Here is a 72,089-nt window from a genome sequence, read left to right on the forward strand (position 1 = left end):
TATGCAATGCTCTCAAAAATGAGCATAATTTCCAAGGTTGGAGGAAAAATATTTGGAACAAACAATTCCTATCCAGGTACTAAAAGGGGGACATAGAGATACAGAGAAAATAAATTGGCTAACAAACATATTTTTGTTTTAGTGCCTCATATAAGGTTCTGACAGGTATATGTAGGAGAAGCATTATAAAATAAGTATGGCTTTATCCATTTATTATTAATATCAGTTATGTCAGCCAAAACCTGAATTACAAAGATTAAAACACAAATTAGGTATGACATTCAAATGAAAAAAATAAAATAAAGTACTAAACATAAAAAATATGTCTTGCATTATTCTCTGAAGGTCACTAGCCTAGATTTCTGTCAAGGCTGCCAAGGGAAGCAAATTTCAAAAGTGCTATCTCAATGGAATGTTCAAACCCAGTTATAGACCAAACGTCTTCCAGCTTATCTTTACTACCATGGAAGAGCTTCTGCCAAGGGCTTTAAAGGTCACAAGAAATGTTCTGAATTCATCCAAACAATATAAATTGACAAAGCAGATGTAAAAGTAGTTGTGGAATGCTCTCAGCTAAGACTTGGGTCTATCCACTCACAATTCATTTGAATTTTATGCTGCAATCTCAAATACACTTAATAGGGAGACAAACCATTGAATACCCTGGGACTTACATCTGAATAAACCTGTGTAGCACTGTGATCCCTTTCTAAGATGAGGTAAATGAGGGAATATTTAGTGAGTGGAGTTAAACCCCTATCTCTCTTTCACACAGCAACACACACACACACACACACACACACACACACACACACACACACACAGAGAGAGAGAGAGAGAGAGAGAGAGAGAATATAATAATGCTGTGACAAAACCCATACTCCAATTTTTAAAAAGTTTTTTCCTCTTTGAAAGTGGATTCAATTTTTTCCACCTCTAGCTTTACCAACTGAGGGATACACTGGTGTTTTCAGGAAACACAGGAACCAAGAAGACAAGAAGACTGAAGATGACTAGATACATGTTTTGCAGAATGCAAGGGCAAACACCCCTTCCTCATCTTGGAAGTAAGGTAAGCAAAACAATATCCTTGTACTCATCAGAATTTCACTGAAATATTCTCTCTCATTTGATGGTTTTTCTGGTGTAATTTCTTTTCTCATTAATTGCTGGTTATAAAAAAAAAATCAGGACAACATTTTGGCATAGAACTACAATATATTGTATGCACACAAATATTGATAATTACATTGTGGGTATGACATAGAGAGGAAATGACCTAGAAAGAAAATGTGATGACAAGCTATTACATGAATTTGTCTTCCAAATACTATGATAGGGACTAGGGTGAACAGAAACAATCTGACAGGTTGTGATGCAGTGTGGAATGAATATATTTTACGCTGCTTAAACTCCAGAATGGATTGTGAAATTTAGAATACTGTAGATTCTTAGATACTCTAGGCATCTAAGTTGCTCAGTGCACTTGAAGGCAAAGAGGTAGGTGATGCCACTTTTCATTCACCATATTGGAGACTGATCATATTAGATGAGATCTAGAATTGTCTGAGAGTCCAATGGACTGCAAGAAGATCAAACCTATCCATTCTTAAGGAAATCAGCACTGAGTGCTCACTGGAAGGACAGATCGTGAAGCTGAGGCTCCAATACTTTGGCCACCTCATAAGAAGAGAAGACTCCCTGGAAAAGACCCTGATGTTGGGGAAGATTGAGGGCACTAGGAGAAGGGGATGACAGAGGATGAGATGGTTGGACAGTGTTCTCGAAGCTACGAACATGAGTTTGACCAAACTGTGGGAGGCAGTGGAAGACAGGAGTGCCTGGCGTGCTATGGTCCATGGGGTCACGAAGAGTCGGACACGACTAAACGACTAAACAACAACAACAAGAATTGTCTGGTGATGCGTCCTAGGCAATGCTAAACTTTTTCCATATTATTAAATATCAAGAACATGGCAAGGGGAAATTGTGTGATGGTTGTATAGCTATATCACACTTCCTTTCTTTCTGTAGCAGAGACAGAATTCATAGGAAAGCATTGCATCCTGGGTAGATTGCCATATTGCTTTTGTCACAAATAGAACCCAGTCTTTCACTGCAGATTCTAGTTGGGAAATAATTCTCCCCAGACCTGATAATATAATAATTGCAGGCGGAGATCAAACAGCATACAGGGGGGAGATTCAAAAAGTATCTACATGGTGTAAGAGAATATTTGAGCAAGTTTCCAAGCTTCTGTGAATAATCATTCAACCTACTCTATTTCTTTTTCTGAGTAAGGCTTAAAAGTGTCTGGATTTCCTGCCAAACATGAAGGGGTCTCACCCTTAACAACATGTATACCTTCCAGTGTAATACAAAACTTGCTTCTCCATTAATAAAACTTTTTCACAGGAGCTTTCTAGTGGGAGCAATTGGGGTATTATTGGGAAGGCCCAATAAGTCACCAAGAGAAGTAGATTTTTAACTGAGGTAGCGAATAATGTGAAAAAGATAACTACCATGAATTGTCTTATTTATTTGAGAAGCAAGTTTTTTATAACAGTAAACTCCTGTGAAAAAGTTTTGTTAACAGAGAAGCAAGTTTTGCAACATAAAAATCTCCTGTAAAAATAAGAAGATAAAATTCCATTGGAACAAGCCATTGCCTGCATAGATTGTTTTCATTTTTTTCAAACTCATACATGCAATTCCTTAGTTTAGTGGAATTTTTTTGCCCCTTTTCATGTTCAGCAGAGCCAACAGCTGCCCTTGACTACACGGCATCTACTTTTATGGGTTTCCACCCATCTTGAACTTATAAGTAATATAAAAAGTCTGCATGCTTTCCTCTAGAACTTTAGATTAGTCGGTCAAATAAATATATTTGCCCTCTAGAGTGCATCTTATACTATGTAAAAAGAAGAAATGAATAAAGAAAAAACACATTGTCATAGGCAATTTAAGTGTGTTAAATATGTGGACAACTCTGTTGTCTGGAAGAACTACCTCAGGAGCGTTAGCCTTGCCTCAAAAGGTGGCATATGAAATCTCTTTGAAAAACAATTTCTGTATGTAGTTTCAATTTAAAAGCAAACTTTTCAGAAACATGTGAGACATCAGATTTGTATAGGGAGCCTGTACATTGTTATGTGTTTTTTAGCCCTATTACTTACCTTTTGGCGCGTGCGCGCGCGCACACACACACACCAATCAGCAAAAGCAGTTTGTATTCAAGCTCTTCTGGAATACAATTTCTCCTGATTACTATTGCCTCAGGACAGGTCCCATCTGCTCCAAAGGTAAAGAGAGTTCAGCACACACAGAGACATAAATATCAGGTTGTTGTTGTTTTTTCATGTCAATACTACAGAGGGGGGTGGAGTTTGAAAGCATATTACTGTTCTCATACAGAACTTCTATTGAGGTTTGCTACGTATAGTTTTTTTATCAGTGTTCCCCGTAATCCTCTAATCACCAAAGAGGGGAAAATGTGTCAGATAGGTATTGAAGCACAATGGGAAGGATGTGTGTGTCAGGGGCAAAGGAAGGGGGTGCGGTGGGTGCAGTCCGCCCCGGGTGTCACCACTGAGGCAGGGTGACAAAATGCTGGATGGCATGCACTGCAGGGCCTCTCCTGGGAGAGACAGGGTGGCTTGGGCTTGCACAGGCTCCACGCTGCCCAAACGGTCCTCCCTCTACCTCCCCCCAGCTGTAAGGTGGCTAAGTGGGAGGAGACAGGCAGACTCTGGAGGCCCTGCGGTGCACCCCGTCCCTGTGGGCGGCTTGCCCCACCCTCACCCCACCCCTATGGGCGGCTTGCCCTGCCCTCACCCTCCCCTATGGGTGGCTCGCCCTGCCCCTGGGCACGCCGCCCAAGGCACCCGAGCGGCTTCCTCCGTCACTGGTGTGTGTTCTCCTTTCTGAGCAATATTTTTCCAAAATAATGACATTAAAAATGACATTAAGACATTACTTACAATGTATGAATGGATCTGTAACATATGGCCCAAGTCATGTGAAGTTGTGCCTGATAGAAGATAAAACAACCCATAATGTTAAGGTTCTGGGAGTGGTAGCATAACAAGTAGTCATAACAGATCTTAATCAGTTGCTGTTCATGTTTTGTTTCTTCAAAGCAAAAACAAGGGATGGAGTCAGAAAGTCAGATGTCATCTCAACACATCCAGGGGTGATCTGGAGCCAGAGTTGACAGGTGTCAGCAGATAGAGAAGAAGCAAGGCTGGGTTGAACAGTAATATGGCTCAGGGCAACAGCAAAGGCAGACACAGATCTAAGCAGCAGCCTATCACAAGGTTTTCTGATATTGTAGGGTTAGATATTTGCTTTTGCTTTCTCTAAGTCAACATTTCGACAGTTTCTGGGGCAATTAGTTTTCTTCAATCACCTGAGATCAGGGTGTCTAGCTGTGAGCTGCAAGGTAGAGGCAGCTGTTGGCAGCCATGTTCCCACTAATCTGAAGATAAAGAATCAAACATGATGCCTTGGGTATCAGATACAGATCCTTTAATCTCCTTCATGTGGCAGCACAGAGATAGCAGTCCTGAGTTCTAGTACTAGGAAAGGCATTTCAGGTGCTCAACAAGAAAAAATCAGGGTAGTACTACAGCATGCTCATTCATTTTCCTTCCTCCTCTTCATCAACATTTTCCAGACCAGGGGTGAACAACCTTTCTGGGGCGATGGACATTTTTGCAAACTGGAGGAACTGTTGCAGGGAGCACATGCACCCTGCAACCAAGCAGACACCTCAGCCTGTTCTATTGACTACAAGTGAATGTTTCTCCCAAGTCAAACTTTGCGTAGGGGAGGGAATCATGTAGGTATGAGGGAAGGTTTATGGGGCACATGAGTTCCCATGGGCACTCATGTTAGTGAACCTGGTCCAAACAAACACCGGAAAACAATTATTTTCATATCAGAGCTGGATTTCCATGTCTGAAGAACTCAGTTTTTCCTCTGCTATGTTACTGACCTAGTCCCCACCAGCAAACAAGTTATCACTGCTAACAACACTGACTATCTGATAGAGTTGAGTTCACAATGTTATATTGCTATCTTTCCCCCTGTGAATTGTTACTTTATTTCATTTATACCTGGTCTGGGATTGAAATATTCAACAAAGAGTGGTTTATATAGGAAACAACAACAATTCTGATATAATGGTGAAAATCCCACATGGAAATTGTTCTGTATGTGTGCAATGTTAGACTAAGGTTCCTTTAAACCAGGCATCCCCAAACTTTGGCCCTCCAGATGTTTTGGACTACAATTCCCATCTTCCCCGACCACTGGTCCTGTTAGCTAGGGATCATGGGAGTTGTAGGCCAAAACATATGGAGGGCCGCAGTTTGGGGGTGCCTACTTTAAACCCTCAGCAACATATTTTGGAGTAAACAATTTTATATTCTGTTATGATTGATAGCTGTAAATATATTATGTGCCATTTTGATAACAATTGAATTATAAGAACACAAACCAAACAAACTCCAACTTTTCATAACACAAAACATCATAGATAAGGTCTGTATGCCCATGAACAAATATTGGCAACATGACTTGGCATTGGGCATTGTGTAGTTTCTTACCCATTATGAAAGTATACACAAATATCAAGTTATTTGTTATATTGCTATATTTATACTTTGCACTTTCTTCTTATTTTATTTTATTGATGTTTGACATTGCAAAGTATACTGAGTTAAACTGTGGCATGCCTACTTTTAAAAAAGTGTTCAGCATGTAATAAAATAATAGTTTTAAGGTACACAGCACATATTCCCTTTTCCTGACAGCTTTGCTATAGGTAGATCAATTCCCTCATCATAAGCCTTTCATTTTGAAAGCTTTATACAATTCAGTCAAATGAGTAAGCACTATACAGTCATACCTCAGTTTAAGTACGCTTCGGTTTGAGTACTTTCAGCTTAAGTACTCTGCGGACCCGTCTGGAACGGTTTAATCCACTTTCCATTACTTTCAGTGGGAAAGTTCGCTTCAGGTTAAGTACACTTCAGGTTAAGTACAGACTTCCGGAACCAATTGTGTACTTAAACCGAGGTACCGCTGTATCTCCTCCCACTGTAATGCTGAAAGAGACCTAACCTTGCTTGAAAACTCTGCATTGAGTATGTCAAATATGTACATAACGCAGAAGCATATTGAGTCAGAAATTAACTGCTTCCTAATCCATATTTCTCACATCCCTTTTGAAAGCTGCATTGACTCACTCATAATAAGCTATGTTCTTCCCTAGAATTTGGCTAGGTTTGTAGTGCCCTGGGCAGTATTTCAGTGATTCTGAGTATAACTTTCTAATAACTGCTTTCAGTTTACATATCTTCCTAGAACGTACACAATTTTTTTGTGTTTCTGTGAGGGTTCAGGGTGCTTGTAGAAATGATACAATATTAAAGAAAAGAAAAATGTTATCTAAAATTTATAACAAAAAAGAATCTGTATGAAATCATGCTCCGCAAAGGTGAGTACTGTGCCCCTCTGAGGTCTGTGCCTTGGGCAACTAACTAGTTGGTCTAATGATATCCCTGGCTCTGGCTATAAGCAATATCCAGGTTCAGATGTGCCTTGCCTCTGACCACCAACTGCTCGGGAGCAACAGCAGGAGAAGGCTCTTGCTCTTACATCCTGCCTGTGGGCTTCCCATTGTGGATAACAGGATATTGGATTAGATGCACCTTTGGTGAGTTTCAAAAGAACTCCTCTTATGTGTGATCGAAATTCTCTCTGTGGGCCACAGTACTTGCAATTGCTTGATGACAACTGTGCTTTTTGGAATCAGGCATTGTGGAAACCATAGCAGCCATGTAGTATGGTGGGGTCAGTTCACATAACAGTGCTTCTCTGTCAATGCACATAATGGTAGCTCCCATCTGTTTCTGAGGCAGAAACATGGGTTTGGGCCCTGGGAAGGTATGCAATATACACTTACTAGAAAACAATCGTATTGTTGTTTATAAGCCAAATTTTGAAGCTGGCTAATTCCCCCAATGAATGTCAATCCAAAACTTCTGAGAGAAGTTCTAGTGATTGTGCTAATGCACATCAAGAGCAAAGGAGAGCCAGGGGCAGAAAGTCAGGCGCCATCTTGACACCAAGGAGCAATCCATAGTCTGAGTTGAAAGGAGACAGAGAAGAAGCAAGTGTAATTAGGAAATAAAATACTTTCAGTACTCTTCCTTGAACAGATCCTGCTCTTCCTCCTACTCCCCCAAACTGTGGCTGTGAGTTATCCTCCTTGAAACCCAGTTTGAAGGCTCGGATCACCATTTCTATAGTGAGGCTGTGGCTCTGCAATAAGGGCAATAAGAGAAGGCTGGGCTGACAAGACACCTCTGACTTTTCCAGCTGTTAGTGTTGGGTTTTCTCCTACATTTGGGGCTCTCCCTGAGCTACATCCCTTTGCCCCAGGCAACACGGACGGTTTCTAAATTCTTTGCTGTAAAAGTGCTAAGGTGAGAATGCTTCAAAAGTTAAATCAGCAAAGCCACTAAGAAGCAAACTCAGAAGGACAGAATTGCATGTTATTTAACAGAGCAGAACAATTTATAGAGCAGCAATATGGACATTCTTTGACAGACTGGGTGTCTCCATTTAGAATGTAATCCTGCTTAATGTGTCTGCATAATGAGAGCTATAAAATACAGCCAGCCTGCTTCATTGTATCTAGTCTTTAGTGGTATTTGTTTTATTGTTCAGGAACAGTTTACAATGATCACATTCTCATTGTTTCTGGGGAAAGGGTTGAGCCTAAAGAATGTCATGGCAACCTATTCACTTCTGATTAAGGAGCATAGACACATAATGTCTAATCTATCTATATTTTACAAAACTCAGTAAACTCCCAGAACACTCAGTGTGTAAACACACACACACACACACACACACACACACACACACACACACCAATGAGGTGCTTTAATGGGCTTTTGCAATTCCTGCTTCATAATTCAGATGTAAAAATCTACGCTAGCTAAGATGTAGCTGTGTTTTATTGTACTGCTATTGTTTACATGGCTTGTTGTCGTTGTTTAGTCATGTCCGACTCTTCGTGACCCCATGGACCATAGCACATGGCTTAGTCATATATAAATTGTATATAAAATGTTCTAAACAATATAATGTACATTCAGATGTGCACTTTTTTTAAGAAACATTTTATTCCTTTCTGTACTGCTTTAGACAGAATTTGCTAACATGTTGATGGTCTACACTTCCCACCATCCCTGTGTTGGCTTGGGCTGATGGGATTTGGAGTCCAACAACATCTGGATGTACAAGGTTAACCAGCCCTACATTAGTCCTTTCTAAGCCCCAAGCATACCTCCTTTCAGTCTTAAATCCTAATGGAATCAATGGGATTAATTTCTGAGTAAATCTGTTTAGGATCAGGGTGTAAGACATTTGTGGTGTCAGTTGTGAGACTTATCTGGAATAAGTTCCTGAAATCACACCTGGCACTTTAATTATTTGCAGAAAACATTATCTGGCTTAGTCCAAATGAGATGGTAAGCTTGGTGCTGTTAAAGTATATAGTCAGCTGAAGAAGAGAAGCTAATACCAGACATGAGAGGCAGGGAAAGCAGTAAAGCATCGGCGGCAGTGCAGAGGTCTATGAATCAGGAAAGTTGTGTTTAATGTAAAATTTAAAGGGCACACCAACTGCAATACTAAAATTAGGGCATAGTAGTCAGCTTAAAAAGCACCTAAAGGAAGGGGAGGGGAACAGAGTTAAATGATAACTAATCAGAGGCAGTTATAGGAGAGCTATGAGATTCAGGTAAGGGTCAGATGCCTTGTCAATCCCAGCAGGTATATAAGAGGACAACCCGGCCTGCCCAGGCCTGAAAAAAGGTTGATAACTCTGGGAAAGGGGGTGAGGGGATCTTTGCACCACGGCACCGGATATGCTTAAGACGGCCCTGCAGGGGATAGCCATGAATTGTCCTACACTGGAGAACAATTTGTTTGGAATCAAAATAATTCTGATTTCGCTTACCAAGTTTAATTTTGCTGACCTGTGTGTGTTTGTTTAGTTAGGTGCTTCTGCAGTTGTGTGCAGTTGTAAGAGTGACTGAGGATGCTAGGAGAGGGAGGATGAAGTTTCATGCCTGCTGCTATGAATTTTGCCACCAACCTTGGATGTGAGAAAGCAGAGGATTGGGTGTCATATTGCCCAAACACACACATACACACATTCAGATCATTACAGTGTGAGGTTAATTAGTATTTTTGCCTCCTGTGTGAGAGGCACCGGGTTTTGCCCCAGGGCGAAAGCCTATAGGTGGAAACTGCCCTGCTGGATGCAAGAAGGTATTGGCGCATCTACACACTAAGGGGAAGCTTTGTTTCTTTATTTTTCCTGTGTCTTTGCCACAGTTGCTCCTAATATTCAAATTATTGGTTAGCTGGAAGCCTGTACTTATTGTAAATGTGAATGACTTATGTGTTAAAAAGTGATAGGAAGAATGGATTAATGTGAGTTGGTGTGTGAGTGCAGCGGGATGCTGTGAGTGTGGTGTAGATGGTTGCACTCTGTCCCCCTTTCTGCTTTCTTAATCAATCCCTTTGCACCTGGTTGCTCTTCCACTGAGCTTCCTACTCAGTAGTGCTGTTGCTTAATGTCAGGTCCATTTGGAACAAGACTGAACTCATTCATAATTTGATCATGGAGGAGGAAGCCAATCTGGCATGCATTACTGAGACCTGATTAGATTAGCTGTGTGGGCCAGAATTCATGGAGCTTTACCCAGCTGGGAACTCAATGTAGCACCAGGCCAGACTTGAGGAATGGAGTTGGTGCGGTTTACTGTGCTGATCTTGAGAGATTATAGCTGCTTGAGGGAATTGTCAAGTATCTCATTGGTAAAGATACCCAATTGGTCAAGATGCTGGGGACACTTGAAATTCACTTACAAAGTAAATTAAATTTCCTGAGTGGGGCTGGGCTACAATTTCATTAGTAAATTTTTTAAAAAGAAAGAATCTTGTATCTGTTTGGCTATAATGATCTAAGATTATGCTGACCTTAAAAGCCACCTTGAATGTGAGGTTGATGTTGGTATCTTCTATGGTTCATTAGGTGTTGAGGTTGTGCAGTACAAGGCATGTTATGATTATGGAGTTGGCAGTGAGTGAATGGAAATAATCCCACCCTTAATGTTGGTGGTATAGATCCCCCCAAATAAATTAAATAAATAGTGTCTCCAGGATGAGAAGTGTTCTGCCTCTGAATACCAGCTGTTGGGAGCTGCAGGTGGGGAGATAGCCATTCTGGTAATGTCCTGTTTGTGGGCTTCCCAAAGAAATCTGGTGGGCCACTGTGAGAGCAGGCTGGTGGTCTAGATAAGGCTTTTGCTACAGAACTCGTATTATGTTTAACACAGTGACAACTCCACTAAAAAGGAAAGGTCATGGCAGCATCTGTGAAGCTTCCTGAAAGCTAGGCAAATTTCTGTTTAACAAACAAATTTGTGTGTAGCTGAAAACAACTCATAGAGAGCACAGATGGATTGTAATAAAAAGGCATTGCTATTGATAGGTAAGAAAGAAAGGACTAAGAACCGTAGGTATTTCTATTTGTGTATAAAATTATACCTGCAAAAAAGCAATGTGCAATTTAGGTTTGAATATCTCTGCAGGACTAATGACTTATTTACCTTTTGTTGACTGCAGTGTGTCATTGTGATCTTATCACATTTGGAATAATTAGTATCTCAAGTACCATTACAAATGCACACCACTGATAAATATAAAAAGCAATGGGAGCCTCCAGTACAAAGCAGCAACATTCACAAATAGTACTATTTCTAAAGCAAGCATAAGATAAGAAAGATGAATATCCATGGGGACATTTTCAGCAAGGCACTTAGGGAATTAAACAAATGACTCCTGTTACTTTGTAATGTGCTAAAGGCATCTATTCCTGAGCAATGTGGACATAATAGATAAGCCTTGCATCTTCTGTTTTATGAATCCCTATGAAAAGGTAATGAGCACGACCCTAGTGGCTCTATGATATTCTAATATGAGATACTCTTAAGGTAAAAAAAATAAAAAAATGCATGCAGAACTAAAATGGGGTAAAATGGTGACTACTGGTACATCATTTGCTAATGTTACCTTTGCCCCCAAATAGATGAAATAACAATGGTGCTTTCAGAATAATTTGTTCAAGGCCAACCTGTCTTTTCTATCCATTCTAAAAAACTAGAACTAATGCTCCATGAATTTGAATTTGTTCAATTCCAGGAAGGGATCACAGGAAGACAGAATGCTCTTCCTTGAGTGAAAAATAAAATAAGGAAAGACAGGAGAAACATCAGAATCATACAATAGATGTAGACAAGAAAACACTAAAGGAAATTAATAATAATAATAATAATAATAATAATAATAATAATAATTTCCAGCTATTTCCAGCCTCGGCACAGTACAGGAGCGTCTCCACCCCCATCATTCTGCCCGGACACTGAGGTCCAGCGCTGAGGGCGAAGTTACAGGGAACCAGGCAGAGGGCAGAATGCCGTCCCATCAGATGTCAAAAAAATAAACAACTATCAGACTTTTAGAAGACATCTGAAGGCAGCCCTGTTTAGGGAAGCTTTTAATAGTTGATGAATCATTGTATTTTAATATTCTGCTGGAAGCCGCCCAGAGCGGCTGGGGAATGTTAACGGTTTAAACAACAAGAAAAAAAGGAACAAGGTAGAGCACATCCTAAAGAAAAAACAATGTGATGTTATCTGCTTGCAAAAGGACCCATGTAGCTAATAAGCATAGAAGGGTTCTAGAAAAAAAAAAGATTAGGCCAAGAATTTGTCTCCTCGGATATTAAAAAGAAAAGGGGAATTGTAATTTATATAAACCCAAAATTGGAAGCAAAACAAATTTTCAATGATGGCAGGATATTGGGAGTTCAGGTTACTAGTGGGAAAGAACAAATAATCATTGCAGGCATATATGCACCTAATGGAGATAAGACAAACTTTTTTAGGGAATTAGAGGACAACCTGATTGAGTACAGAGGTACCTCTACTTACGAATAACTCTACTTACGAATGTTTCTACTTACGAATGGAGCTCCGTCCGCAATCTTGGATGTGGTTTAGATAGGATTTTTTCTACTTGCGAATTTTTAGATAGGATTGCTTCTACGTATGAATTTTTTCTCCCAATGAATTCCTATGGGATTCGACTTAAAAAAATTTTCGACTTACAAATGTGTGTTCGGAACGCATTAAATTTGTAAGTAGAGGTACCACTGTATATAAATTAGGAGATTGTCCTTATGGGAGATTTTAATGGTGTTACATCTATTGACTTAGACAGAACAGAAAAAGAAAGAAAATTGAAGGGAGGGAGATTACCATCTACCTTCTTTCATATGGTAGAAAACCTCTAAGACATGGCAGCAAGCATATATAGTAGTGATACCAAAACAAGGGAAAAATAAAGACCTTATAAATAATTATAGACCAATATCGCTACTTAATAATGATTATAAAATATACACACAAATATTAGCCAGTAGATTAAATAATGTTTTGAAAGATTGTATTAATAAAGAACAGGGCGGGTTCCTCCCAGGCAGAAAAATATATGAAAATATGATAATAGTAATAGATGCAAGTGCATATCTAGAAATGAAGGCAAATAAGAGAGCTGCCTTTATATTTATCGACGCCAAAAAGGCCTTTGACAAAGTGTCATGGATATTCCCAAAGATAATATTAGAAAAGATGAAGATGGGAGAGCAATTTATAAAAGGCCTAAAGACATGACAACCAGGAAGCAAATTTAATAATAATGAAATGACTGAGTTTTTTAAGATAGAAAAGGGGACGAAGCAGGGGTGTCCACTCTCCCCTTTACTATTCATAATAGTACTGGAGATACTTAATCAAGACATAAGAATAGATCAAAATATAAAAGGAATCTCCTTAGGCAGTAAATCATATAAACTTGGAGCCTCGACAATCTCGTCTTAATGGTTGAGAACCCAATAGAAAGTATTGAGATTACACTAGAAAAAATGTCAAATTTTGGTAAAATATCTGGATTTAAAGGGATGCAGGTGGCGCTGTGGGTTAAACCACTGAGCCTAGGGCTTGCTGATCAGAAGGTCGGCGGTTCGAATCTCCGCGACGGGGTGAGCTCCTGTTGCTCGGTCCCAGCTCCTGCCAACCTAGCAGTTTGAAAGCACATCAAAAGTGCAAGTAGATAAATAGGTACCGCTACAGCGGGAAGTTAAACGCTGTTTCCGTGTGCTGCTCTGGTTTGCCAGAAGTGGCTTTGTCATGCTGGCCACATGACCTAGCAGCTGTACGCCGGCTCCCTCGGCCAATAACGTGAGATGAGCGCCGCAACCCCAGAGTCAGTCACGACTGGACCTAATGGTCAGGGGGTCTCTTAACCTTTACCTTTATCTGGATTTAAGCTTAATAAAGACAAAGCAAAGATAATGGTTATGAATATGGGAAATCAGGAGAAAACAGAAATAGTAAGAAAATTTGGCTAAGAAATAGTAAAAAAAAAAAGTTACATATTTGGGAATAGAAATCACAATTAAAAACATAAACCTATTTGAGGCTAATTATAAAAAAATCTGGACTGAAGTAAAAAGAGATATGGAAATTTGGACAAAATTGAAATTAACACTATGGTGTAGAATATCAGTAATAAAAATGAATATCTTACCAAAACTACTATTTCTTTTTCAAATGATTCCCATAATAGGCAAACTAGAATGTTTCAACAAATGGAAATCAGACTTGATGTAATTTATATGGCAAGGCAAAAAGCCACGAATCAAATACAAACTGTTAACAGATAAGAAAGAAAGAGGTGGGTTTGGGCTTCCTGATTTGAGAATTTATTATGTTTGTGTTGGATCAGAGAATGGATCATGCTAGAAAACAGCAATGTTTTGGACCTGGAGGAATGGAAGAATAGATTCAGCTGGCATGCCCATTTAGCGTATCACTAAGTAGCTGTACACAAAGAATTTTTAAACCATGTAATTAGAAGGTTGTTATATAAAGTCTAGAAAAGACATTGAAGACTGTTAGAGCCCAAAACACCATGGTGGATATCACCATTAGAAGTACATTTGTTAAAAAATAAATAAATAAAAAGGAAGGCAAATGGGCCACCTACCAGCAATTAGTAAAGGAAGACCAAGGCTAATTAAAATTAAGACCATATGAAGAACTTAGTCAATACTGCAATACAATATCACCAAATTGATCACCTATTCAAGCAGGATAAGAACACTGGATTTGGCAAAGAAGGATCAAAATTACAAACAGAGTTATTTTAAAAATCCCAAAAGGATATTATCCAAAATGTACAACCTGTTATTAGAATGGGAATTAAAAGATGAAGAGGTGAAGGAAGTTATGATTAAGTTTGGCCAGAGATATAGGCTACACGATTCGATTAGACCAATGGGAGAAATTATTGAAATATTACATCAAATTCACAGCTTGCTTCACAATCAGAGAAAACATAATGAAAATGATACACTAATGGTATTTAACCCTGGTCAAATAGGCAAAAAATATAAATCAAAATCTAATTTGTGCTGGAGATGCAAAAAAGAGATAGGAACAATGTACCATATGTGGGAGTGTGTATATATTAAACAGTTTTGGAGTGACATCCAAGAGGAACTAAAAAAAATGCTCAAAATATCATGTAACGAAAAACCAGAGGCGTTCCTCCTGGGAATTATATTGACTGACATTCCTGCCACTAGGAAAAAAGTTTTCTTATATGCAACTGCTGCGGTTAGAATGATTATAGCAAAAAATCGGGAGAGAAAAATCCTCAATAAGAGAATAGCAAGTAAGATTTTGTGAATACATGGAATCAGCAAGACTTACAGCAGTAGCAAGAGGCCAAGCAGATAAAAAACTTATAAAGGAATGGACTTGCTTGAAGGAATACATGAAAAAGCATTGTTCTGGTATAAATATATCAAAATGCAATGAATGAAATCTGTAGAGTAAAAAATTAAGAAGAAATGGTTATAAGATGAGGTAGTCAAGGATAATACTGATAACACAGCAAAAAAGAAGAAAAGGGAGGAAGTTATACATAGGTGGAGGGAAGTCAAGATTTATGTTTTTATGTTTAGTTCTTTTTATGTAATATAAGTTGATATTTCTGTGGGTTAACATATGTTTAATTGTTTTTTTTCATAGGATTTAAGTGTGTGTGTGTGTGTGTGTTTTATGTTTTGTTTTGTTTTGTGTTTGTGAGTATTGTATTTATCAATAAAAGTAAAAAGAGAAAATATTCAAGTAGACCCTAGTTTAAATTAGAGCCCATGCAGATCTTATTCCAGCTGACTAACTCTGCAAATAATTGTCAAACAGAGATGTCTGTCTGTTCATCAGAAGAAGAACCCACCAAAAATGTCCTCTAATCTTCCAGGAATAGTAGTATTGTGGTTTGCCCTCCCCACTCCCCGCAAATGCATGTAGACCATTTCTGTTAACAGTTATTTATTTGGGCTGGATAGTTATAGTAGCTCTTCATAAGTAACAGATTCGGAACCATTGGCTATGCCACATGAAACTAGTATCTTCACATTTGTGCTTTGGTATCTTCAAGTATTCTGCCATCAGTCCTGCTTTGTTGTAAGTAAATTGTGACATTAAAAAGAGGCTTGCTGAACAAGTAATCAGAGAAGTGTTTTCTTGTTCAGATGGCATCAGAAAACAAGATAACATTTGGGAGCAGAGAAATAGGTAACTGAAATTGACCTAATAAAGCAATACCTTCAGGAGTGTCTACTGAGCAGAGTTTAATGTCTGGAGTGCAGCAGCTATAATTTCCCCATCTCTTATCATTAGAGCATGCTGTGACTCCCCACCCCCATATTAATATATTTAGAAAGCATCCACAGGGTGTATATGTGTATGAGTGAGAGAGAGAGAAAGAGAGAGAGAGTGTATATATATCAGAATATGGTATAACAGTGAGCAGAAGATGTATTTGGAAATGTCCATCCAGAAACTAACTGGTAAAAAAAATTATTTAATTACTTGTCATCTGATGATTTAAAATGAATGAAGTTGATTATTGTGGTTTCCTTTATAGCTTTAATTAGATGAGGTTTTTTTTAAAAAATAATAATAATAATATCATCTTGGTCTTTTCTTGAGCCTTCCAAAGGAAAGAAACTGTCTAATTCACTTGAATATTAATGTGGAATAATAATGTTTGCTGGGTGGTGATAGAAATAATAGTTTAAATACTTAAAGTAGTGGGTGATTTGCAATAGGAATGGGCAAGCTCTGTTGAGGGCTTTGGGCTGCACACCAGTGGGGATGGGATCATATCTGAAAAGTGGGTGGATCCAGATTAAATAATCTCATATGAAAGCAAATGAAGAATTAGAACATTTAAAAATCCCTTCTATTCCTCTTTAATGTTAAAATTGATATTAGGACACACATCATGGCAGGCATTGCAAGGAGCATAGGGCAGATACAGAAATATACACTTCCTAAAATCCTTATTGAATACTTTATTTTGCACTTCTCCTTCCTTCCATTATTTTATTTGTTTCCTCTTCTTTGCCCACCTTCCCTCCTCTTTGCATTACAGCATTTTTCTCCTTCAGAGCACAGAGCTGTCATGGCTGCAGCTGATGCTTTCAGTCTGATGCACTGAATTCAATGGACTGAGTTTGATGTACTGAAAACAGCAGCAGGCAACAATAGAGTGACATAGGTAGGGTGCTGAACAGATGCCCTGCCTGTCACCTCTACGGTCAGAAGAAGGGAGACAACAGCAAAAGCCAGCAAGGAACAAGAAGATCAGCATGGAGCTCAGTGGATAAATGGACCAGAAGTTAAGTTTGGGGGCAGCTGGGAAGTCAGGCTTCTGCACAGCAGTAAATTAATTGGTGTCAATTGCAGTGGTACTTTTTGTGGAAGAAGCAGGCATTCAAGCAATGGACCACATGGGACAAGGGCTGTCAGTTGCCTGTGTAATTTAAAAAGTCATCAACAGTTATCATGGGATGTTCCAAAATATACCATAGTTCGGCCCCCCCACAAGGTCTGAGAGACAGTGGACTGACCCCCTGCTGAAAAAGTTTGCTGACCCCTGTTCTAGGAAAACCTTAACACCATTAACCTTTGGGAGCCCTGTATGGCTATTTGTGTCAACATAAAGAGCCGGAAGCCGCAGCATTTTCTGCACATTAGGTATCTGGTACCTCCTCTATCTGGGAGCAGGCATAACACCTCTCACCTCCCAAGCCTGCAGGAGTGGAGGAGGACTAATCCATTGAGTGTCACTGTGACAATGATATGAAATGAAATATATGCTGCAACCCACCCTCAATGAATATTTTTAATACAGACTTAAACTGGTTAACATTCATGTCCTCTTTCTAGGAAATCCTGGGGACTGGAATTCAGGGGGTTCACCCAGGGATTCTTTTTATGTGTCATGGAAAAATCAGAAATGAATAAATCCTTTGAGTTAACCAGGACTTGCAATAAAGTAGGTGGTAGACATGCTTTAAAAAAAATTGGCCAGGTAGCAAATCTGACACCTTCACTGAAGGTCAACAGCCAGTTTTTTTCTGATCTAATGTGAGCTTCTGCAGCTCATTAGCCTTGGAGAACAGCATGCTGGGAAAGGTGGAGCTTTTAAAGATAAACCTTGTTTTTTCTTGCTATTGCCAGAGTCTTATCTGATGTAATATGAACGCAGAGATTTTTGTTGTTTGGACATAAACGCTCAAAGGCACATTTCTTGGTTCCCTATTACAACCACATCCCCTAAAAGCCATTGTGTGCTAAAGCAGAATGTCAACGCTCCTGTTTATTATTGATGTGAATAAAATGAGCATAGTGTATTTATGCAGCCTGGGTGGGGGGAATAGTACTCAATACTGGAAGATTTTCCCAGGCTTTTAAAATTGAATATTTTCTCCTTGTAAGTTTGAGCATTGTCTGTAATTATATTTTACTACATGGCAAGTTCTGCACAACTGAGATAATATCTTTTGAATGTATTTTTGAAGGCACTTAGCATGTTGTGAAGGCTACAGCAATAAAAAAAGAGTAATACCTTATTCACAAAAGATACAAACATCAATAAGAGCAGCTGGCAGAAAATGATGCATTATATTCATGATTATTTCTATATACAAATACATTTGTGACAAAAGAATGCACTTGTTAGCAGGAAGGGATGAAATTGGGAGAAAGAGAAGCATGCAGTTCATTGATGCCGCTGTTATTAATAGAAGCAATTTATGAAAAATAATGAAATATTCTGAGGAAAGCCGTTAAAGCAGATTAATTCTTTTAGGAAAGTGAATTAATTTTCATGTTCTGCTTTCATTAAGAGGTCCTAGTCTGACATGCATGGTGTGTTATAGCTAGCTGAATAACTTTTAGTTACCCACACATCCTAAGTGACAGTCTAGTTACTAGGAGTATATTAGTTCAAATGCTGAAATGGTTTTTTGGAAACAACTCATTGAGACCCAAATGACTTCAAAGGCTGCTCAGTTAAGGGGCTGAGGCGGAGTCCACTTTGGGGGAAAGTCAGGTTTTCTTCCCTCTACCCCATTTACTATTGGAAAATCAGTAAAAGGTTATAATTTGATTTTCCTTTTAAATTAAGGCAATAAAAGGGTGCTGGTTCTAAACTTTAAAGCCATATATAGCTTGGGAACCAGATCCTTTAAAGACCACCTTCTCCTATAGGTTCCTTTCTGTAAATTTTAGTCAGCAGAGTCACATAGGAAACTGTCAGATTGTTGTCTGTCTGGTATCACTGAATGGCAACCAGCTCTCCAGGATTTCAAACTAGAGCCTTTCTCAGCATTCATGAAAGTGACCCAAAGTGAACGACAAGTTATAAAAACATATTGATGCATCTAATAGATAGTCGAAACAAAATAAAAAAAAATCCTTCCAACATCACCTTAAAGACCAACTAAGTTTTTTTTATTTTGGTATGAGCTTTCGTGTGCATGCACATTTCTTCAGATACACTGAAATAGAAGTCCCCAGACGCTTATATGTAGAGAAAGGGTGGGGAGGGTGGTGGTGGAAATGGGTGATTGACTGACTGATAGCTGTTGACGACTGTAAATGGTCTTGCATGAAAAAGCAAGGGATGAGATGGCTGAGGATCGCTTTATCATGGATAATGAGATAAGAATCCAACGTCTCTGTTCAAACCAGGTCTCTCCATGGTTTTAAGCTTGGTGATAAGTTGCAATTCAGCAACTTCTCTTTCCAGTCTATTTCTGAAATTCTTTTGTAGTAAGACAGCTACTTTGAGATCTTGTATAGAATGTCCTGGGAGATTGAAGTGTTCTCCTACTGGTTTCTCTGTCTTGTAATTCCTGGTGTCAGATGGGACCCAGGTGGCGCTGTGGTTAAACCACTGAGCCTAGGGCTTGCTGATCAGAAGGTCGGCGGTTCGAATCCCTGTGACGGGGTGAGCTCCCATTGCTTGGTCCCAGCTCCTGCCAACCTAGCAGTTCGAAAGCACGTCAAAATGCAAGTAGATAAATAGGAACCGCTACAGCGGGAAGGTAAACAGCGTTTCCATGTGCTGCTCTGGTTTGCCAGAAGCGGCTTTCTCATGCTGGCCACATGACCTGGAAGCTATACGCCGGCTCCCTCGGCCAATAATGCGAGATGAGCGTGCAACCTCAGAGTCGGTCACGACTGGACCTAATGGTCAGGGGTCCCTTTACCTTTTACCTTTATCCTTTGGTGTAGGGTTTGGCCTGTTTGTCCAATATAGAGAGCTGAAGGGCACTGTTGGCATTTGATAGCATACACAATGTTAGAGGATGAGCAATTAAACATACCTGAGATGGTATGTTGGATGTTGTTGGGGCCAGTAATGGTGTTGTCCGGGTGTATGTGGCAGCAAAGTTGGCATCTGGGTTTATTGCAGGCTCTGGTACCAGTGTCCATGTTAAGTCTGGTGGTTGTATTGTGAGTGAGGAGTTGTTTAAGATTGGGTGGCTGTCTGTAGGCAATGAAAGGTCTTCCTCCCAGAGCTTGAGAAAGAGAGCTGTCATTGTCTAGGAGAGGTTGTAGATCTCTGATGATGCGTTGTACTGTTTTAACTTGGGAGCTGTATGTGATGACTAGTGGTGTTCTGTTATTTTTGGGGGGGGTCTGTCTTGCAGCAGGTTCTCTCTAGGTATCAGTCTGGCTCTGTTGATCTGTTGTTTAACTTCATCAGGTGGATATTTTAGTTCTAAAAAGGTTTGCTGTAGCTCTCTTAGGTGAGATTCTCTGTCTGTAGAGTTGGAACAGATGCAGTTGTAACGTAAGGCCTGGCTATATACAATGGATTGTTTGGGATGTTTGGGATGGTAGCTAGAAGCATGTAGATATGTTTGTCTGTCAGTTGGTTTTCGGTATAAGGTGGTGTCTATCAGTGTATCTGAAGTAGTGTGCATGCACACAAAAGCTCATACCAAAATAAAAAACTTAGTTGGTCTTTAAGGTGCTGTTGGAAGGATTTTTTTTATTTTGTTTTGACTACGTCAGACCAACACAGCTACCTACCTGTATCTAATAGGATTTGCAGATCCCACCCCATTAAAAGAGTCCACAAATGCATGAAACCTTCCAAAAGCCTGAGTAAGAAAGGAAGGATTTTGGCTTGCACCTCAAGGATTTTGGCTTCCACCATCAGACATGCTACTGAAAAGGCCTGGTTTTGTTTTGCTACCCTCCAGACCTTCTGTGAAGGGGGCACACAGATAAGGCCCTTGGAGGATGAATGCAGGGTCCAGGTCAGTTCATCTGGGGAAAAGGAGTCCTTGGTCACATAAGTCTTTTTATGTCGAAACCAGCACTTTGAATTGAGCCCAGAAATAGTAGACAGTGCAGTTGGACCAGGATTGGTGTTACATGCAGACTGTCTTGCCACAGTGAGCAACCTGGCAGGCAAATTTTGCACTGGTTGCAGTTTCCAGATTATCTTCAAAGACCACCCTGGGTCTAATGCTTTGCAGTTATATAACCTAGAGATTATTAAAGCATAGACAAAAGAAGTTAAGCTATATCACTTTTCAAATAGGAGCAATACTGGGCCACCAGCTAATGGAGGAAGGCATTCCAGGCTACCAAGGCTGCTTGAAGCTCAAGTGACAATAATGGATCCAGAAGTAACCCCAAATTGTATATCTGCTCCTTCAATTGCATTGTCCAAATCACTTTTTCTATAATATAGCATTTTTTTAAAAAAAAAGAGAGAAAAAAGGAATCAATGCTGAAGAATAGCATATATTAATAAATGCACAGTCCCCATCCAATTGCTTCAAAATGTGCAGGAAATGTTTCTAAACTCTTGTGTTTTCCCTATGTTTGTTGCTTTGCATAATGTTTGCAGGTCTGCAACAATTGCATCTCTATAGGAAAACACTATATTTAGCACCTAGTTTGACAACACTTTTGCTTAAATTAAGTGAAAAAGCTCCCATGTGTATCATCCAAGTGCACAACAGGGCCTCACAGAGACAAAAGAATAGGATATACTCGTCGTTTCCTATTTTAATTTGTCCCAGTGGGACAAGTGTTCCAGTCCAATGAAATTTGCTTCCTTCATATCTTCTATTTGAAAATGGAGAATTGAGCAAAATGATGACCAGATCTGTTTGAAATACCCACAGCAGATGGTACCACCAGACTTGGTACTTCACATGTTTGCTAAGGTTCTGTGAGATAACAATGAAAATTGTTATCTAGAAGCATTATTAATCTCACACTTCAAGATCGCTATGGCCCTCTCCAGACACTCATGCAATTGCCATCATGCAAGGAGCAGTGGGTGCATGTGGTCAAGAACCATTCCTTCACTGTGTCCCCATTTCCTTTCTTTTTTCAGCCACAGGAATCAAGGGGTAATGGATTACTGTCTGCAGGATTCATTCTGCTTACATTCCTAACTGTATGTGAAAATCAAGCAAACAATATTGCTAACAAGGTCCCTGCCTTTTGTTTTAATTCTTTAAGTCTGTACAGCTAATTAAGCTTTATGATATGTTTTTATCTGCACTATACATCTGTAAAGCTGCTCCGATTTAGTAAAATTCATGACATAGGCATAATTCGCAAGCCAGCATTGTAACTCGACAAACAGTGATGCTGTTCACCCCCTCCTCAGCTTAGCTCAAAATCACTCTAGTTCCAAAACATGTGAAACAGCCGTCTATATTGTTTTCAAAGAGTGGAAAATATCAAACTCGTGACCAGGATCTGTCAGCAGTGAGTATCTTTTTCCAGGCTGTGAGAGCATTATGACTCAGATCGCTCATGAAGAGTGCAGGCAGTTATTGCAAATCTGTGAGCCATGCACATTCTGACCCCAAATATGCCTGGTATTTACTGAGGCTTGGGAGTCTGTGTGAAGAAGAACTGGTCACACCAGCAAAAGGAGCAAAGTTATTGACTAGGCACTTGAGTTTGCTACATTAAAGCAGTGCAACATAGTTCAGAGGAATACTGGTCATTGACTATTGTTGTTAATAACGAGATTATTACTTTTGCCACAGGGGACAGGAAAACCTGTCCCACTGTCCAGCAGGAAGTGCTAAATGTGTCTCTGTCCGTTTCTATCACCTTGTTTTTCCAATATTAAGTTATGTTCTCAACATTTCCACAACAGTTTCTGATTTTTGTTAAAGTCCTCATGAAGGTTCGTAAACAAATAAGAACAGATACTCAATAAAGACCAGACATAATGTACCCACCGCATAAAATTTGTGCAAGCAAATCAGGGTGAGCGTTGAATAAAGAGGTCATCTGGAGGAACCCATAGATGAAATAATGAACTTGTTGCTCAGGCACAGCTAAGGATGCGGGTTTGTAAAATGCTTGACACTCTGCAGTTCCTTTTAACACCTGTGGTCAGATTCTTCAAAGTTCAAGAAGTCATCACATCAGCTTTCCATATTAATTCATCCAATTATTTTGGAGCCAAAAGGCTGAGATTTTGTCAGAAAATCCATCTGAGAACTCTTAAGCCAGCACAGCAGCACCGGTGATGACCAATTAATACTCTGGTGTTTTGTATTGCTATTTTTAAACTAAAGAAAATTCAAGATTGGAGCCATGCAGTTGTCTGATAGTGGGGGCTTAATGTGTAGGATAAGTAACTGGTGAAAGCTAGCTTTCTCTTTGTACACTAAACAGGAAAGAAATCAATGTCACAGTTTTTTTTTAAAAAAAAAAAACTGGCCCATGGCCAGGGCAATCTGCACCACTGAGTAACTGACATTTATTATTCATACTTAATACTTATGAGGGGGAGAGCTTTAAAAAGAAAACAAAGATGGTGAAATTAGGGGGAGACATTCTACTACTCCTGTGGTGGCATCACATTGAATATTGTCCGTCCCCCCCATCACCACTGCCCACACATTTTTATCAACTATCTTTGGTCATTTAGCTGTTCACACCAGGTACTTCATATCTTATTTTTGCCAGCTTATATTTATTCAGTGAGGAAAATAGTTGACCTGTCTGAAGAGCGGAGCTTTGTTATTATCACGTTGCAAGCTGCTGTTATTGTGCAACAGCATTGCAGTCTAGCATTACCAGTAATTGATCCTGGTCTGAAAGTGTGACGTTAAGAAAGGAAAGATACTAATTAGAATACAAATGTCAGATTTATGACTGGTGCACTGGTTCTCAGATTGCCATATTTTCCATTGATTCAGGTTAATTGCCAGCCCCATGCATGGCCAATGGCTAAATTGCTTTGACACATTAAATAGAAAGGGTGGGAGTTTGTATTACAGATGAAGCAAATACCCGTGATTTTCTGCAGTAAAATTGACACATTTGCTGTTGCAGATGGATACCCTGAGCTTGTCCATGAATGTTATGGTAAAAGCCATGGAGAAAAAACAGGAGCTTAACCATACCTGCCAAGTCTCCTGCTGAAAAATGCGGAATCAGCAGCGCGGCACCAGAAGTTGTGTAGAAGCAACTTCCGGGCCGCTCTTCCCATGTGTGGGCACCAGAAATCGTGCAGAGCGGCACCGAAAGTCGCTTCTATGCATGCCCGGCGGCCATCGTGGTGGTGGCCGCTACCATGCAGCCACCACCAAGTTGGCCACCGGGCATGCGTAGAAGCAACATCCGGTGCCCACACATGGGAAGAGCGGCACCAAAAATGGAGGCTCCCTGGGAGGTAGGAACTCCAGGCATTTTCGGGATTTTTCTCCATTCAGAAGAACAGCGGGAAATGGATTAAAATCCGGGGGTTTCCCGCAAAAAACAGGATACGTGGCAGCTACGAGCACAATCCTATGCATGTTTAGCTAGAACCAAGTGCTGCCGTTTTCAGTGGTGTATAGCCAAATACATACACAGGCATAGGAATGCAGCCTTAATTGTTGGTCCTGCAGCAGCAGGAACAAAACTGTTGTGAACAGACTGTGCACTAGGATAGCTCAAGAGGCTCTCTCCTCACATTCTCCTTTTGTGATCCTTTGATTTATTATAGTAACAATTCAACAGGACCTTGATGAACATTTTACAGTTCAATAAATGTGCCGTTATTTATTTTATATGATGATTCCAGACCATAGCTGTCGAGTTTCCCCATTATTTTTAAAAGGGAAATTCCCTTATGCTGAATAGGCTTCCTCGTGAGAAAAGGGAAAACTTGACAGCTATGCCAGACTTATTTTTCATAGGTAGCTCAATATTTCTGTTGCTGGGATACCACATAACCCCTAAACTCAAATGGCAATATTTGGTCACCTTGAAATGCACTTCCACCCCAGCCCCAGCCCCTTAGCAAGTACACCAGTTGCAATTCAGAGTGCTGTGTGGAATATGGTTACACTACAGCCATTTTATCCTGTTGGGTATTCCCTGTGCTTGCATGGGAGTGACTCCTAACTGTGTGTTGATGTAGCATGTCTTAAGTATGGGTGACACATCTGGTGGGTTTTGTTTGTTTGGGGCTGCCATTTTGGTATTTTTAGCTTTTAAAAAAGGGAACAGTGTGTGTGTGTGTGTGTGTGTGTGTGTGTGAGAGAGAGAGAGAGAGAGAGAGAGAGGGGGGGGGTAGGTGTGTGATGTGGTGCAGCCTTATAGATAGGCTTCCTTGATATGTGACTCCCCCTCCTCCAATATAGCACCTAACACCAGCCACCACTACCCAACTCAGTGGTGGAGAGAATGTGAGAGCCATGCCAGTGTAAGAGAAAGGAAGTAACCTTCACCCTTACTTATCATCCATGAAAAGAGTGTGTTATGGGCTATTCAAAAGTCAACTTAACAAAAGAAATAGCATTTAGTATCTGAATAGGGATGAACTATACTCTTTTTCAGAGCTCTCCAAGAATACCAGACGCAAAACCTTGAATTTTCCTATAGCTGCAGTCCTCTTTCATCTGTATTCTGTGTTCTCAGACCAAACTGAATTACTTTGCTAGGAACAATGAGCTCCTGACTTTGATGCTGCATTAGGTATCTACATTTCCGATTCCACACAAAAAACAAACAAACTTGTTCATACTTTAGGGTGTGTTTGTTAGCTCTCCCTCAAGAGTCTTTCCTTGCAGTCTTGTCCATGACCTTTCCTTTTCCTTCATTGTTGGATAAACAAGGGAAACTTTTAAACTTGCTTTATAATGCACCATATAGAGGACTGCAGCAGCAAAGGAAGGTGAGAGAGAGAGGAAGCTAGCTGAAAGAGGAAGACTAGGGAGCTTCAGGACAGGGAGTGTAGGAGGTTCTTGACATTTCTTCCTGAGGCTTTGAGTTGAGGCTACTTGCTTCCAAGCAGAGGCAGCTGTCTATGAAAGGCTTTTGCTCTGGGCGGCATTTAACATCAGACTAAGCTCTGCTGAGGCTGTATACCATCTGCCTGAGTGGCTACAGCCCCCAAACTAGCGCACATTGCATTGGTGCTGGGGAATGGAAGATAGAATGCAAGCATACTGGGGACAGGAGGCCGAGCTGCTGGTGGAGCTGATCCTGAAGGCAGTCATGTCTTTGGATTGTGATAAGCACAAGGGTAGATAGAGCAAAAGAAAGTCCAAGGGGTGGTGTGTAACTAGTTCATAATACAAAGTTCTAATATTTAATACTCCAAGGACCATATTGGTTTTTTTAAGTAATTATAAGTTGACGGTGATGTAATAATGAAAAACACCCTCAGTCAGGCAAAGTCTTTACTGAGCAGACCTTTGGGGGCTTTTCCAGCTGAGACTTTTATGGTGTACACTCCCCCTGCCTTCACTGAATTTGAAAAAATCAGTTCTGAAAACAAGCTGTCATTTTATAAATTGAGGCTGTCATTGTCTGTGTGTGTGTCTATGTGCAGGCAAAGCATGGCTTAGGGCAGGCATCCCCAAACTGCGGCCCTCCAGATGTTTTGGCCTACAACTCCCATGATCCCTAGCTAAGAGGACCAGTGGTCAGGGATGATGGGAATTGTAGTCCAAAACATCTGGGGGGGCGAAGTTTGGGGATGCCTGGCTTAGGGGGTACATTGCACCCATTCCCCCACCCGGCAACAGGCCTGGTGTGATGGCATTGGGTGACAAAAGGCATGTAAACCTGCTAATTGTGCTTTGTACCTTCCCAGTTGCTTGTAAATAAGGCAAGTGGTAGGTCAAGTGATGGTACATATAATTTCTTTTCATTATTAGAGTAGTTTGTGACCAATCCTGGTTAATACCTTTACAGCCCTAAATGTTTTTGGGACCAAGTTATTTGAAGGATGTCCTGCACCCAATCTGTCTGACTGTTGATTTGCTGGGGGTGTCCCATCTGCAAGCCGATCAATAAGATTCGTCAGACTAGTGAGTACAATAGACAGGGCCTTCTTTGCAGTGGTACCATCATTATGGATATTCCTCCATTGGAAGTATGCTTAGATTCCTCATTGACTGCTTTTAAATGAAGTCTAAATACTTCACTAACAGCTGAATTTAAATGATTAATCTTTGGCTATTACAGGCTTTTAAAAACAATCTAATCACTGCTGCTATTCTTTTCTTGATTTTTTTTTTTACTCTCTCCACCCCGCCTGGTCTTTCCCATTTTTAATGCTGCTTTTTGATTGAATTCTTCTTTTATTCTATTCTTTTATTTATGATGCAAATTGCCTCGAAGGGGCCACATAAGCCTTGAACGACAATGTAAAAATACCTAAATAAATAAGTTAACAAACCTGCTGTGACCTTTTGAATTTCCTGGCAAGAACAGTTGCTAGCTAAACAGCAGCCCTTTAACAAGTCAGAACAAAAGACCAAATGGCATTCCTTTGCAGTGTTATTTATTCAGAAGTGCAGATGGCGATTTTGAAACTTGTCTATGGCATTTAATAGATCTGACAGAGGTCAGTAGGCAATCTCTCATCCCTAATTCATTTGCTTTTCAATAATAATAATAATTTTATTTTCCTGAACATGAGATCCTTTAAAGCGAGGACAGAGGCAGAGATATGCACACAATTTGCACCTTAACGTCCTCATGTGCTGCCCATGGTCTTACCATGTTGAACAGGGAAGTTAAACCCTTTGCACAATCAGGGACTATGACAAAGCATTCGAGGGCATTCTACTTGTGTAAAAGTAAATGTGAATAGAAGCTTCCTCTGAACCTTCCCAACTCAACAAAGGAAAGTTGTACTCAGTGCATATTTGGGTTGACATGAATGGAGACAGTAGAAGTGGGGCTTGCATGCGCATCCCTGCTCCCATCCCCACATGTCTGAACATGATTTAAGTGCCCTTCTTGAATCCTTTGAGAATTTTGCACTCTACGTGGAGCTACCTTTGAAGGTTACCTGGAAACTACAATTAATCCAGAATGCGGCAGCTAGACTGGTGACTGGGAGCGGCCACCGGGACCACATAACATGGGTCCTGAAAGACCTACATTGGCTCCCAGTATGTTTCCAAGCACAATTCAAAGTGTTGGTGTTGACCTTTAAAACCCTAAACAGCCTCGGTCCAGTATACCTGAAGGAGCGTCTCCACCCCCATCATTCTGCCCGGACAATGAGGTTCAGCGGCGAGGGCCTTCTGGCGGTTCCCTCACTGCAAGAAGCGAAGTTACAGGGAACCAGGCAGAGGGCCTTCTCGGTAGCGGCGTCTGCCCTGTGGAACGCCCTTCCATCAGAGGTCAAAGAGAAAAACAGCTACCAGATTTTTACGAGACATCTGAAGGCAGCCCTGTTCAGGGAGGCTTTTAATGTTGAATAGATTGTTGTATTTTAATATTCTGTTGGAAGCCGCCCAGAGTGGCTGGGGAAACCCAGCCAGATGGGCGGGGTATAAATAAATTATTATTATTATTATTATTATTATTATTATTATTATTATTATTATTCCTGCCATGGCCTCTGTTCAGAGCAGTAGCCATGTTTGTCTCCTCCAGCAAAAACAACTATTTTTTAAAGTCCTTTAAAATTCCCTATGCTACTTACAGCATAAGATTTCAGGCATCTGGGATACGCAAGAAGTGGTAACCTCATTACATATAGCATGCGTGCAGAGAAGGAAGGTGGACAAAACAACAACAACCACAACAACCACAACCATTCCCTTATTTTTCTGTACAAATTGGCTTAGATTCACAGAAGGACAAGCAATTAGGGGCAGCACATCCCATTTCGCTGCTTGAGGCAAAATGGGAAATGTGCTGCTGCTGCTGTTTCTGCAGCCAACATAATACCTGTTGCTGCTGCTGCCTGCACCTGCCTCTTGCAGATAAGTGGCGCTGCCATTGGCACTGATTTCAGGTGAGGTTGTGCCAATTTGGGGTGGGATCTTGCTGCCAAATGGATACAATCTCACCTGACATTTGTGCCAATGCCAGTGCCGCTTCTCTCCCACTGGTGGAGGCGGCAAGGCACATGGGGCACCCGTGGATGTGCCACCCTGGGGGCTTCTGCCACCTGAGGCAGTGGCCTCACCCTGCCTAATGGCTGGGCTGCCCCTGCAAGCCGTGTTCCATTCAATCAGTGTTAGTATTTTGTAAAAGTAATTGAAATGATCAAGCTTTCTTTAGCACCTCAGCCCTTGCTTTTTCCTGCAAGACCAATTACAGTCGTTAACAGTAGTTAACAGTCATAAACAGGTTTACCACTCCTATCAGCCAATCACCCATTCCCCCACTCTTCTGAGTAATACCCTCTGACTATACATAAGGGTCTGGTGACTTCTGTTTCAGTGTATCTGAAGAAGTGTGCATGCACACGAAAGCTCATACCTAGGACAAACTTAGTTGGTCTCTAAGGTGCTACTGGAAGGAATTTTGTATTTTCTTTTCACTGTGTCAGACCAACACGGCTACCTACCTGTAACTAGGTTTCTTCAATTAAAGTTGATAGAAGTTCTTCATCACCCAGCACAACAAATCTACTTAAAAAAACAACCAACTTTTTATGGTTGGGAAAGTGATAGGGAAATGTCCTGAAAAGTGTGGGATAAATGAATGATTAATGGGAATACTTGTAAGTACAATGCAGGCAAATCACGATTTATTCAGGATGAGCACTTATTGTTATATAACATACCCACATGCTTGATAAAGACAGGGCATGGTCTAACCTATGGGTAAGATTTGTGCAAGTAAATCAGGATGGGTGTTCAATAAACAGGTCCTCTGTAGGAATAATAATAATAATAATAATAATAATAATAATAATAATAATAATAATAATTTATACCCCACCCATCTGACTCGGTTTCCACTTTGGGTGGCTTCCAACAAAATATTAAAATACAATGGTCTGTTAAACATTAAAAGGGTCCCTAAACAGAAGGTCTTTATAGGAGCACAAGACTTTCAGTTGTTTTAAAAACTAGCACGTGCTTCTGCCTGCTTTTATGTCCTTTCCCCCAACATATAATGAAAACATAACAGCTAAAGTTTTGCAGGATCTTGGTATGAAGTTTATTCTAAGAGCAGATCAGTTTTATTCAGACAATATACTGGCTAGTAAATGTGTTCCAGTCCAGAGATGGTAGAGCACAACAAGATGTTATACAGAATTCAGCAGTCATGACTAATAAGCATGTGGTTTCCATCCTTGAAATTATTATATTTAAACTTGTGTATTGCTGGATGCTAAATGTAGATTTATTTATTTGTAGGGCAGTAACACTAAAAAAGTATGATACAATTTGCAGTTCAGCGCCACTATGAAGTGCAGCCATCTTTTTTAAAATGTTTTTTATTTCTATTATACCCAAACTGAAATACTGTAACTGCCAAAAAGTATCTCCTTAACAATCAGCTCAGTAACGAAAAACGGGCCACACTGATTAACCTACTGATATAACTTGCAGCCCTATTTTTTAGCCTTAAAAAAACTAATAGGATGCTAGATGTATGGATTGTTTAAAATCTGTTGTGTTCTTGCAAGATTTTATATTAATAAAAGCTTTTGGGTTCTGTTTTTGTTTTCTGGCAAGGTTGTTCCATTTCCAAAAAGAGATATATTGAATACAGTCCAGATTGGAAAAACTTGAACAAATCTAGTTATTGCTATTATTTTTATTTTTAAAGTGAAAGGAACAAAAAGCCCCAAGGGGGGAAACTCAGAGGGGAAGTATCTATTTTAGCCACGTCTCATCTAGATCTTTGCACAAAAGAAATTCCTCACTGGAATATCTTGTTTAATGCTTCTAGCATTTCTTATTGGGGCCTCAATCAGCAAGTGCAGGAGCCATAATGAAAAACAGAAAGGTGAGAATGAGACGTGAGATTAAAAGAGAAATGCTTGAGCAATAAAGAAACATATGTAAGAGAGACAGGTGGGATTGCAGTAGTTAAGGATCTGTCAAGCCTTTCATTACTGCAGCACAGGAGCCCTAACTGAATGTTAATATAAGTGAAGACATACCCTGCCTGGAAAGTCTAGAGAAATGGTTGAGAAAATGAGACAGGCTAAAAATACATGAGAAATAGACAAGATGTAAGGAGGGGGGGGGGGGGAGATAAGCCATGCTTGAATAGCAAGAGCAAGAAATGGGCCTGTATGAGTGAGAAACAGGAGAAGAGAGAAAATTAATGCATTTATCTCATCTATTTCTCCTTTTGTGTCTGAGCAATAAAACAGAAATAAATGAAACAATCTGAGAGCTCTTATCTTGCATGTTGTATGTGTGTTTCCTTGCCTGATGAATCAGGGTTAACCTTTAATCGTATATTTTAGGAGAGGGACCATGATCTAAGTTTAAGTTCACATAAGCCCAGTTTGGTGTTCAAACAATTTTTGATCTGATTTCTTTTCCAAACAGGTCCTCACCCCCCCAAATGACAAGAGAATAATCCAACAGGAATTAAGTTGTGTTCTACACAGTCTCCTGAGAGTAAGTCTCATTCAATATACTGGGACTTGCCTTCAAGTAAATATGCATATGATTTGCACTGTTAGGCAGTTTTATATCTCAGTGGTAGCAGAGTTCCAATTAGAAGGGCTTCTGATGGGGGCTGCTTTATCTAGAATCCTTTCAGATAGTGATAGCAAGCAACTGAAACAATAAGGTGTGGTTATCTATCTAACATATTTTATTCAATTACAAATTAAATATTGATTCTGAATGGAATAGCATGAAGGCTTATAGGAAACAGTGTCAAATGTCTTATTGGGCTATCATTTCCACCAAATAAGTGGTTGGCTGCTTTTCATTGAGATTTTGTTGGTGCAGAGATGCTTGAGGGTTCTGACTTAATGTGCAAATTAGAACATAACTAACCACCAGTTTTGACAGTTCTCTGGATATTGCAGCATAATTTACAGCTCAAAAAGCATGTGAATTTTAACACAAATCCATATACACACACACACACACAGAGAGAGAGAGAGAGAGAGAGAGAGAGAGAGAGTAGTTTAGAAATTCATAATGGGATAGTGATATTCCAGGACAATCCATTTTCTATTTTAGGGATTAGCAATCCTATCCAAAACTAGTTCCTTCTAGAATTTGCCTAACAACTTCCAGAGCTAAGATACCACATCTTATGGTAGCCAATTCCATAGTTCAACTCTGCTCTGCTCTATGTACTTCCTCTTGCCTGTCCTGAATCTCCCACTATTCAGCTTCATTGGGTGACTTTCCGATTTTGAATTGCAAGCAAGGGAGGGAGAAAAATCTGTGTTCATTCCTTCCTCAACAAGGATGCTTCCACCTTCATTGTAGTCACGGGCAGACTTAGGAGGACAAAAGCCACCCCCCCCCCAAAAAAATTCTTATTTTCACAATAATTCTTTTTGGTACAATTGCTTTTTTGTGGAACTTCTCAGTAGGTACCTGTATAAATATAGGGATGATGATGATGTGCCCACTCGGCTCAGCCTGCCCTATGTGGGGGAACACCTGCACCACCCTAAATCTGGTGCTGTTGCAGTGCTCTCTCTGGATGTGGTGCATAAATATGACATGAGCTCTTGTGCTAACCATACTAGACTGAGATAAAACAATTACAAGAGGTTGAAAGTTCCACTTGTAAATGACCTGCTACATGTCATCACTCTCCACTCGGTCACCAACAACTCCCCATGCTGCATAGAGAAGGTCCACATGGGCCTTTTACTCACATTCACTTGAATGCGAATCCTCTGCATGATCTTGGACCCTGCTTTATTAGAATTCTCGCCGGCATGTTTTTACTTGCATTCAAATGACCATGAGTGAAAGCCCCTTGCAGCCCTGCCCCATACAATAAAATTGGGGGAGGTGTGTGTGCATAAAGATGTTGGGCATGGGCTTGCCTGTAGGACCCCTGCTCCCATCCATAGTTTGACATTTGCGTGTTCCAGCAAACAGCTGGACACAGGCCATGAAGAATAGAAATGTGCTGTATTTGTAATAAGAGAGAATGTAAAACATGGAGCGGAAGACACAAAACATTGCCATTATAATAGAATCTCCTAATTAGAGAACTGATGGTAAATTCTGCATTTCTCTGTGTATTTAAGGCACAGTATTTGTGCATATCCTCCTATCAACCTTTTGCATTTTTCTTTTTGTTCTCACCGTAGCCTTTATAGGAATGGCATCAGCCCATTTTGAGAAATCAGATGAAATATTCATTAAAAAGTATAGATAAAGTAGATTTATACCTTCCTACCTGCTATATTTCAGGACATCTAAGCTTTTATGGTGCAATTTCAGTGGTTAGTCTCAGGAAAATGCCTGAATCATTCATTAGGAATAATTTGAGAATTTGCCACCCGTATTATTAGTTTTCATCTGAAAAGTGAGGTCTTTCCAATGGCTGACATAATATTCATAGTTATGCACTTAGCAGAATTTGAATTCCCATCAGTTAACATAGTGGAAATTTAATAATGTGTTTTGCAGCCTCAGAAAATATTAGCTGAATATTGCAAGTCGACACAATGATTCTGTTTCATTTGTTCCGACAATGAGTCATCATTTCCCTTACATTACATCTTGCTGGATGCAGATCTGGATCACTGCAACCTGAATGTAGAATGAGAATTCTTCAGGCAAGTCTTCTCCGTAAGATGTATTGGGCAAAATGGGTTATCTATAAAGTTACAATTAATTTTGCTGGCAGGGCTGGGGGTGCAGGTACAAAAGGCTTCAGAATTTTTTCATGACTTCATTGTCAAAACAATTCTAAACACGTGGAAGCAGCAGTAGAAGGGGAGATTTTGCATTATAGCTGTCAAGATAAGCAGTCCAAGGTAAATAAGTAGGGCACAGTTCTTTGTTGATTGCTATTTCCCTTTATCTTGCCCATCTTATCATGGTCTACAGTCCTACAGTCACAGCAGGTGCTGTAACCTTTTGACAGTTTGACTTCACCTGCAAAGGTGAAGAGGCAGACAGATGTCATCAAGCAGTCATATCATATCATATCATCATATCATATGGTTTGTGTTGGTCCACATGCAAGGGTCTGTTGGTGGCACAGTCCTCTCTCCATTGCTGTTTTCTTCTGGAATACTCTCTACTCTGAAAATACCTATTTATACAGCACATACCTTTCAGCCTAACCTAATTTAGATGGTTGTTGTGAGAATAAATATTGGGAACAAACATGCAGACTGCAATGCATGTATGTAATATATTAACATTTTGTACCTTTTACTACATCATACACCCCATGCAGCATTGTGATCTTGAAGTGTGCATGCACATTCATGTGCACTATAATTTGATAGTTCTAGCTCTCCATCATGAATCCTACAAATTCCATTATGTCATGTAATATGCAAATTGCACAACAATGGATCTGCCATATTCCAAAGCAGATCCAAACTTTCAATTCCATGGATCTGAATCAACAGAACTGCCAGAGTGAAATTTAAAGCAGCATGTGGAAATATTTCCCAGGTTCTTTATTATTTATTACTATACAGTATAATGCTTCCATGCTTCATGTATTGTTTTCTTTTGTTTCAGTTGTGTTGGAAGTTTTCTTTCAAAGTTATCATTATAGCACAACCAGGTAGTAGCAGTTCATTCCCCCCATGCTTCTAGCCATAGAACCATGGTGAGAATTTAAAGTGAAAGGTATATATAGTTACACCGAAAGAGTGTGAATATACCTGGTTACATCAAAAGTTGCAATGGGGCAAGGCTTTCATTTTCCCAAATAGGTTTTGCCTTGGGCATCTCTTTGAGCTGCAAAGAATTGAAGCTGATTCTAAAGCATGATGCAGCTTTGATGTTGTCTACCTGGAAAGGATGAAAGCTGTGAATGCATTTTGTCAATCTATTGAGCCTGCCCATGTTAAAAGCAAACTAAAGATATTCCTGTAATGGTAGTTTGGATGACAACCAGGAATAGTGGTCTGGCTTGCACTGCACTTTGAATGCACCTCTGCTGAATTACAGCATCACTCATAATTCAGTGTATGGTCAAGGCTATGAGCACTTCCGAGCTTCCTAAGCAATCATTAATAGTATAGAGTTCTTGCTACTTAGAGCTGTGTCAGGTACATTTACCATCATGCTCCCCACCTCATCTAAGGCAAATATGGCACAGAACAATAAATTATCACATGATTGTTCCAGATTTTATCCTTAGATTAGTAATCAAAAGATGAAGGAAGTAGTTGCAGGGGAGGGAGAAGTGGTGCTAAGAAGGCAATCTGATAAACTTTCAGCTTGCTGTAAAGAAGAATGGAATAAGGGCATTTCTATCTTATCTTAAATTTGACCAGAGTTTGAGGAACAGAAATTTTAGGCACCATGCAGATTTAGGCAAGAACTAAAAAAAAACACCCTTCAAATTCTTGAGAAATGCAGTTGGTTATGAAGTACTGAAAAATGGAAAGTAATAAACCCACAGATAATGTCATCTCTAGATCTTTGGGCTAGTTAGGACTACTTCAGACCCACTGAAATTAAATTAATTCCACAGTTCTCACCTAACATAGAAATTTGCTAATTATTACTTATAAATCTGACATTACTACTTAACATTTTTCTACTAGCATAGAATGTTTGCACATTGGGCTGGATCCAAACTTACTTATGATGCAGGTGGTTGGCATCCATCTGCCTTGGAAGACAATGGAAGTATCTTCCTTTGGGGTGAAGTCAAACCACTGGAGAATTACAGTGCCTGCTGTGGCTCTAGAGACTGATAATGGGGGAGGGACAGCTTAGGGCAGCATAGGCAAACTCGGCCCTTCAGATGTTTTGGGACTACAACTCCCATCATCCCTAGCTAACAGGACCAGTGGTCAGGGATGATGGAAGTTGTAGTCCCAAAACATCTGGAGGGCTGAGTTTGCCTATGCCTTGCTTAGGGTCTCTGAAATTAATGGGAATTAATTTAATTTTGAGTAACTTAAGTCCCACGGAAGTTAAGTATCAATAGATCTACTCTAAGCATGGTTCTCATCTGGATTAAATCTGGATCCCAGCAAGATTTTAGAGATACTGGTTGAAAATTTGTACATAGTTCCCTCCACCTTCCTTCATTAAAGAATACAATATTAAGAAATTACAGTATTTAAACAAAAAGAAAGAAAATCTCCATCAGATTTTATGACTTTATTACATTTGTACCCATCCCCCCCCAAGAGCTCTTGTTAAGTAGATTGGATGAAGAACTAAACCCCTTAATATGTTATTCATATGAAGGAGGAATTCTACAAAGAATATACTCATTGGGCACACTACCTGGCCCTGTCTGCAGACATCTCTGTGTTAGTGCAAGTGCTTGAAGCAAATAAGACCATTTACAGCTCAGTAGTAGAACATACACTCTGCATGTAGAAACCCCAATATTCCATCCCTGATCTCTCTAGGTAGGACTAAGGGGAGAGGGGATCCATGGCTTAGCTCATGGCACCACAGCAGCAATAGGACTGGGGGAGGAGTGCAGCAGCTGCCATCTCCTCTGAGAACCCACACACTCACATGTTTCAATGAGACATACCTTGACTTAGATTACATGCAAATCAGCTCCACGAAAAGGACCAATTTTCTGATTCAGTATAAGGCAGGTTTCTATGACACTGATATTCTGTACTGTAACTGAACTGTACTGTGCTGTGGTAGGGACTGCTCCATGGAGTTGAAAAAAGGTGTCACCTTCTGAAACAACGGGAAATGGTTTATTCGCTGGAATTCTAAAAAAAAAAAGAAATAGAAAACTTTTCCCACAAGGAAAATCTCTTAAAGTAGAAGACATTTGGCAGCCTTACAAGGATTTCTAATTTATTAACACTTTCTCCTCTCCTATCAAGTTGTGTGCTCAGTTTGCACATTCATACAACTTCATTAAACCTGGGCCCCTAGCAAGCAAAGTCTTCCAAAGTGTGTTATGCCTGAACTCTACAACATCTTCCGTATGTTGCATTACTGTAAGGTATTTACCTGTAGAGACCTGCTAGGAATATCATTGCACAGAGAAGCCATCAAAATCTCAACCACACTGACAACATAAATGCTTCCATAACTCAAACAGAGCCACAGGCTATGTTGACCAATTATTTTGCATGAATAATGTCAGCTATGGGCCCCACACTGTTGATGGAACTGGAGCAGATAAAGTGGCCCAGCAATGACAGGTGAAGCAGAGTTCCCAGGATACAGTACTCTGAAGCTTTGTGAGAGGAGAAAAGAAATGAATCATTGACTTATGAAATCCTCTTCCACATGTTGTGCTGCTAGCTTGGTTATTTATTTATTAGTTCCATATAACAAGAATTTAAAAAAAGTAAATACAACTAATGGTCAACAACAAACCAGCAAAAAATATGTACAAGAAGAAAAATGCACCAAGTGATTATGCCCACTGCAATCAAAGGAGAACCAAAAGGTCTTTACTTGGTGACACAGAGTGGGCACCAGGTAAGTATCTCTGGGAAAGGCATTCCTTTAGTAAGATGCCACCACAGAAAAGGCCTCCTCATTATAACCATGCACTTCATTTCACTAGGCAGGAGAACCTGGAGAAGGACCTCTGATTAGATCAGGCATCCCGAAACTGCAGCCCTCCAGATGTTTTGGCCTACAACTCCCATGATCCCTAGCTAACAGGACCAGTGGTTGGGGAAGATGGGAACTGTAGTCCAAAACATCTGGAGGGCTGGAGTTTGGGGATGCCTGGATTAGATTTTCAACTGAGCAAGTGTATACGGGAAGAAGATCATCCCTCAGGTAACCTGGTCCCAACCTATTAAGGGCTTTGAAGGTTAGAACTGGTATTGGATGTTGGCTTGGACTTGATTACATATATATTCCCCCCCCCCACACACACACCCTATATATAGAAAAGATGAGTTCATCATGAATAGGGCTTTTTGGTGACTTTTCACAATTTCAGTTTCAATATGTATACTGCATATATCTGATCATACAGTGTATACAATATGTCTATATTTGATGCAAGAGACAAACAACAGGGAATAGCCATCACTTTTTTCTTGCTTGTTTTTTAAGCTTCCATAAACATCTCGCTAGAAGATATTATACATAGGTGATTTTAAAAATGATTTTTTAACAATATGTTTTCAAGGTCTATTGCCTTGACATGACCCTGAAAGAAAGCGGGGAGATTGAGAACTGAGACAATGAGGCCATTCATACATACTTGACATCGGTTGAAAAAGCATGAAATGAGTTTTAATCCTGTAAATCTCATTCCATATTTATTTGAGAATTGTTTTGTTATTTGTAGCATATGGTTTGGATAATTCCAGTGTTTTGTATATAGTGAACCTAGTTTGTTATTATACAGGAACCTTGATATATTTCGTTTTTATTTGCCTCTATTAATTGCTTCCCATGACTTTCTTGTGACTGCTTTAAAAAGGAATCAGATATATCCATGAAAGATAAGGCCATCAGTAGCCAGGAATCATGACATCTATTTGCTGCCTCCAATAATCAAGGCACTATGTCACTGAATAATAGTTAGCCCAGGTGCAGTGAAGCTCTGAGTTCCAGGGGCAAACATGGGGAAGTGCAGCAATCATAGGGCTATCATTTTGGGATTAAACAGGCAACAACTTTATTGATTACAGATAAGTAATTGATTACAGATAGGCGTAGGCTTAGGCTTTGGGAGTATACCCTGAATCATCCAGCCTGAGTATTGGTTGATTATTGGGCAGGGTTAAATCTAGGTTAACCATCGCCCTATGGCACACATCAAATTGGGGTGATCCCTTTGAGATCACCATTTTGGGTGTGGGTGTGTTATAGCCCAGACAGAACCACTTCCCTATGAACCCCTTTAGCACTGTACACCGATTCTTTAGACTGTGGTGAGTGGCTGCCCCCCTTGTCCACCTTGACTAACCCAATGTCTTATCCTCCAACAATTTCTATGTTGTGACGATTGCTATGTGGTAGGCAAAACATGGGTGGCGCTGTGGGTTAAACCACAGAGCCTAGGGTTTGCTGATCAGAAGGTCGGCGGTTTGAATCCCTGTGACGGGGTGAGCTCCCGTTGTTTGGTCCCAGCTCCTGCCAACCTAGCAGTTCTAAAGCACGTCAAAGTGCAAGTAGATAAATAGATACTGCTACAGCGGGAAGGTAAACAGCGTTTCCATGTGCTGCTCTGGTTCACCAGAAGTGGCTTTGTCATGCTGGCCACATGACCTGGAAGCTGTACTCTGGCTCCCTCAGGCCAATAACGCGAGATGAGCACCGCAACCCCAGAGTCAGTCACGACTGGACCTAATGGTCAGGGGTCCCTTTTACCTTTAGACAAAACCTCAAGATAGACCCAATTTGTCTGGAAGATAAATTCCTCCATGGCAACTGAATATTTCCATAGCAAAGTCATAAGCTTGACCTGCTCGCTTACCTTCAAGCACAGCCATAACATGAAGAGTGGGTAATCCAATCACCAACTGTGTACCAGGTCTGGGGCATGGCATGGCTTTATAGCTAGGGAGTGGAACAGAGGGAAGAAGTTTTCCCTCTGGTCCACTCCCAAGACAAGCCTTCCAGCTTGCCCACAATTGGACAGGACTGGAAGTGAGTCATGGCAGCCTGAATAGCCAGCAGAGGAGGAAGTGATGTTCTCCCTACCTCATGGGAGCTGGCAGACTATCCCCGATACTACCACTGCCCACACTGGGCCACACTCATCGGCCCCCTTCAGCTTGGTAAGTGGTCCTTGCTGCAGAATATAAGTACCTGTGATCTCATGTCCTGCTTGTGGGCTTCCTCATGAGCATCTGGTTAGCTAGTGTGGAAATTCTGGACTAGTAGGTGGATCTTTGGTATGATCCAGCTGGGCTCTGCTTATGTTAGTTCTAAATCAGGCCATATACCGGTAGTTGTGCTTGGAACCTGTTGTTTGCATGTGACATTCAAAATCAGCTGCTTCAAGGGATCCCTCAAAAGCCGCAGGAGTTTACTGGCTTTTTCAAGTTCCTTTTCTGATATTTCCCACAAAATGTTCAGTGGATGTATGCTGGTCCAATCTGCCTTTCTCTGTGGGGTGGGGTGTTATGATTGCTTCTCCCTCTTTTGTGGGGATTGCATTGAGCAATCACACCTAAGTCCTCCTCCTCACTACTTATTGCATTTGGCCTTTCCTGACCAGACACTGCGCTTGTTGACTCTGCTGCATGACATTCCCAAGAATGAGGCCAGGGGTTCATGGCAACCTCCCTTTTAGTGTCTCATCTGTAACTCTGAAAACAATTTTATCCCTTATCATCTTGCTCATCAGGGAACTGAACTCACAGCTATTTGCGTTTATGTTTTGCTCAATAAAAGGTTGTTCCATGTTATGTCTCTCTGAGACATTTGATGGATAGCAGAATGTGTATTTCTCAAACATGGGCTTTACGTGGGCAACTATCCTCACCGATATTCTCATCTTTGTTAGAAGAAAAAAGTTTAATCACACCTAGGACAACTTGGACCCAATAGTGTCATATTGCCATTTGTGTCTTCTTGGGCTTTTGTTCTGTTTCTGTTTCTTCCCGGGAGAGTTCAAACTTTTCCTTTATGCTTCATTGCAATTTTTTCCATGATGGGTGATTTTGCAAAATTAATGTGAAAGATCATGGAGCAAGTGCTACAGCATGTAAAAGCTTGCAAGGTTACATCTAACTGTGTCTAAGGGATGGATGATAATGGTCCTGGAGAGATCTTTCACATCAGAGCACCCTACTTACCTGCCCTGCAAAGGATGGGAACTATGGCCTAAATTCTAGTAAACATCTGTATGGGCCATACCACCTTAGACTTCAGCAGCAGGCTTATGAGTAATAGAGGGTTGAGGAGGTATGTGTTCCCTAGCACTTGGGTTCATCTCTTTGAGGAGGAACTTCTGGCCTTACTGCAGGTCTGGAGTGGCTAGAATTGGGCTGGGACAAGTCACAGGTTGGTCATTGATTATCCAAGGGTATCCTGAACTAAGTGGGAGGACATTTGAACCACCAGACCCCTTTAGTATTTTATATGGGGAGAAGGCTGGGCAACTGCTGTGTCCATCCCAGGATGGGGCTACCTGTACAGACTGGATAGAGTGAAGGGCACATTTTGTTTCTATGATCACTCACACAGAAGCTTGGGCTCAATACATATGTGCAAAGGTGAAAGAACCTGCATGTTGTTGAATGGGAAGGACCAGAAAAGTCACACTGAATTCCCGGTAGAAATGTGTTGCAAAAAAAGAGGATGCCCTGATGAGTCTCACTTTAAATACCCCTACTATATGTAGGCTATAGCAGGAGAAGAGAAGAGGAAAGCAAGTCTTCAGCCACCAGTTATGTCTATGTCTCATCCAGAAAGTATAGTGAGAGATGTTTTGGCAATTTGGAATTTCAGGCTTATGGGAGGAATGCTTTTTGTGCATGAGGCTCAGAGTGCGGTTGTCACAAGCTCTCTGCTCAACTGTCAGTTGAAACGAATAGTACAAACAGTACATCTTTGCTTGTAAATGGAGCTCAGTAGCAAATCCCATACTTTGCATGCAAAACATTCCTTGATTGAGCCCTTGCATCTTCAGGTAGTGCTGGGGAACGCTGCTCCTTAAAGCCTGGAGAGACTCTGCTGGTCAGTGCTGAATGGATGATGGATGAGCAAGGATAAATGGTCTGACTCAGAATAAGACAACTTCCTATGCTCTGGCACTGTCCTGTGTTGTGCACGAGCCTATAAGTTGTAGGTTTTGCAACCTCTCACTCAACAGAACCAAAAAATGTCTACAAATTGTATGTCAAAATTGTGAATGGGACCACTTGTCCAAAATGTCCAGAAACTGAACATAAGAGGCGTAACATGGAAAATGCTTCCCAGATGGGGTGCCATTTTGATCTAGAGCTGGCACTGCAGCATACAGTTTCATCCTGACAGTTAGGCAGGATAAAGGGCCGCAAGATGAAAGAGGCGAAGAGGACAAGGGAAAGCTTTTATGAGAGAATCAAATCCAGCCATCGTATTGGCAGGCCCTTAGCTCATAACAATAAAAGTAAATATCACTATAAAGGTAAGTTATGAATTCACTTGAGAACAATCTTTGGTATGACAGCCCTGTGGAAGATAAACATCCCGATACATAACAACATCATGGCAAGAGGAACACTGAACAAATTAGTCAATTATTTTGCTGGATTATTCTGCTGCGACCTGGCAACAAAGGAAAATATATTCAAAGGGCTGGTGTTTACAAGCTTGACAAATATTCCCAAAGCTCCTTTGTTACTTTTCAGCACCAGTGAAAATCAGGTTGTCAGATAAGGTGGAGGGGGGGGGGGAGCGAGCAGACAATAAAGCAGCTTCCACGCCCCACTTTTTGCCATGTTAATCGAGGGCAGCCTTCCCCAACCTGGTGCCCTCCAGATGTTTTGAACTACAACTCCCATAATCCTTGATGAAGCTGGTTGGGGCTAATCACTGCTAGTGCTGGCCACCCTTAAAATTCAATTAAGAGGCCAGAAATCTGCCTCAAGTTCATCAGTAGCTAGTCATCTTCCCTGACACATTCACCTGCCAGCTGGCATTCAGCAAAACAAAAGGCAAGTCTGAATTTACTCTAGTTTTATGGAGAGAGGTGAGCTGCAGCTTGTTTTTGCAAATGGCCTGTAGACTTGCTGGGCCCTGTGTGGGATATTTTACCACTTTGTGACTGTTTCCAGCACCGCTTCATGTCTGGGCTTTCATGTTATTCCTGTGTCGGACACATTTCTATAAAATACCTAGAATCAGCCTCTTTTTCTGGTCAGGAATAATGGCCTGGGTGCTGGAGAGGAGCCACAGAGCCATCCTCTTGACATCAGCATCACTGCTCATTACCTGGATGAGGTGCCTCCATGTCACTTCCCTTGTAGCTACACTTCCGTGTCCCAGGTTCTGTCCAGGTAAGAAGTATTGATGCTGTTGTAGAGAGGATGACTTTGTCTCACCACACAGACCACTCCTTGTTGTCCTGCCAGCAGGTGAAAACTTTATTGTTCCAACAGGCTTTGGGGAACTGACAGTTTTTAAAGGAAAGGGCTGGGGCTGTGATATTTTTATTGAAATGCTCTCTCTATAATTTTTATATACAGTACTTTTTATATAAAAAAATGTTGAGGGGTACTCCCATTTTGACTCAAGAAAATCACCATATTATAGTTCAAATCAGAAAAAAATAAACACAGTAAATTCAACGAAACTGACCAATCACCGTGTTAGATTACAACTCCTACTTCACACATTAAACGCTCGCTTCCGTCTGAGACTCAGGAAACACTGTGACAGGAAATGAGGCCTCTATCAGGGGTAGCAATGGAACTGACGATTCACCGTGCTAGAGAAGAAACTAATTTTTAAAATGTTTTTAGTTTCTTCTCTCATTAGATTCACAAAATGTTTAGGGGTATGCATCCCCCTAAAAAAAAAGCACTGTTTATATATACAGTGGTACCTCTGGTTACAAAGGCTTCTGGTTATGAACTCTGCTAACCTGGAAGTAGTTGCTCACGGTTGTGAACTTTTCCCTAGGATGGAAGTGGAAGTCGTGTGCCAGAAGCGCGTGCGCAGCAGGAAACACCATTAGTGAAAGCACGCCTCAGGATAAGAATGGTTTCAACTTAAGAACGGATCCCCGGAACAAATTAAGTTCTTAACCAAAGGTACCACTGTAAGAGTTTTTTAATTATTGCATTTTCAGTTTTAGCTGTAAGCTGCCTTGAGTCCCTGTCAGGAAGAAAAGGCAAGATATGAATAAATATAATAATAAGAAATGACTAAGTAATAAATAAATAATAATACTGCTTATTGTACTATATTTATCCATGCTTTTGGCATATTTGTGGAAATACATATGCTGCCTTTGTTTTCGAATCTGTAGAGGCAGCAATACCAGCAACTGCATGGCAAGTACACACCCCACTTGTTCTATTGCAAGCACCAAGGGTCAGCTTTCACATCGTTTTTTGGAATCTTTTAAGTGATTTCAAGAATGACCATAATCAACAATGCTTATGTGAAAACGTTAACTAACTTGGAGTGTGGGATAGCAATCAATCAATCAATAATTTAACACATACAAATCAATAATTTAACACAAACCTTTCAAGTCTGCAAAACATTTTTTTTATACAGCAGGAAAAATGGGAGAAGCAAAGAAACAGCTGGATGCATTGGTCAAAAAAACAAACAAGCATAGAATCATTTTTTAAAGGAATAAACACCAAATCATGTTATGGTCTAGTACAGGCATCCCCAAACTGCGGCCCTCCAGATGTTTTGGCCTACAACTCCCATGATCCCTAGCTAACAGGACCAGTGGTTGGGGTAGATGGGAATTGTAGTCCAAAACATCTGGAGGGCCAAAGTTAGGGGATGCCTGGTCTAGTATCGCAATAACTACCATTTCACATATAAGCATATTGAAAACAATACTTTGCACCAGCATTTACGTGCACACATAATGTCTGAAATCCAATGTTATTGATTTACCAGTCTGCATCTGTATTGGAACTATATTTAAAGTGCTTTCATATATACAGTCATAAGTACACCTCGGTTTGAGTATTTTCAGTTTAAGTACTCCGCGGACCTGTCTAGAACGGATTAATCCACTTTCCATTACTTTCAATGGGAAAGTTTGCTTCAGGTTAAGTACGCTTCAGGTTAAGTACGGACTTCCGGAACCAATTACACTCATAATACCTTGGGTTAAGTATGCTTCAGGTTGAGTACTCCGCGGACCCATCTGGAACAGATTAATCCACTTTCCATTACTTTCAATGGGAAAGTTGGCTTCAGGTTAGGTACGCTTCAGGTTAAGTACTCCACGGACCGTCTGGAACGGATTAATCCACTTTCCATTACCACTTGCACAACAGAATTTCCCTTTTTGTGTCCCTTACTTCTGTGTGTCCCCCTCCAATCAGGTCTAGATGAGTATGACTTACGGTAGCTGGATATCACTCTTAGGCTGAAAACTGCAACCCCATTATTTCAGGGGCCCATACATGCAGCAAATTCCACAGGTCACCAAATAATGAAGAGAATTTTTTATTGTTCACTGCACTACTTCTAACATAGAATGAACAGCTTTAGATCATTTTTAATTTATATACACATGTACTTCTGTTTTTCTTCTTCCCTGGATGTGAATAACCCAGAGGCTTTGGGGATGGGGGGGCAGGATAAGCACTGGTTCTCCCAGCACTTAGAAGGTACCAGTATAAAAATTACTATTCTTTTACAATAATAATATGATTTTTCTCCTAGTAATTGCACATTGAATATGTTTCCTGAACAGATTAATAACTCAAATTTGTAGATCTTTCCTTCCTATTCACAGGACTTAATATTCCATCACAAATGATTATTGGTACCATCATGTTACCATCTCAAGCAAAAACTATTTTCCTAGCTTAGGTATTAGTTCAGGTGATAAAACACCCCTCTCTTCATAGTCATTTAATTTCTCTTTTCTGTGAATTTAAACCATAGTTGAAATTTCACTCATACTGAAATATGTGGGCAGAGGGTGGGGGAAATTCTTGATGGCTTATGATTTGAAAAGATTTAATCTGACAAATTTTAATACCACATCTCCACAAACTCTCTGCCAGAAAAGAAATCAGTTGCCTGGGTGGGGTGGAAAAAGAATATCTCTATTTCTAATGCATGGTTTCCTAATGGTCATGGTTGTATACTCAATAAAAATAGCAAACGTGGGCCAAAGCTCAGTCCTCAAATTTGAATGGTGCATTCATTCTCCACAAAAATGGAAAATGAGTTTCTGCTGCCTTGATGGAAGAGGAAAAATTATGTGAAATGTGCAGGGTAGGGTGCTGTCCTTACACTAAGAAAAGCTTCTCTTATTGCTGATAGTGAATGGGGATTTTCCAGTCCAATGATATTGTGTTTTTCTGTTGCACACACTTACAAGATGCCCTGACATTTTACAGTCATATTTACTGGTAATGCTGATTTATATATATTAAATATATGAATAATATAAATCTTATAGATTATATTATTATTTATATAAAAATATGTTAAAATAGCCTTTTCAGCCTATTTCCATAATCCTCCTTCTAGCTTAAATAAAAGGAGGAAAAATGAGATCCTACCACTATGTACATCTTTTTCTTACTTTTGAAACAGCCTCCTCTGGTATTCTGAACTTCATCTTGAAAGTGACCCCCTTTCTCTAGCACTATGAACTAAGCTCTTGGTTGATAACCAAATAATTCATATTCAGAGTGAAACCATTGAAATCCATGAACTTAAATTATATCTACTTATTTCAGTGGGACTACACTGAGTAATCTGGGAAGGGATGTGAAATTTTCACCAACCCATGTCTGTCAAGCCACAAACTGGTATGTGTGATTGGCTGCAGATGAGATCTCTTGCTTTCCTCAAGCACAAAGTTCTGAAATGCTTCATGGTAATTGCTTCCTAACTTGCATCGGCAGGCATCAAGCTCCTGGCCACAGTGAACAGTTTCTCCCCACATGTGCCCTGCCCAGTTGTGATATCAATTAATACATTTACCGGTAGTTGTTTTTGATCTCATATATCTTAGAGAAGTTGCTGTGATCACATCTTGCTGTCCTTACCCTGGGAAGGGTAGGCTGATGCCTTTTGCAGAAAGAATTGGGATTCACGATGACATGAGCAGATTGGAGAACTGGGCCAAAACTGACAAAATAAATTTCAATGGGGTAAATGTAAGGTTCTGAACTTAGGCAGGAAGAACCAGCTGCACAAATATAAGATGGGAAACACCTCGCATGTGAAAAGAATATTGGGGTCCGCTGCAAGCTTGATATGAGTGTGATGCAGCAGCAGCAAAAACAAAAGTTATTGTAATGATATTCTGTTGTAAGGATAGTCTTCACCCACTGAAGTGAAAGGGAATGCAAATGAGGACACCAGAAATTAGCAACCACCAGCTTCAGAATGGTAAATCTCCTAGTGCTCCAGCTTGTTATGATAAAACACATCTTGTATCTGTAAGCATGATTTTCAGTAAATTGGCAACCCTAATAAGCAGAAACACTGGGGCCAACTTATGTATATGGCAACCTAGTTAGTTTCCGTTAGGGACATTTATGTGCATTATATTTTCATATTTATTGCTTTAAAAAACCTGTATCAAACCTCTTTATTCTATCCTATCCTTTTATTTGCAGAAGTTAAGTAAACTGCACTTTTAACCTACTTGGATTGAAAACCTAAATTGTGAGCTTTGCAGAGCACAATGTATCAACTTTGAAAAGAAATAGTTCAGGCCTTGGTGACTGCATAGCAACCAGAATAGAAGTTACATTTGTGTGTGGGGTGTGTGTGTTTGTGTGTGAATGGGTTTTGCTTAGAAGAAGGTTGAAGACAGGCGTGGACAGGGATATGTCCACTAAACTGGGCCTGTGATGTAGGCAGTCTGGACTTTTTGTTACTTACCATGCATGTGTAGAGAACAATACTGAGACATTCAAACCTGCATCTTGGCACAGAACAATGTGTTTCTCACAAGCCATTTGAATTTCTGGATTCTAAGAAAGGAACTTTTGCCCATTGAGACATGTGACTACAAAAACAGATTGTTCTCAATGCTGAATTGGGCATGAACCAATTCACAACGGGATTACAAATTCAGAGAATACTGCCCAGCAGAGATTTCAGAAGGCAAAATGTAACCAGGATCCCTTTTCCTTCTGCCTTCTTATTTTCCTTTTTAAAATGAGGCTGCCTTTCCAGGATATTCTCTCTCTCTCTCTCTCTCTCTCTCTCTCTCTCTCTCTGTGTGTGTGTGTGTCCCATGGCTTGTGCATAGATTGGTTTGGTAGTGTGCTACTGGATAATTCCTTCATTCCAATCTTTATTCCCCCTTTACAGGGCTTTTCTTTTCACAAGGAATAAGAAGGTTCCAAGTTGTCTAATATTGATTATAGGCAATAAATCCATTGAAAAGAAAGACCCCAGGGTGTGGCCTGCTTGTTCACCCTAGTATCCTTGCATTTCCTCTTGCAAAGGAAGATTTCCGAACTGTGTCTCAGTTGGCAAACAACACAAGGCTGTTGTTTAAATTCACTCTCCAGTTCCATGTCCAAATTGCTACCATCCCATATTTTTCTCAAGTGATCTGACAATAAGCGCTTAGCTGGAAGACATCTCCCCTTGAGTGCTCACCAAAGAATCTCTCTCCCCTTTAATAATTTCTGAATGCAATATTTTCTCATTAATTGATGGATAATCTTAAAAATAAAAATAAAACTAGGAGAAATTTTCAGCACAGCACTAGTTTCCACACATCACCAGAGATTCATCGGCCAAAATATTTGCCCTGTGTGTCCATATAAAAATGGCTACCTGTCAAGTTCTCCACTTGAAGTAATATGTTACAATTTGTTCTTAGAACACACGTCAGTTTACTCAGCCTTGATAACAATGTTGAGACAATGGAGGGTTTAGCCGCTTCTTCAAACGATAACACCTGTTGATAAATAGCATTTCTATATCCCATAGCACTATATCAAAATCTATATTGTGTCAGATACATTTACTCACTTTTAGGAGCTTCACCAAAGTTCATCTCAGGCTGAAAGCGATATTACTGAAGTAAGGACACAAAAAATGTTGTAAAGCTTTGTTCTAATTGCCTTAAATTTACATTATACAGTTTCTGAACACTCATACAAACTGTTCTTCTCAGCAAAATATTGTTTATTTTTCCTAAGATGCCAGCCATGCAGAGATGACTCAAAATGTTCTAGATTGAACAACCAGAGGGGAAATAAAAATAATAATGTTTCTTCACCTTTTTGCATCTCTTTCCGTCATCAGCACAAAGTCCCCTTCTCCCTAGTTCATCTGTGAGGTATTTCTCTGAGATACTTAAGCTTCACCCAATCATTTCATCCTGGGCTAAGAGTAGGGCAAATACATTCTGGGCTGGAAAATAAATGCTGTCCATTCAGAAATATGGTTACCCTTACACAATAAGGCTTATAGCATAGGTCGGCAACGTTTGGCCCATGGGCTGGATGTGGCCCACAGAGGCCATTTTTCTGGCCCATGGGCTGCCCGTGAACCGAGCCGCCCGCTCGGCAAGTCCCCCACGTGTTGCGCTAAACCATGGCAGTGCGGCACGCGGACTCGCTGAGCGGCACTGGGAATCGTGTCTGCGGCTGCGCAGACGCTGGGAATCGTGTCTGCACAGTCACAGACATGTGCAGAAGCCATTTCTGGTGTCCCAGACATGGGCAGCGCGGTGCCGGAAATCACTTCTGCGCAGTCGTGGACATACGCAGAAGCCATTTTCGGTGCCACGCTGCCCATGTCTGGGACGCCAGAAATGGCTTCTGCGCATGTCCCGTCCATGTCCGGCCCACGGACAATAGTCCGTTTGTATCCTCTGGCCCACGACTGGAAAACGTTGCCAACGCTTGGCTTATAGTGATGTTTGAATGATAAGTTTGTAAATTTAGCTACGGTATATTCAAGGATGTTTCAATATACCTGAACCCCCTCTCCAAATGTATGCATTGAAGAATTGCATTTGTTTTCTTTAAGGAATAAGCATATAGAATCATAAAATGTAGCATGTGGAAATTGTTGTAGAAAATACTAAGAAAGCAAAAGAAAAAAAAGTAGGGACCCTGTATTTACAATAACTGTAATCAAATTCATGATAATAGATTCCAAATACTGTTGTGCTCTTTGTTGCCCTGGAGCTATTAAAATGAATATATTCTTGGGGAAAATTCCTTCTCTACATATGATCTTATCTGTTCCTTTTGTACTAATGAGGTTTCAGATTTCCATTGTATTTTGATGATATATTTGGCCCATAGCAAATGCTATTTCCTTTGAAATGCTTTCCATGTCAGAGATGACATGGAGTCATCAAAATCCATCAGAAACAAAGTAGGGTTAAATCATAATTTATTACATAGTTTCTTGCAGCAGCATAAACGTGCAATTCCAGAAAGGTCTGTATGGCCTATACCTTAGCTATACCTTTTGACTGCCATGCTATTTGTTCTTCATTTTTATGAATAAAAACTCTGCTGCATTTGAAGTCCTGGCCTGCTTAATATTAGGGTAGGTAACTGTCTCTGTGTGTTCCAAGTTAGAGGATGTGTTTAAAATCTAAAGTCCTTTTATTTCTGATGGCATGGCTACCCTTTCAATGGCAACTACCACCTAGGACTGATTCAAACATTCATCCATTCTCTTTCTCTCTCTCTCTCTCTCCCTCCCTCTCTCTCTCTCTCTCTCACACACACACACACAATATCTTCTGACATTGTGTCACTTTCATATGCATTCACAAGCCTGATCCAGGTATTTGCATTTCTGATCCATGTGACTTTCATATACGTTCACACATAATTCTGTTCCATTCTATATCTGCATTAATCTATGGATTAAAAAAAATCTGCATGAAAGTTTGCATTTAAATAGTGTGTATATAATTTTGGGTGTCTTTTCTTCCAAAGCACTTTTTTAAACATACCCATGTGATTTTTCTGAGCTGAGAAATGCATTGACATGATCATGTAAGTGTGAAATCAGATGGATAGCTTATGCAGTAATCCATACACTAGTCAGAGAGGTGTGGATCAGGTCATTATATATATATATATCTGCAAAGATTGAATTTCTTTAGTATCCCAAGCTTCAATTTTGTTAAGGAGGACATACTTTCAGATAGCTTGAGATGTGCATATAAGGATGAACTAAATAATCCTCTTCATCAATGAGTACTGTAGTAAAGTTAATGTTTTCTAAGGCTGAACTGACATCGCACACAGCCTCCATCAATATTCTTATCCTGATGAATGAAATATAATGATAATGGCATGGTGAGCTTGCACAATTTTATACTGTGAAGCAGCATGCTTCTTCAGAAGGTGGCAAGCCCTTTCAGCCATAAGCAAATGTGAAATGTATTGGAAAACAAAATTTAACTACAATTCCCATCTTTAAAGCCTTTGACTAATGGACACTGCTTTAATGAGATATGTGCATCTATCATTTGTGATAATGACAGTAGAGGGAGTAAAATGAGACTTAAAATAGCAAAGCAACATGCATTGCCACTTCCAGACAACGTACAACACTTTTGATTTTGCTCTCTACCAAGTTAACCATCCAAATAAAAATGGATGTTTAATCAGGGGAAAATAACACACACACACACACAGCACACACACCTGAGTTGCAAAATGCTGGAGTGGTTGCTGATTATAAAAGTCACATGGACAATTTCCTACAGGCTTTTACATAAAACATTCTTACTGGTGGTGTCACAAATGATTTGTACATGCTGGAAAGACTAAAACAACCTATTTAAGTGTAATTCCAATCAATCAGTTCTGTAGATGGTTTCCTAGACACTTTCGATGAATCAGTTCTGTATACTGTGGGCTCATCTTGGAAATGTAAACATCTTTCTAAATTGTCCTGGTTGTAGACGGCAATAATAGAAGAGAGGGAAAACATTCATATGCTCCCCGTGGCAGATATTGAAGATTCTGAATTGGATCCTTAAACCTTAAAGAAACAATCTGTAGGAATGGTGAGATTTGACCTTACATGCCAAAGTCAAACACAGCAGTAATGGAGTAAAAATGCATAGGACCCACCTGAGAAGGACTCAAAAGTTTTCATTACATATGTGCACATCAGAAATTATGTATTTATTCAGAAGAAAATAAATCAGTTTGCTTATTTGACTGCCAATAAATTAAGTTTGACACCTAGGTAATTTTGTCTGCCCCTTACCATGGGGAACATTTGTCTTTATAAGGAAACTGACCAATGACAAAACGGCAGATTCCATGGGCAAAAAATACAGGTGTTCTAAAACAAAGATAAAGATAATGGATGTCGCCCAAGAAATGTGTATGCCTCTACCCCACCATTCAGGAGGCACAAACTATTGGGTGCTTCTGAATTTCTCTGACCACCTGGACAGGATCCTTCTATGATACTGCTTTTCAGTTTGAAATGCTATTAATGTATATATTATCACTGAAAACTGCTTCAAAATGTCTTTTTAATGGTAAGCAGAATAACAATATTCTTAAATAAATAATAAAATAAAATGAGATAGCATAAGAGGGAAAAAAACACTCTCAGATTACTCCAAATATTGACTCAACTGTCTCCCCCACTATTATCAAGGTGAAGTAAAATACCTTAAGTAGCAAACACACAACAATGAATTACTAAACAGGTGAATTCCTGCATGTTAAATGTCAAAAGGAAAGTTAATACAGTTTGCTTACCTGGAAGATACCCCACTGAACGCAGTAGAAGTTACTTCTCATATATATGCATCGAAGAAGAATAAATGGAAACAATTACAAGAAAAGAGATTAAAATGCAAGAAACAGGGCAGATTTTGGTAGAGAAACAGGTAAAGAAAAGGTGATCTATGCTGTTAAATATTCAATGCAATTAGTGTTGAACACAAAATAATTTCATGCACTACTCTGTACTTAATTTATCAATATGATACCGTACAAGGTCAAATAACTGGCTGAAAGATAATGAATTTTCCAGAACTTCAAGCCATTTATATGAAGAATCCTAGCATTGAGTGGGATGCAGAATCAATAAGAAAGCAGCTGACATGCTGAATGGAAACAGTCATAGTTGTTTAATATGTGAGTCAGGAATGGTGCAAGTCTTCAAAAGAAGGAGCTTGCAATACACTTTCCTCCAAGTGGGACATTAGACAGGAAGGATATATGATATGGCACCTCTTGGTTCACAAGCAATATGCAAATCAATATCAACTGACAGAGGACAAGTGGAAGAGAGCTCAACTGGTTTTCAGGATGAGCTGGGGAAATCTTGCACAATAGGGGTGGGACAGGGCGGGGGCCAGATCTGCTGCCTGAGGCAATGGCTTCACCTTGTCTCATTGATGGCCCGCCCCTGCCTCCAGGTTAATACATCCAGGGACATTGTAGCCCTCTCCGTGAGCAATATGAGAATATTGTTGATCCCTAACTTCATGTTTTACAATATAAATTTCCATTAAAGTATGCAATATTCTTTTCCAGTTTCTCAGCAGCTGGAATGCACTAGTATGTCCTATTATCTTAACATCTTTTTGCAGCTATGTATTTGTGGTCTTTGCCTTTAAAGGAATTGACATTAATTATAAAGTGTAGAAGTAATTTAATATGTCACTGCAGAATTCTACAGCTTGAAACAGCTCATCCTTCAATAATTAAGTCAATAAAGTTAACTTAATTCAATTTAAACCGTGCTGGTTTTTTAAAGGCCTTGTGAAGTGATTACAATTAGTAATTCATAATTAGTATTTTATTGATGTCCATACACCGGATTGCCAGGGATCATCAAGATACAACGATGATTGGAGGTAATTTGATAAACATTCAGAACTGTTGCATTAATGACATGCCTCTCAATTATGTCTAGAGTTAATGAATGCATTTAAATATTATGGAGATGGATTTAAAGGACAGCTCAACCTTAATTATTATACAGTTTTTCACTCAAACATTCTAATTAGAATTCTTCTGGTTATAACCCTTGTGTTTTTTTGTTTTTAGAAAGAATGGAAATTCAGAAAAAGTCATAGGAATGATTATAAAGTTTGGTCAATTTTAAAAAAAATCAGCATATATCAATATCAATAATTGGCCAGATTGGACAATGCCTGTCTCACAAATCAACCCATTATATGAAGGGCAGTTGGTGCATAACCTGTTCTCTCTATGCTTCCAGTTTTCAGGCTCTGCTATCCCTGCATATCCATGCAGGTACAGAATGTCCAAAGATAGTCTGCACATGTCCAGTCCTATATCCAGAGACATAATTCTGCTGCTGTTATCTGTTGATTATGGGTTCTTCAGTTGTGACGGTTGAACAGGGTCATTTTGACCCAGAACTATGGAAACACTGCTGTGTTCAGTTAAGAACAATAGAAAACCAATATATCTGAAAACTGGAGTATGCATTTTCAGTGTAATCATTCAATGTGTGTGGCAGTCAAAAAGGTAATACTGTACTTCTTTAATCCACACTCAGGTGACTAATGAGTCCGTACAAGAGCTTACCAAGTAAGCTGGTGCATTGTGTGGGCAAGCGTTTTGCCTTTTTATTCTGGATGTGGGTGCCAACTATTACCTGAGATCATGTTGGAAGCTTCACACAACTTATGTGTCATCAAGAAACAAACAAACAAAAGGATGATTGCTGACCACTTGCTGAGAGGTGAGGAAGAACCTGCTTTTGAGTGAGACTTTCACAAGCAGTATGTTGCTGTAATCTTTAAAAGTAGGGAGAAATTTGGTTAGGTCTACATTTTAATAGGAATCTACTTAGTTTATGTTTCCTGAAGCTAAGTGTACAAACCGAAATGCAGCGACTGTTTGAAATATGCAGGGTTTTTTTGTTTGTTTGTTTGCAATGTAGCTGACCAACCAAAAAATATGTTCAGATCCTACTAAAGTCCCATGGCCAGTTACAACAATCAAACATAACAATTAAAACTCAGCATTAATATTAAAGCACAACATCACACAATATTAAGAACAGTTTAAAACAGCTAAAATTATCAGGAGAAAGTCACACTAAAATGCTGACTGATTATCACAAGTACTTAAAAACAAAACAAAAAAAACCCACTGCTGCATACTGCAGAAATGTGGCAAATATATGATTGGGAAAATGAGGCACTGAGAGAAACCAAAGTTGACAGATTTATCCATCTGTACTTTCAGAACCATCTGATATTGTACAGTGAGACAGAGTGACTTGCCTCGGGCAGCTACACCTGGCAGTGGTGATTTTCTGGTTGGTAGCTTAGTCTGGTAACCACTATGTTATAGTTCAAAAGAAAAAGTAACCCATGCCAGTACGGTCCTGTATCTCACCCTTGCTATAGTGTGCCGTGATCTGATTTTATTTGGGATTTTTGAAAAACAGAAACAGGACATAGGAAGCTATCGTATAGTGAGCCAGACTATTGGTTCATCTAACTTAGTAGTGTCCACACTGACTGGCAGCTGCTCCTCAAGATTTCAAAGGGGGTTCTCTTCCAGTGCTATCTGAAGATGCCATGGCTTGAACCTGGTACTTTCTGTATGGAAAGCAGATCCTCTGCCTCTCTGCTACTGCCCTTCCCAACTGGGGAAGCGAAGCTAAGGAATGGTTCAACATTTGTCATAGTATTTAAAGGTAAAGGTAAAGGGACCCCTGACCATTAGGTCCAGTTGTGACCGACTCTGGGGTTGCGGCGCTCATCTCACTTTATTGGCCGAGGGAGCCGGTGTACAGCTTCCAGGTCATGTGGCCAGCATGACTAAGCCGCTTCTGGCGAACCAGAGCAGCACACGGAAACACCGCTTACCTTCCCGCTTGGAGCAGCTTTCAAACTGCTAGGTTGGCAGGAACTGGGACCGAGCAACGGGAGCTCACCCCGCGCAGGGATTCGTACTGCCGACCTTCTGATCAGCAAGCCCTAGGCTCTGTGGTTTAACCCACAGCGCCACCCAAAACAAAGCAAAAAAAAAAAACCCCAAAAACAAGGAGGTAAAACTGAAAGATGCTCAGGAATAACTTTTCATCAATGGCCTTAGGCTACAGCTACCAACAGAGCAAGAGGAAGCCCCAGGTGGTCATCTATGAAATTGGAGTATCCTTCTCTTGTACTAGCAAGAGTCAAACTGTCAGTGTTGATAGTTAATAAAAACTCTGCTGCTCAGCATGCAAAATGGGCAGGTGCGTGAAGGATGCCAGCCACTGTGAGGAATAAGATAAGAAATAAGCAGTCTGCTTGATATATCTATTAAGTTTCACGATTCCATGAATTTGCTCTGGAAATCGCAATTGAAGCCTCTTCCTTACAGTAAGCTCTGGTCTTCTCTATTTCAACTATATGAGTCTACAGTGTGCAGGACTAATGAGGGTAGGGAAGCCACCTGAGTATACCAAGTTCATGATTAAAAACTATAATTTGGGAACATCTGTCAGTTTAAGGAAGTTAAACATTCAAGCAGGTTGTAGAATTCTCTCTCTCCACTCCCTCTCTCACAAACTATCAACAAGCTTCAGGACTAACTGTAGTTGCTTTAGGTCACATTGGATGAGAAAGACTTGGGTGCAGGGGGTGTGGAGTCCACAAAATTACATTCTGGTATTTTATTTGTTCAAATCCGATTAAAATGTAGTTTTTGTCTCATAATCTTTTCAGGTGAACTGGTTGTTACTGCATTATTCAGTGTGTGTGTTGCTGCCCTCTTCTGGATGGTTTCAACTCTGTGTTCAAATCCACATAGCCCTGCTAACATCTCTTTGCTAACACAAAGTTGAACAGTTTCCTTTTGAGAACCAAGGTACGACTGTACAGGTATAAGTTGGAGGGGAAAATGTTTGGAGTGATTGAACATTTGCGGGGAAAGGTCAGTGGAAGATCCTGGAAGTGAAATGTACTAAAGGCTAGGGTGTACCTACAACAGAGCAGATCCCAGATCCGCTTCTCCCTTGAAACATTATGTGCCATAGTCCAGCAAGGAGAGACAGTCTCTCCATTCCCATAAGTATCCAAAGCAAGCAACCATACGCACAACCATAAAGTAACCTGCCAGCACATCTCTTCTCCGTGAGTAAACCCTGCATATCACTGTTCAAAGGAGCCAGGTTTAGGAGAGTTCTGTGTGGTTGTGATGATGGTACTAGCAGCAGAAAGCAACATGAAGGTGCCTAGTCACCTGCTTCACCTACCAAGAAAGGTGTGAGTATACCCTCCTGTTGCAATGCCTTTGCAGCTTTGACTGTAGTTGAAAGCCAAAGTGTGCTAACAAGCTCCATGGGCAGCTTGTGTATCCATCTACTCCCTGTCGCTTCTGTACCTAACTTTACAGCTCGACTGTATGCCATCAATAAATGACAGTATGGATACAAGTAATGTGTGTTGTTAGGGCTCTGTGTAATGGGGATAAAATGTATCATTTCAAAATCCTTCATCGTAGGGGTTTCTGCGACAGCTCAGCAAGCTAAAAGACTAAAAGCTAGTGGCTGAAGATCCATGCACCAAAAGGTGTAGTTACTGTATATTGCTAGTCTGTTATATCAGTAAGCAAACTCTACCGAGTAGGCTGGAGAAATGAACTTGAAGGAAAGTTCTTCCAAAGATTATATGTACCAGTAGAGAATCTGGAAAGCTTTACTGTATGGAAAGAGTAGAAGTGAAGGGCTGATTTTCCCCACATGTCAGCATTTTGATTCCAGATTCAAGAGGTGAGCGAGATAATCACTTCTCTCTCTCTGACTTTGGTGAAGTAGAAATTCCACAGGTAATACTTTTATCAGCTTGGTAGGCAGAGATTTAACAGGCAATACTTTTCTCAGATATGTGGTGATAGGAAATGCTACACCACTTGAATTTCTTCCTGCCATGCAGTTTTTAATAGTGTAAGAGTCCAGCAAGAATATGTGTTCCTAAATATACACCCATCTGTCTGCACACAGAGAGGATTAGGGTTTGTCTGAACAATGTTGATATAGAGTTATTTACTGGGCATGATACAGTATCCCAAAGCTATATCCAATACGAAAACATAATTTCACGTGCCATCTAAACAAATGTGCACACTGACATAGTTGGGTTTTTATTATTATTAAAAAACCCTAAATCAATAACTACTACTACGTAACTGAAGAACTTGAATTGATTTATGGTGTGTCTGAATTCCAGTTGGGAGAAGAAGAGGGCTATTGTGACCACATTCTCCTTCTGAGCTGCCCATAGGCATTTAGTTAGCCACTGTGAGAACAGAATGCTGGACTAGATAGGCTTTGGTGCTGACCCAGCAGGGCATTTATTATGTTCTGATACTCCTTATTAAGCATACATATATTTACAAAATCTGTAGATACTTAAGTATCTTCTTGAAACACTGAAGATAACAAAAAAATTAATGAACAAAAACTCTCATATTCTTAAAACGTAAGGCTGCCTTGCAGAAAAACCTACAAAAACTATTGACCAATCAAGTTTTTGCTAGCCTGCTAAAGGACTAGTATTCTGTGTCTCCTTTTACAACTGGCATGGAAATGCAGGGCACTAGTCTCTTAGCAAGCAAGTTAGAAAACAAAAATTAAAACCTTCTACCCAGCAGGTTGGTAAAGGAGAGGTGGAGAGACGCTCACTTGCTTGTGCAGAATTCTTTATCAGATGAGTTGGTAAATCAAGGCTGGTGTATGAACTTTGATATTTTATTTTTATTTTTTCCTATTATAGCAAGACACCAACTCCAAAACAGCTTGATTAAAATGTTTCTTTGTCAATAGCATTGGCTGCCACTAATTAATCAACTAAAGTTTCACTTATATAGCTGGTTAGTCCTTGCTACAGTTCCCACAAGTAAACATTTTTACAATGTATTTCTGTTCTCAGTTCTGGGCTACCAATGTCATCTCTTAAATTCACTGAAGTATATTCTTTGCATAGCAATGCTTAGCTTTCACTGTCAACATACTGAGGTCGATCTCCCGGCAGGTAGAACTAGATCTGCCAAAAGATTTAAATCTCCCTCTGTCTCCCTGAACAAAATATGTACCAAGAGAGGCATGACTGTGACACTGTCAACACTTTCCCATTTATACTGTAGCTTTAAAAAAAATGCAGTCAATTTTCAAGGCGATCAGCAAGTAAAGGCTATTAAACTTCATCACATATCTGCTCTGGTCATTGCCCTCAAATCAAAACTTTACTCTTTGTTAGGGTACATTGTCATGTTTCTTGTCAGAAGATAGGCTTTGGAGAGATGAAGTTGTCTTCTCAACCAAACCGTTCACTGCTCTGAACTTCTGCTGGAAACCACAAATGTTTTTTCACTGCCAGAATTCTCATTCCCACCACACTGTGCCGGAAGCAGCTGCTGTGTGGCCATGGCAGGGGCTGGACTCCTGCTCCCTCAGCTTCAGTGGAAAGGGAAAGGACTTTCCACCTCCTTTTGTTGCATCAACTGCTGAGGACCATAGCTGCCAAGTCTCCCACTGAAAAATGTGGGATCAGCAGTGGCGTGACACCGGAAGTCGCTTCTACGTATGTCCGGACATGCATAGAAGTGGCTTCCGGTGCCACACTACCCATGTATGGGCACCAGAAATCAGGCAGTGCCAGCACCGGAAGTCACTTCTACGCATGTCTGGACATGCGTACCGGTAGAAGCAACTTCTGGTGCCGCTCTCCCCGATTTTCGGTGCCCAGGCATGGGCGGAGCGGCACTTGAAGTCCCTTCTACACATGTCCGGACATGCGTAGAAGCGACTTCCGGTGCCGCGCTACCCATGTCTGGGCACCAGAAATCGGGCGGCGCCAGGACCCAAAATTGAGCCTCCCTGGCAGGTAGGAAATCTGGAGAATTTACGGGATTTTTCCCAATCTGGGCTGCCAGCGGGAAACGGTTTAAAATACGGGGGTTTCCCACGAAAAATGGGAGACTTGGCAGCTATCCCGAGGACACGCCTTTGTTGCCAGTCATGGGAGTTGGAGGGGCCAGGACCATGGAGCGGACTAGAGGGGGGACATTTTCCCCTTCTGGTCTTCTTCCTGGCTATATAAAGTTGGCTGCTCCTGGGCCTGGACTCTGGATTCCTCTCCCTCCCTCCCTCAATTTCAGGGATTATGGGCTACCTGGAGTTTAGGAGGCATGCCCTTGCCAGATCTTGCTAATAGCTGCTGTATTTGGGGCCAGGGAGGAATTTTGCTTGCAGACCAATTGGGCCTGCCTATGAGTTTCTCCTCATAGCAATGGTCACTATTTCTTGGCATGATGATGAAGTTGGAACCTTAGTCCACACAGGTGCATACCACTCCATATAGAAAACTAAAGGCCAGCTATTTGTGTCATCTCTGTGCTTGTCAATTAAACAAAAATAGTGTCTGTGGAGGAGAAGGGAGAGTTAGAGAAGAACTCTGGTGTGTGGGGAGTTGTTTTCTGGTTGCAAATAACAGGTATAGGGTGATTCCAATTGGGATAGCAAAGAAGCTAAGGAGTTAAACCCTCTTCTCCTCACACACTACGTTCCTGATCCAGGTTATTTCATGGCCCCTTCCCCAGCTTTCTTTTTTTTAAAAAAAAGAATAAAATGGAGCATGCCAGGGCAAGATACATGATGAAATAATGTCTGCTTTATATGTTTTAAAATATTGTGGTAAATTCTCTTGATTTTCTTATTTTATCTTTTTGTAAATTGCTTTGAGGGATTTTCTTTTTTTACAATCAAGTGGTGCATAAATTTTATGAAATAAATACATAAAATAAAATATTTGGCCCTAACTCATCAGGCAGAATGCCGACATATGGGGTTTGCATGAAGGGTAGGCAGGACAACCCACCAGGAAGCAGTGGGGCAGGACAGAGGTGGAGCCGTCACCCTATCTGTAGATCTGTTGTGCATGCGAAATGGGACAGATCACTGGGGCCAGCCTGGAGCAATATTCACATTTAAAAGGAAGAATTGCTATTATTCCATCTTCCTTCATTACCCTAGGCCCACTCTCACAAGTAAGAAAAAACACATATTCAAACTAAAGAACATGGATTACAGTATAAATTGGTCCATAGGAGGAGACCTTAAACCTTCAACTCCGTGAAGCATTTCTTCAGGGCGATTGATTGATTGTTCTATCTCACACCTGATTCTTCTTTACTACATCATCTCGGGAGACTGCATTCTAGTCTAGGTTTTAGTTTCTCAATCTGGAACTTGCCATTCAAGGCAGCACATTACAAATACTCCCCCAAAGGTCAAGGATCACTTAATTGGATTTCTGACAGTGATGTATGAAGACAGGACAGCTCTTAGTAAAACAAGCTCTCTTCAGGTCCAGGACACGCCAGCTTTGCAAACTTCATTGTCCCTGCCAGCTTGAGGGCTGAAGTTTCCATTTGTGACCAAAGCACTTGTAAGTAATACTGGTAGGCACTGAGCATTTTAGCCACAATCCAGATTCCAGAGAATATCCAGAATCCATGCAAATAGGTACACAAATCTGGGATGGGTTGCTTATTATGTAGCAGCCCTCTACCGCATCTAATTTTGCAGAGAAAACAGGCTTTGAAATGCAAGAAAGTTTCTCAAATGCAGTTAGGGCCTAGAGGAAAAGGAAAAGTAGTGGGTACACAATGTGTCCCCTTGAATTGTGAACTCTGTGAATTTCAGAGTATGTCTTTTTTCCAAATAAGAAGATAAAGTATGTTCTGTAGATGTCCAGAGATACTAGAAATAAGATGAAGTTATGCTTCTCTCTCTCTCATCATTTTGACACTGCAGTCCATGTTTGGGGTTTATCCATAAAGTGGGTCATACTTTCAAAACATGTTAACTCTCTCCACTTCTGCCACATTTTGTCCCACTATAACAAATGCTGCATCCATCTTTTGACACAATGTGCTCCCTTTTCTCTTCAGATGTGTGACATACTTTATGGATGGTCTCAAAGGGATCTGTGAATGCATTCTCCATTAAGCAGCCATACTGGAACTATTTATTCTGTAAACAAATGTGGAGATGTCCAACTGCCTTGAACCCCATCTTACTGCCGCTGCCTTTCAAACCAGCTCAGCTCCTGAGTAAAATGAAATGCTTGCGGGCAAGAGAAGCAGACATGTTTGTACGTGTGTGAGACAGTGAGAGGGAGCAAATGCTGTGTCTGCATGTCTGGTGAATGTGTGTACTGCCCAAATCCTGAATGCTTATGCGTGGCAAGCCTGTGTATTTATCATCTATATGTATGCTATACTCGTGTGCTTGTAATGCCCACTGCTGGCAAGTGGCCCTCAGAGAGGTAGCAGACTGTCAGGGTGGCCCTTAGGACAAAATAGATGAGCTACTCCTGGCCTACCCTGACTGACAGTGACTCTCCATGGTTACACACAAGGAATCTGTCCCAGTTTCTAGGATTGAGACTAAAAAATAAGACACTCTGCTATTGAGCTACATCCCTACACGACAGTCCTTCACAAAGGCAGCAAGAGAAAAATTAACAAGCAAGCCTCAAACCAATAATCAGAAAATAAGAGATGTATCCTGTGCGATTCCCCCCCCCACAATCTTATTCCAACATGACACAACATGCTATAAAATTGAAATCAGATGGCAGAATGAGATTGTGCAATATTTCCTGGCCCATGAAAAGGTGACTAGTGAAAGCATGTTGGTCATATTAGACTCCGTCATAGATTTCTACTTTCTGGAAAAAGTGACCTCTTGATTCATCTAACTCTGTATGAGCTAGTTTAAATATGATTACATGGAAATGGAGGTTGGGGGAAGTACTTATGCATGGTGTTCATCCTTCAAGGCAGCTAGTATAGTGTTCACTCATGTGTCTGCTTCTTTGATCACGCCAAATGCATTAGTTGGTAACCCCCTCACATACAAAAGCTGTAGAACAGGTATGGGAAACATCCAGCCTGCAAGACAAATTTGGCTCAGCAGGGGCCCTAATGTGGCCTGCAACGCCATTTACCCCAAGCCATACCCACCTAGCTGATGTCATAAGATGTCAGGAGTAGCTGCAAATTAACAATAAGGAAGCTTAAAATATACTTCCAATTCTTCCTTCACAAAAATGGATTCCATTAAGCACATTTTAAATAAAAGCCCTGTTGGAATTGGTTCCACCATGGAGCTCCCAAGTGGTACCTTCCAAAATTGGAGCTTGCAGTCAGTGCCGATCAGCAGTAATGTCAAGCCCTGTTGAAATCCCAAGTGTAGCCTATTCTGCAACTGTTGGGTTTGTAGTCAGGCATGATCAACTGATCTCAGAGCTGCAAAGGGAGTAAATCAAGAATCAAAACCCACGGAGTGCATTCTTGGTTCTTTCTTTTAAATAATTTGGGTCACCTGGCATCATGGTGACATCAGGTGAGTGACAGACGAGTGGCAACACTCACCTGTATAAATGGCTCACAGGTGTCCTAGATCCTTTTCACATGTGCTCTATCATGCTCCTCCCCCTGCTGTAGATATATGAGTAATATTGCGCACATATGAGTTAAACTGTACATTGACAAGGGCAAATGCTTTTGTCAGCATGCAAACAGCTGCAGTAATGTTTCAGTTGGTGCTTAACCCTAAAAGGCAAGATTACATATTCAACATTCTGAATTTTTCTCAAAGCAAAACTTAAAAAAATCTCTCTCCGTGCAGATAACTGGCAAATTGGTGAAAACAGTGCTAGTCTAGCAATTTTCCTGGTAACTAGTTTTCTTCATGTTGTAATTGTAAAGAATGGATGAGTATTGGAAAATGTGATTTTACACCGGCCGTTTGAATAGTATAATACTGAAGGACTCTACTGACCATGCAGCAATTTAAATCAGGTAGGGCAACTCTGTGTGTAGAGCATCCTCTCTTCTTCAGACCCTCCTCTCAGTTATGTGGGTAGTGGAGGATTGGGCGAGAGGAGCAGCCCTAGTCCTCATTAACACAATTGTAATTCTGCTGAGCTGATTGTGAAAGATGTGAATGAACAAAATTATGCTTTATCTTCTTGTACGTATGGATCCATAATAAGAGTGACAAGTACTGTTCTGCTCTCGTCCAAATTACATTTTCCATTATCTACTAAAATTCAATGTGCATTATTTGCTAGTGAAGATCTCTATGGTTCTCATATTCATCAATTAAAATGTTTTACAACTTTTAACTTCCACCCAGGTGTCCTGACCAACCCTTATTAATTTAATATTCTTCCTAATGCTCTGATTTTTCATTGATCCATTTAGCACTATATATACTGCATATACCATTTGCTCTTCACCTCACAGTAATTCAAGGGGTAGTAAAGCAGCAGTAAAGCAAGGTGTTAATAATTACTGCCAAAGTGAGTCATGGAAGAAACACAAAGAAGGTTAAAGAGAAGGCATTAACTATGAGTACAGATTCTGAGAAGGAAAGGGCTCATGTATTTTAAAGCCAATATGGCTGTTATGACTTTCAGTTCTGATAGAAAGTAGAAGGATGAGGAGCTGTCCAAGGTCCTAAAATGCTCTGATACGGCGGGGATGGAAAAATGCCACCTTAGCTGTGGCTGCAACCTGCGCCTCCATGGAAAGGGAGGCGTCGAAGGTTACACCCAGACTCTTGACAGAAGGCACTGGCACTAATTGAGCCCCTGCAATAGATGGCAGTTGCCCCCCCCCCAACCCCATGTCGTCCCGACTCAGCCAGAGGACCTCTGTCTTCGACGGATTTAGCTTCAACCGGCTCCCACGTAGCCATCCAGCCACAGCTTCCTAGCACTTGGACAGTGTGTCCGGGGCCAAGGCAGGGCCGCCGTCCATCAGCAGATAAATCTGGGTGTCATCAGCATATTGATGACAACGCAGCCCAAAATTCCGGACAACCTGGGCAAGGGGGCACATAAAGATATTAAAAAGCATCGGGGAAAGGATTGCACCTTGCAGGACTCCACACACCAAGGAGTGCCGCGGTGACAACTCCCTCCCTAGTGCCACCCTCTGTCCCTGACCTGAGATAAAGGAACACAGCCATTGTTGGACTGTGCCCTGAATCCCCACATCGGCAAGGCGGTGGTCTAAAAGTTCGTGATCGGCCATATCGAAGGCTGCTGACCAATCTAAAAGAATCAGCAGTCCCGACCGACCTCGATCCAGCTGTCTACGGAGATCATCTGTTAAGGCGACCAGAGCTGTTTCGGTCCCATGACCAGGGCGAAAGCCGGACTGAAATGTATCTAGAGCCGATGTTTCATCCAGAAACCTACCAATGTGAAACTGGGGGAAGCAGCAGGAGCAACAGTCGAAACTAACTTTGAAAGACCTGTTGGAACAGAAACACATTGTACTAGAAAGCTAGAAAAGAGCTAATCCTAAAAACGTTATAACAGATAGCTGTATAATAGCGGAGTGTCACTACTGAAAAGGTCCTGTACATCAATCTTGCTTCAAGTAATATAGCAGATCACAATTACATCTTGCATTCATAATGGCTGGAGAGGCTTCTAAGGATGAAGAGGTTCTCTAAGGCATTCTGGAATATGACCACTAGGGCATTAGGGAACAATCCTAAGTATGTAAGTATATATTGCGCTTCTTCTTAGTTCCTATTTTAAATAAGGTTTAAGATCATAATATAATTACGCATTTGTGATCAATGTTACTAACAGAGCAATACAACACCAATTACACTGGGCTGGGTGTGTGTTGGATCAGGTGGATCTAACCCTGATCCAACTGAGATAGTCTTCCTTCAGCACCAGCCTCTCTCTTCTGCCCACCAAACATTGGGTTGGTAGGATGGTTGCTAGCAGGAAGGCTCCCTATTTGGGTGTTTTGAATGTGGGGCTATCAACAATATATGAAGTTTCCAGCTAGGAGGTTGTTTTTTTCTTCTTCAAAGGAATATATTAACAGACTTAAGTGGGGGGGGTGTAAAACAGGACAAAATGTTGGTTGCTGAAATGTACAGAGAAGAAGCTTTGTGCTGGCTTAGAAATGCACGATGAACGTGGAAGAAGGTGGAGATAAGTGTTTTGAATTAAATATGGGATATAAATTAGAGAGAAGTTTATGGAGTGTTGTCTGCTGTAAATCGGATGCTTTCTGCTCAGAGACTTTTCTTGGCAGAAGTCCAAAAATTCCCAGGAGGTATAACAGGTCAGCCCAGGAAACTTAAGGTGGTATAGGGAGAAGCAGAAAACTCTACTGCTCTTATGATTGGCCAGAGTTTAGGAGAGGAAGTAGATATAAAATTGAAGGAAAGTTATTGGGGAATTCAAGGGGGGAAAGTGCTAGAAGTCTGAAGAAGCCAGGACAGTGAGGAATGTAGCCGAATTCAAAATTGCCTTATTGCTACGTCTTTGCAACTAGTAGAGTCTAGGCATAGATGGGTATATCTGGACTAGATTTTGATGGGTGCATTTTTCCATTTTATTTTCACATTTTAGGATGCATTTCTATGTAAAGTTTTATGGGAGTAAAGCCCTACTGAATTCAGTAGACCTAACCTCTGGACAGGCATTCATAGAACTGTAGGGTTTATTGTTTTAAAATCTGCCCCCTACTAGAAAAATCTCCCACCACCACTGTAACTGTTTTATTAATACTTCCCAAAACCTTTAGCAAAATCTAAATCTTGCCAAACCCAGCATCAGAAAGGCAAGTGATCCTGGACATGTGTAAAGTACTTCCTCCTTGCAATTGACTGAATATTCCCAAGATGCCTGGATTTCGGTTTGCAGTTAAGAGATATTGCTTTCAGGCATGTTTGAGACCCATCACATCTCAGTTTATGATTCACATATCATGTCTGACCAGTATAGAAATATAGGTGATTTCCTTCTAAGTTGTGCATTGCCATTGATTTAAGAATTCATCGGCAGGCGAGCTGAATTCTGCCACCTCAGGGAAGCTCGTCAAGGTCTTTATGAGATGTAAGCTTTTACTGCAAGGTTTCATTATGATACATGTTTGTGTAATAAAATGCACATATAAAAATGTCAATAACATTGATCCAAATACCTACATTCTGCTCTTTATCAGTCACAGTGGAACCAATGGCATTCACTTTGACAACACTGGAAAACATGGAGTTGTAAAAAAACCAAAACTGCTTTCAAAGAAGCAGGATTTCCTCAGTCCAAAGAAATCACAGCACCTAAATGCCTGTCATCTGTCTAAAAACAAAATATCTAATCTGACATTAGGTTAGGGGTTAGGTTACTACACAGATAGACCCATAGTCCAATCAAAAATCCTTCATGGGAAAACCCATGCATTTAAATAGCGTTAAGGCTCTGACACACACTGTGGAAAGCTTTTTGAAAACAAACAAACAAACCTAAGAGGATTTCCAAAGTTACAAGTGTATTGGTGAATATCTTGGGTCGCTTCCAGACAACCTTTTTATTGAGCATTTACCCTGATTTATTTTCACAAAGCTTGTGTGGAGGTTATACGATGTCCTCTGTTTATTGGATATTCATTCTGGTTTGTTTGCTTAGCTTCACTTGTCAATAAATACATTAGATGTAATCCAAACATTAGTGAATCTGATGTGATTCATATCTATTACAATGAAAGCATTATCAGTATATTTATTTGCAAAATTTATAGACCACTAAGCAACAAATAACACATATTAAAACAGTTTACCAAAAGACATCTGATTTATTCCCCTTGAAATCAGTGAGTTCAAAGGTGCTATCACACCCATTTCTCGGAATGGCGGACTATTCATTGCAAAGATGGGACACAGGCCCAGGTTAGGTATTTCAGTATTTCAGTATGTGAGTTAAAGCACATGATTCACTTTGCCACTGAAATAAATAGAAAACATAAATGCTTAACTCTGGCTGGATTGTAGCTCTAGTATTTATCTAGTTAGATGTGCATTTTATTACATACATTATTTAAACAAAACCTGCCTTAGGGAGTTAAGAAATACACTGAACACCTTGATTCATCTGTTGTGAATGAGATGTTGAACCCATTAAAAGACTTTATATGTTGTGGCTGTTGGCAGACTACTATGGACTCTACACAGAGTTTGCATTCAGTTGCTGCACTGAATGATTTCTCAGTGATGCTGGATCAATGATAGTTGTTAATTGGGTAACAGAGCAACATCCTTTTCTTCTAAAAACCTCGTGTAAGCATCAAACATCACCACCTTTTTCGCTATTGTCTGAATTCTTCTGATTTCTTGTGCATTATTAAAAACAACAACCAAGGAACTGTTCCTAAATGAATATTTAGGTCTTTTATGGTGCTCCAGTTTAACATGCCAAAATCTCTTTATGGAATTGTAATTTGCAAACCATTTTTCAATGAAATACTGCTGATCAGTCCCATAATATTTTAGGGCAATGCTCCACATAGAAACTAATGGATTGCACAATTCAGCTAATTTGATTGCCAGCAGCAGTTAGTATATTCCAACCACATAGGGTGTTCAGTAACTTCTTTTATTCTTAAAAGCTTTTTTTTTAAAAAAAGCTGCTGCATTCTAAAGATCCATAAACTCTTGCCTGCCAATAAGGGATACCTTGAATTCTAATTATTCTTTTACTACACCAGGCAGAAACCACTATCAAGTACGTCACAGCAACCCAGGATTATCACATTCATTGTGTCAGACTTTCTATTTCCAGTTGCTGCACCAGATCACAATATTTATCATTTATACACTCTGGGGTGCAGTTTAGGGATTGTATGAACCTTCCTGTGGGTCATTGTTGCAATAACTCTATAGCATCCAGTGGGATCACCCAGCTTTTAAAGAACTGCTGAACACTTTGTAGGGAATATATTAAGTAGGGAGGTTATATTTAACAGAGCATGAAGACTACAATAAACCCCATTCCTTCCAATCTTTGTTGTCTCCTCATAATAGTTTTAAAAATAATTACTTCAGAGAATCACACAGTTAATTGTTTTATGTAGCTTTCTTTGGAACAGATGAAGCATCACAGGCACAGTTGTCTCAATACATTTCTGTGCTTCAGGAAGAAATACAAATGGTACTTCCCTCTGCTCCCTGCAATATCACTGAGGCTTCTCAGGTTATTTTGGCACCTGTGGTAGGAAACTCCATAAAGGGTCCTCCCCTGTAAAAACTGAACAATAAATTTAATGACCAACCATTTGCTACTGTTTCACAATATCTAAAGTCAGCTGCATGAAGCGGCTGCCTCACTCTGCCTAAGGGCCAGCCCTGATCACATGGTAAGCTTACATGAAAACTAAGTGCTTCACAACATCACTTCAGCCCCTAAAAATCTCAGATCAAGTGAATGCACTTTTGCTAGTGGCAGTGGGTGCCCACTAGGCCTGGTAGGGATACCAAACATCATGGGAGAATGGCCCTGGGGTGAGTGTATACATGAGGAACTCCTGAGAAATACATACCCTGTAAGGGTCCTGGAAAAACTGGGACATTCAATTTTTTTATTGCATGAGAATGACTACCATTTGGGTTGCCATGTTCTAGTGTGATTTCGTGATGAGATTTCCTCCCCACCCCAAGCACTTTTTCAGGGCTGTGATCTTGTGTGGCACCCCAAAATGCACATTTTGGGGAGCCATGCCCAGAAAAAGTGCTTTTTGGGGGGGGGGAGACCACAGCATAAAATCACAGCAACCAAAATAGTCACAGTTCTCTCTTCTTAATAAACGGGAAGATGGTGTCCTGGAAGATGGTGTCCTGGAATTTGGCTTCAAATTTGTTGGAGAGTATGAGAATATAGTGTATGCCTATTTCACTTGTGTGATTTCAGCCATACATGGTTGAAGGTGAGCTGGTCAAAATTGTGCAAGTCAAGTCCCAAACAAGATGGAGAGCTTCAAAGCTTCTTTCATGCTGAGTAACCGAAGTGGAACTAACATGAAAAGAGCTTTGAGGCTCTTGCCCTTGCTTCTTGGCAAGACCTGCTGTCAGGCTTCGGGGAATCAGATCCCTCCCCCGGTGGCAGTAATTAAGCAGATCAAACGAAAGGAGCATTCTTACCAGATAAGTTTTTTAGTAATCACAGCGAGAGACAAAGGAAGGCATATCATGCTAAAAAATGGCATTGCTCCCAGTCAAAGTTCACCCCCTCTGTCCCCATTAATCTACATCACTCCTACATCGGGTAATCTGAGGTTGTTGCTTTTGCGCTTTCTGTTCCATCACTTTTCAAGCCCGTCTAGTCTTAGGGGAAGGGGATGCATCAGCCAGCTTTCTCTCCTAGTGTATGTTCTTCTAGCTGCCGCTCACCCAGTATTTCCCAGCTTTCCCTCTCTGGACTATGCCCTTCTGCAAACCACTGTTCTAAATCAATACTCTCCTCCTGCCCTTGGGAAGGTTCACCATTCCTCCTCAGTCCAGTCCCTGACACCTGCTTGCTGTCCCAGATCTGGGAGTGCTGGGGAAACACTCTCTCTCCTCCTGCTCACTGCAGGGTTGTGCCAGCGGTTTTATTTTTTGGCTCTGGTAAGGCTGAAGACTGAATGTTCACTAGGTAGTAATGTTCTTTGTCATTTTAAACTCTTTTCAAGTGAAGAAAATATACCTGGTGATTTGTGTGTCTGTTTCAGGTGAGAAGCTGGGAGTTGGCTGAAATTTAGTGGAGAAAACTGGAATCTTGAAATGAAAAGAAAGATTAATGGGAAATGGAGGAAACCAGGGGGGCAGAAAGATTTGTGAGAATTGAAAGAAAGTGAGAATTAGTTGAGCTGAAGGGGAGGCAGAATTAGGTTTCCCTCCTTCCCCTGTTCCTAAGAAATGTATTGTTTTTCCGGGCAAAAGTGGATTTTGGAGGTCAAATAATTTCTCTTTCTTTCTTTTTCATGGTAACTCATTGATTACAAGGCTGTATAATGGAATTCTGTGCTAGAGTTTTAATATTAGCATATAATTGCTATGCAAAGTTCTCTCTGACATTTTGCCATGTCAAAGTAGTTAAAGAGTATCTGAAATATCTTGTTCCCATCAGGAATTCTTTTTTCTTTAGTTGATAGGCAAAAAAGTTCATAATTGCAAAAACTTCCAATTTTATGTGGCAAAGCAAAATATATAAATCAATCTCTGGATTAGCTGAGTTTTCACTTTTTGCTGCAGAGATTTCCCCCTTGGCAATTTTCAAAAGTTCCTAACCCAATGGACTTTACCTTTGTGCTTTCTCAATTACCTCAAGTGCACCTTTCTCCAAGTACTTTCAATTCTTTACACTGCTGTGAAGGCCCCATTGTTATCTTGGCCCTTTTTAAAAAATCTTCAGACCTACATCTGGAGGAAGTGCATTCCAAAGGAGATGCTCTGCAAAGTTGAGAAAAAGAACTCTTTGTGAACAAGATGCACTAAACTGCCTTCAAATCTTAAAGAATATACAATTATGAGAGCCCATTTCTCTGGTAGCTTTATGGAAGCGGCAGGGCAGTGTTCATGGCTTTCTAATACAAAAGAAAAGGTTTTCTTAAATATAAAATATATTTGGATTAAAAAAGAGAACTATAAAAATGTTCCCTCTCAAGACAAAGAACCTATGCTGGATTTCACACAACGTAACTCCAGCTACAATAATTGCAAATCTACAGTCCTTTTCTAGGACCAACAAAACTAGTGCAAACTAGTGAACAAGCTCCATAACATTTTGTCACACTGGATGTTAAATAAAATGTGGTGTGTGCATGCATGTGCCGGTATATGTATATGTATGGGAGATAAGGCTTGATGATTAAACCTCAAAGTCTGCATTTAGTCAGAGCATTGAAATAGAGTGAGGAGGAAAACTGCAGCCTTCAGCTACAATCCTATACCAACGTAAGTTCATTTTGGGGCACAATTTGCATGCTCGAGTTTAAAGCCCATATAACCGAAAGACTCATTCCCCTGCAGCCCTCTTGGTAGTTCTCAGAATGTCTATGGGGTGGTGGCCTTGGAATGGTTATTCTCTGTGGAATTGTTCTGGAATTCCCCCCCCCCCAGAGGTGCACCTGGCTTCTTTACTATACAGCTTTTGGGGAATGAAGATGCACCTCTTTACCATGGCTTTAGACACCTGGGATGTATATATTTCAGTGGTGGACCATGTGGATTCAGTGTTCTCAGTGACCGCAAAATGCAAAGTGTTGCATGTGTTGCATGAAATATCCTGGAAGTAAGTGGCTGACTTGAACCCTGTTGTGACGTGGGGTTCCTGGTTTCAGCTCTCTTGACATAATATCCTCGAGACAGTTCTCTAGTAACACTTCTTTATTAAAGCAAACAAGACTAAGCTCCAAGGAGAGGAAAGCTACATTTATAGGGACGGGGGACTAGCTAGAAAGGGATACATTTTGGAGGGAACAATATCAGGCAATCACAGTGCTGCCTTTTGGAGGAAACCAATAAGACAGAGGATCCAAATACAACAGCTTAAATGAACCAATAGTAGCTGTACCTTCTGGAACCAAAAGGCAGTTACCTTACCCTAATGCAAATACAGACAATAGTAATACAGATATATAATCCTTTGACTCAATACACAACAAACCCAAAACAGGAGTACTCCACACTGAGGTATTTTGTTGCAGGTCCTACTTATTGCTTGTTAACATACAGTGGTCAAATACTGTTTCATACATGCTGAGGATACATGCTGCTG

General features: G+C 40.4%; 1 long non-coding RNA gene across 3 annotated transcripts; it reads left to right on the top strand.

Moving 5' to 3' along the window:
- The first annotated feature begins 548 nt into the window (after positions 1–548).
- Positions 549–54,356, top strand: LOC148685958 (uncharacterized). Of its 3 annotated transcripts, none has more exons than XR_015949584.1 (3): positions 549–719; positions 941–1,072; positions 54,014–54,356. It is a non-coding gene; the product is annotated as an uncharacterized LOC148685958 (long non-coding RNA). The 3 variants fall into 3 exon arrangements; XR_015949582.1 differs by lacking the exon at positions 54,014–54,356 and adding an exon at positions 43,475–43,605; XR_015949583.1 differs by lacking the exon at positions 54,014–54,356 and adding an exon at positions 16,657–18,934.
- The last annotated feature ends 17,733 nt before the right edge of the window (positions 54,357–72,089 follow it).

Source organism: Zootoca vivipara, chromosome 4, assembly GCF_965207765.1.
Source record: "Zootoca vivipara chromosome 4, rZooViv2.hap1.1, whole genome shotgun sequence".
NCBI lineage: Eukaryota > Metazoa > Chordata > Lepidosauria > Squamata > Lacertidae > Zootoca > Zootoca vivipara.